Source organism: Pan paniscus, chromosome 9, assembly GCF_029289425.2.
Source record: "Pan paniscus chromosome 9, NHGRI_mPanPan1-v2.0_pri, whole genome shotgun sequence".
NCBI lineage: Eukaryota > Metazoa > Chordata > Mammalia > Primates > Hominidae > Pan > Pan paniscus.
In genome coordinates, this window is record NC_073258.2 from 40,857,444 (window position 1) to 40,929,532 (window position 72,089).

Below are 72,089 nucleotides of genomic sequence, written 5' to 3' on the forward strand. Positions count from 1 at the left end.
TTATCAGATTTTTAGATCTTATTTTTTTTCTTTTTATCCATTCAGCCACTCCATCTCTTTTGATAGGAGGGTGCAGTCCATTTACATTCAAGTTTATTATTGATAAGTAAGGACTTACTGTTATCATTTTGCTATCTGTTTTCCAACTGTTTTGGTCTTCTCTTCCTTCTTTCCTTCCTTTATGACTTCCTTTTAATTAAGATAACTTTATCTGGTGGCATGTTTTAATTTCTTGCTTTTTATTTTTTGTGTATTTGATACATGTTTTATGACTTGAGGTTACCATGTAGCATGCAAATAATATTTTATAACCAATTATTTTCAACTGATGGCAACTTAAACTGGTTGCATAAACTAACAAACTAATAAATAAATAAGGTAAAATGAGTACAATCTCTACATTTGAACTTTATCCTCCTTCTTTTTAACTTTTCGTTGTTTCTGTTTATATCTTATTGTACTGTCTATATATTGAAAAGTTGCTGAAGTTATTATTTTGATCAACTTATCTTTTCCTCTTCTCAAGATATGAATAATTTACAAACCAATTGTACAAATACAATTACAATATTATAATATTTTGTGTTCTTCTGTGTACTTATTATTATTGCATGAGTTTTGCCCTCCAAATATTTTGTTGCTCATTAACATCCTTTTCTTTCAGATCAAAGAACTCCTTTTAGCATCTCTTGTAAGACAAGTCTAGTGTTGATAAAATCCCTCAGCTTTTGTTTTTCTGAAAGAATCTTTATTTCTCCATATTTAAAGGATATTTTTACTAGGCATACTGTTCTAGAAGAAAAGTTTGTTTGCTTTATTTTAGCACTTTGAATATACCACTTCCTCTTGACATGTAATGTTTCCATTGAGAAGTCTGCTGCCAGATCTATTGGAGCTCCATTATATGTTATTTGTTTCTTTTTTTCATGCTACTTTTGGAATCATTTCTTTATCCTTGACTTTAGGAGTTTGATTATTAAATGTCTTGAGGTACACTTGCTTGAGTTAAATCTGCTTGGTGTTCTGTAACCTTCTTTTATTAATACTTGAGTATTGATATCTTTCTCTATGTTTGGGAAGTTTTCTGTTATTATCCCTTTGAATAAACTTTCTACCTCAATCTTTCTCTCTCTATCTCCTCTCTAAGGCCAGTAACTCTTAGAATTGCCCCTTTCAGGCTGTTTTTTAGTTATTGTAGGCATGCTTCATTCATTTTTATTCTTTTTTAAAATGTCCTCTGACTGTGTATTTTCAAAGAGCCTGTCTTTAAGCTCACTAATACTTTCTTTTGCTTGATCAATTCTGCTGGTAAGAGACTCCAATGCATCCTTTAGTATGTCAAATGCATTTTTCAACTCCAGAGTTTCTGCTTAGTTCTTTTCATTTATTTCAATTTTTTTGTTAAATTTATTCAATAGAATTCTGAATTCCTTTTCTGTGTTATCTTTAATTTCACTAAGCTTCCTCAACACAGCTATTTTGAATTCTCTGTCTGGAAGTGCACGTATCTCTGTTCTGTGCCTTATTTAGTTCATGATGAGGTCATGTTTCCTAAATGGTTTTGATGGCTGTGGATGTTTATTGGGCACTGAGGTGTGAGGTATTTTTTTCTTCACAGTTTGAGTTTGTTTGTGCTGATTCTTCTTGGGAAGGCTTTCTGAGTATTCTGAGGAACTTTGGTTTTGTAATCTATATATTTCATCACTGTAGTTGTATCTGCATTAGGAGGCACCCCAACTTCAGTAATCCGTGGCTTTACAGACTTGCAGAGGTGGTCTTGGTGGTCTTGGATAAGATGTGGAGGAATTCTCTAGATTACCAGGCAGAGACTGCTTTTCCCTTCCATTACTTTTTTTTTTTTTTTTTTGAGACGGAGTCTCACTCTGTCACCCAGGCTGGAGTGCAGTGGCACAATCTTGGCTCACTGCAAGCTCTGCCTCCCAGGTTCACGCCATTCTCCTGCCTCAGCCTCCTGAGTAGCTGGGACTACAGGCACCTGCCACCACACCCAGCTAATTTTTTGCATTTTTAGTACAGACAGGGTTTCACCATGTTAGCAAGGATGGTCTCGATCTCTCCTGACCTCGTGATCCACCTACCTTGGCCTCCCAAAGTGCTGGGATTACAGGCGTGAGCCACCGCCCCCAGCCCCTTCCTTCCATTAGTTTTTCCCAAACAAATGAAGTATCTTTCTCTGTTCTAAGCTGCCTGGAGCTGGGGGAGGGTTGACACAAGTACCCTTGTGGCCACTACCACTGGGACTATGCTGAATCAGACCTGAAGCCAGCATGGTACTGGGTTTTACCCAAGGCCTGCTGTAACCACTGCCTGGCTGCCATCTATGTTCACTCAAGGAACTAGCACTCTACAATCAGCAGGGGACAAAGCCAGCCAGTCTTGTGTCTTTCCCTTCAGGGTAGCGAGTTTGTCTGAACCCAGGCATGTCTAGAGATGCTGTCAGGAAGGCAAAGTCTTCAATGAGAAACCTTAAGAATCCCCCTGATACTCTATTGTTCTGCAGCTGAGCTGGCACCCAAGCCACAAGACAACATCCTTTCCACTCTTTCCTGCCTTTTCCACAAGCAAAGGAGTCTTTCTTGATGGCCACCACAGGCCCAGGCCTATGGCAAGTATTGACCAGCAACTGCTGATGCTCACTCAAAGCCCAACCATTCTTTTTTAAGCTCGTAGTAAGTGCTGCCATGCCTAGGACCCCTCCCTTGAGGGCAATGGGCCTCCCACTACCCAGAGCAGGTTCAGAAATGCCTTCCAAGAGCCAAGGCCTGCAACTGGGGACCCCAAGAACCTGCTTAGTGCTCTACCCCACTGTGGCCAAGCTGGTACCTAAGCTTCAAGGCAAAGTCCTCTTTATTCTTCTCTCTCCTTTTCTCAAGCAGAAGGAATCTCTCCCCATAGTCACCACAGCTAGGAATGTGCTAGATCACATCTGGAGCCAGCATGTCTCAGAGTGTCACCTAAAACCCACAGGAAGTACTGCCTGGGTATTTCTACTGATTATTCAGGTCCCAAGGGCTCTCTAGTCAGCAGGTGATGAATCCTGCCTTATTCTTCCTTTCAGAGAGTAGGTTTCCTCTGGCCCAGGGTGTGTCAAGAAATATCATCCAGGAGCTATGGCCCGGAATGTGGGCCTTGCAACTTTGTTTCATGCCCAGTCCTATTGTGGCTGAGCTGGTATCCATGTTGTAAGACAGAGTCTTTCTTACTCCCCCTTCTCATCTCCTTAAACAGAGGGAAAGTGTCTCTCTCAGAGCTGTGAGCTGTGCTGCCTGGCACTGGGGAAGGGGTGGCACAAATACTCACTTGAACACCCTAGCTGGTGTCTCACTAGGTTGCTTGTCCCCCAAGTCCACTGGCTCCAAGCATCATGGCTTTCCCAGGAAGTGCAGTCCTTGTGACCTAGATTGCCTTTGAAGCTTATTTTAGATCACAGAGTTGTTTAGCCCACAGTAGCGAGACTTGCCAGACCTCAAGTTCCAATTCCTGGTGTTGACAAATCCCTTCTGGCTAGGGCTGGTCTAAATGCTCCCTCTGTGGATGTCAACGGAGTTCTGCCTGGTGTTCCTTTCCACATTGATACAGCAGCACTGAGTTCCAATGCAAAGCACCACATTTGCTTTGTTCTCCTTCCACCAAGTGCACAGATTCTCTCTGCCTTATGGTGCCACTGCCAGGAGATTGGGGAGGGGTGGTGTTGACATTAAAGATGGTCTTTCCTACCCTCTTGGTGCCTCCTTCAGTAATATGAAGTTAAAACCAGGTACTGTGATTGTTCACCTGATTTTTTGTTCTTATGAAGGTGTTTTTTGTATAAATAGTTTTTCAATTTGGTATTCCTGTAGGAGAACTATTGGTGGAGGTTTCTATTTGGCCATATTGCTCCACTTCCCCATTTTCCTAATAATGTCAGTTATTAAGGAAAAAGAATGTTTTATAGAGTAAGAGCAAGGCATTCTCCGGGGGAGTTAAGATATGCAGACAGAACTTGCAAGTAGCTTTTTAATATGCCACTTTCTGATTTATTCCTAAGGAGCTATTCTGTTGGGTAGTTCACCTCAGACTTAATGGTTCACTATGTCCTTCAGCTAAACAGTTTCAACCCTTGAGGGCTTAAAAGTTATTGTTACCTTTTTTTTTCACAAAATTAAAACACTGAGACATATAGAAATTAAATTCCACAAAAAACAAATTATTGTTATAGATCTTATATCAGAATCATGGGTTTTGGTTTGATTTTTGTTTTACTACATAGTATTGGTCTCTGACTTCCTTCTGTATTGATGGAATCTTTGTTTTCTAAAGCTTATATCCCTATTATAAATGGTGAGAATAAAGCAAATTATAGAAATATGCTTTCCTCAGTTTCTCAACAAACTGTGAGATAGACATGCAAGGCTATGTCTATGTAGGATGGTTTTAAAGAACTGGAAAATTATCCCAGTATTCCATTATATTTTTAATTTATTCCTAATATATTCTCAACTCCATCATAGATGAGTCTTTAGGTTCCTTCCAATGAATCTTATTTAGAAAACAACGTTTGGCATCTCTATGTAGGTAAAGGTTTGGGATGCTTCTGCTGAGTGAGAATATTGATGAGATCTACTCTAAGAAAATTTAATATATGAAAATGAAGTTTTACAAATCAGCAAATTAAGCAATGTTTACTCAAAACTCAATGACTCGCCATAGATTGACAAATTATCGCTACCTGAATTGTAAACCTGATGTTATATATGTGTGAGAACATCTAATAATTTTAAGTATTTAAATATTGACAAATTACAGAACTATAGCACTTTATCTATTTTTAAATTAGAGTTTGTTTGTATACATATAAATATCTCCAGCTAATAGAAGATATAAATGAAGTATTCTCTATTCTAGTTTTAATATTTAGCTGTTAATTCTCTAATTTTAATCTGTATTTATTACTGTATAGCTTTCAAAAACTCTCCTTTTTACTGTGGACATTTGCCTATATGCATATGATCTCCATTATAATGCAATAGTCATTCCAGCTCAAAATTCACAAACCTGAGAACAAATGCTAAGCCTGTACTCCTGTACTTGGTAGTCTTTGTATGCAATGTATTGTAAAGCTCTCTATATGCAATGCTGTATGTTTTCTTTTGAACAATTTTTTATTAAAGATTTTACCATTGCTAAGTCTATGAAAAATAACAATTGTTATTTATTTTCATTTTGGTAAGTGAAAAGAGGGGGCACAAAGCCTTCAAGTGACTCATTTTCTACTCTAAAATCTTTAGAAAGCTCCCTCCAGAGTTTTTACATACAAGTGTTTGTGTTCACTGAGATGATTTATGTACTCAACTCATTAAAGTATTTTAAAAGGATCCTCAGCAAGGTTAGCATTAAAAAAGAAATTAATTCAGTGCTGAGAATATAAATAGAATACCGTAATCATAACAAATAATAGAAATCAGCTCTTTCTTATCCAACATAAACTTCTTTCAAGGAAAAAAAATCAACCAGCTTCCATAATTACATTTTTATTGTGTTTTTCATTTACACCATATTTCTCTGTTAGGCAAGCTTGTCATTGCAGGCAGCTCTACCTTATGTATTGAAATTAAAATCAAATAGACTCAAGGTTCTATGATTTTTTTTTTGTCCTGTAACTAAACAAAAAAATATTTAAAATCTGTTTCTTAAGAAAAAATAAAATTATTTGATAGTCTAGGAATATTGCCATACTTCAAATAATGAGTAAAATTTTAAAAAAGTGTTTATATGCCAGACATGGTACAGGATGTTTTATACTAATTATCAAATTTAATTTTCAAAACAATTCTGTGATGTATACATATTTTAAGTATCTTAATTTTGCTACAATCAAAAATTCTAACATAAAGAGATTTATAGCAAAAGGTTCACTATTAGCTCTCAAATGTAGACTTCTGAGAAGAAAATGTAGCTGCAGTTTGAAGCAGTAAATTCATCTTTCTTCTCTAAATGCCATATTGCCAATCTCATGATAAAACAGTTCTTCTCTACTCAATAACTTTGATAACAACTCCTAGTGCTGCATATTTTGTTTGTGTACAGAGAAAGAAATTTTTTCCAACATTCCAATTGTTTTTACATTTATTCTATTTGAATTGGTTTGATGGGGTCCCAACCCTAACACCATCATTTTACCCAAAAGAATGGAATATGATAATTGGTTAAGTCAATAAGGGCTTAGGTTAGGCGGTTTGAAGAATGGGTTGTTACCTAAACAAAATTCAGGTACTATTAGTTGAGGAGAATTATAAAATAGCTGATATATTAGTAGATAAGAAATGCCCACTAGAATATTATAATCTACATTTAATAAATGAAAAAAGTCAGGTTCAAAAAATTAATTTACTTAACAATTATTGCCCAGAATGAAGCTACCTCCACTTTGATGTTTTGCATAACCTCAAGCCCATAACCCCCAATCCCATGAAAAAAGACTGGATTTAAACATTGCTGTGAATAGTACATGCCATATCATTGTATAGGTACTTGGTTTGTCCATTATAACATACCAGATTTGTTAACTGACTTTATATGAAATATGTATCTATCTTTAAAATCAACGGAATTATTTTGATTTTGGATTTTCTAATGAAAACAAAAATAATTTGACAAGTAAAAAAATATGCATCTATGGTATGCAATGGATTACATCCAGATTATTAAACTGTTAACCTGAAGATAGGCATATATAAAGTAATGCGGTAGCTGGTTTCCAATGACAGTGTCTAAAAATTTTTCTCATATCTTTATGTTCGTACTACATGTCAAGAGGTAGAACATATCTACCCTCCCCTTGATTGTGGGCTGTCCTCGGATGTAACCAGTAAGATGAGGCAAAAGTGACATTCTAGAACCCCAGGCTTTAAGATAACAGACAGCATCCACTTTCTGTTCTTTAATGAGTAGTCATAATATGAGAAGCCCAAGCCACATGGGGAGACCACATGGAGAACTAACTTGCCTCTGTCAATCCCATATGATCTTCCTGCCAAGTGCCAGCATCAAATGCCAACCATGTGAGTGAGCCAAGTCGGACATTCCAGGCCAATTTTAGATTGGCCCAATAGCCTGACATTTACAGCCATTCAACAATGGCCCAGCAAGTATCACGTGGAGAGAAAAAAACTGAGCCCAATCATTTCATGGAAAAATAAGAGATAATCAGATAGCTGTTTTAGGTGTTTAAATTTTGATATGGCTTATAATGCAGCAATATGAAAGAAAAATGGTCAATATCTATAAAGGTTTCTTAAGTTACAATCCCTGCTCATTAGTCCATCAGTAAAGCCCTCAGGTAAAATTCACATCTTTGTGTCTGGACCCCATTCTTTTATCCGAGGAGTACTGTTCTGCTTCCTACTGTATTAATCCACAGCCTAGTTTGGCCTGCACTTTCTAGACCCAGAATCAGCATGGAAATTATAAAACGTCCTCAGTCTCTTAGAGCTGGACAAAGTTCAGAGTTTAAAGGACAACTACATTTATATTATCATATTCATAGCTATCTTTATCTCTTTTGTTACCTGGACAGATTCATGCAGAACTTATTCAAGAAAAGCAAACCCTTCTCCATATGCATTTTGGAAAATCACTTGCAGCCATTGCTTAAAATTTTTAATTTATTTTGAGTTCGGGTTTCTCTCTGATTGAAAGTTTATATAACAAACTCGACTTCTGATACTAAGAGATGAGATTCTAAGGCAAGAATCATTTAGAAGATACTCCTTTATTCAAGAAAAACAACTGATTGTTACTTTTTATATAATACTATCATCACTCTCCCTTTCCCTCTCTTCACCACTTTATATTCAGAAAGTTTGCTTTTAACTATGTTATATCCATTTTGGGGAGGTCTATACTAGCAGAGAGAGTTTTCCCAAAATTTTTGACTGAGTAAATTCATTAATATCAAGTACTTACAGATTATATGATTTCACTTTTTTCATCTTTAGTTTTTCTGACCTACATGAGGCCAATAAAGAGCCTAGAACTGAGAACTGAATTTGGAGAAAAGACGTTAGGTATGATGGTCTGAAAGACATCAGCAGTAGCTGACGTGGGATTTACCATTTTTAGTATTCAATATATATTTTAATGTAATGTGCCATCTGTAGTGCACCATAGAAATGCAAATCTCAAATCATATTTTTCCAGTAAGTTTGCTTTTTTTCATTGCATGGACAGAGAAAACTTTTAAGAAGTTTACCATAGCTAAGTTAGATTAGAATGAGTAAGTATTGGACACTTACAATTAGTCTGTTGGACAGACTAATTTTTCAATAGGCATATGATACTCTACTGTCTTATACAGTGCCCGTCTTTTCTCTAGGCCAAACATAATTTTGGACTCCCATTGATTAAGATCCTCTGATTCAATTTAAAGCAAATTTATTGATTGGCATAGTCAACAAGTTTTCATATGAACAAAATGTACATAGCAAATAATAGGGGACCCCAAACTGGCATAAAGCATTTCAAATGTTATTGAATTTTGATTTAAAAATAAAATTAAATAAAGAAATTCAAGATTTTTTTCTATCTTGCCGCTCATGGTTATTTTATAATATTTACACTGAAATTTATCCAAATTTAGCCTTTAGAATATACAATGCTCTAATATTGATGTTATTAGCTACTCATAGGAAGTGTTAAATATATTGTATTCTAACAAATAATAAAGGCAAAAAAGCAATACCTGCTTCAGGAAGCATTTTGTTTTTAACATGATATGTTTGAAAATAAATAGCATAGAGGGCATCTGACTGTATGTTAGCCCGAGAGGTAATTTGCTTTAACTTGCTGAGCCTGTTCTCATTTGCTAACAACTCCCAGTTTCTAGTTCATAGGATTGTTTTAAGTCCTCATTGGGCATTTTAAGTTCTGTTTGAAAGAGCTGCATCACAATTCTTAGAAAGGACTTGTTGAATCATAAGCTGTTTCCTTAAGCACCAGTTATGTGGGGGACCTTGTGCCAGGCACTGGGCCACATAAATGAGAATCACAAGGACCAGGATTAAGAAGAGACAGGTAAGTCCTCTTCTAGAACGTAGCAGTAAGGAAGAACCAACAAAATAAAATCGTACTCAATATAATTAATAGTTAAATGCAGTATTTTTACAAAATATAAACGTAAATGTAAAATATTACATAAATAGAAGGTGAGTATGACTGATTTACTCTTTTTGTGTCAGGCTCCAGTGTGACTCAGCACAGTGCTCACAGCCCATGCTCTCAAGAATCTCAGCTTAGGAGGAGGCAAAGAGGTAAAGCACAGGTCAACATGCAGTGTTGGACTACATAGAAAGTACATATCCTTCATTAGTGCTGGCAAGACAGATGAATTAATGCCTTTCAGGGGTAAACATCCTATCTATTGATATTGATATTGATATTGTTACTGCCGATGTTGTTAAATTACTTTTACGGAAAGAAATACGTGATGCCCAGGTCTGCCCAAAAGAGACCTCCTAAATATTATTTGTTTCTTTAAATATCTTCTCTCTCTTATTATTAATTGGTAAGGAGAAAAAGAGCTAAATGTTTCCAATTTGAATGTGATGTGCTCCCATCTAATTAGCAATTAAAGAGTTTTTACAAACTTAATGAATCTTCATTCCCTTCATCTGACTATCTCTGTTGCATTTTTGCAAATCAGCATGCACACAAAAATACAGTTTCATTGAGTTGCCTGACCTAACAAGCACTGAACATTTTTTATCACATTTCTCTGAAAGCTTCAGCATTTTAGTACTGACATATTGCTAATGTGAGGAAATATGACTTTATTCTGCTGACTACTAATTAATCTTTATAATTATATCATCTCTCAAGCATAATCAAAATCAGATGCGAGAAATAGTGGCTCTAAGAAACATCTTTATCTGCATAATTGTCTTACTATAAGAAAAGACTTCAACTGAAGCCTCACTTTGAGATAAGTGATTGACTTGGTAATTATTGTTCTCAAATTAAGAAGAGTTTAAAAGAAAGAAAAATAAATTTCATGTGCATGTTATGCACTGAGTTTCAATGAGACATTGAAAAGTTCTGAGAATATGTTTTTAATAATAGGAAGAAGGCCAGGCATGGTGGCTCACGCCTGTAATCTCAGCACCTTGGGAGGCCGAGACAGGCAAATCACAAAGTCAAGAGATCGAGACCATCCTGGCCAACATGGTGAAACCCCGTCTTTACTAAAAATACAAAAAGTAGCTGGGTGTGGTGGCACATGCCACCTGTAGTCCCAGCTACTCGGGAGGCTGAAGCAGGAGAATCACTTGAACCCGGGAGGCAGAGCTTGCAGTGAGCCGAGGTCACACCACTGCACTCCAGCCTGGCGACAGAGCGACAGAGCGAGACTCCATCTCAAAATAAGAAGAAGAAGAGGAGGAGGAGGAGGAGGAGGAGGAGGAAGAAGAAGAAGAAGAGAAAGAATAATAATAATAATAATAATAATAATAATTTAAGGCCTACTCTAAATCCAAGATGATTTCATCTCAAATTCTTTAGCTTAATTACACATGCAAAGACCATATTTCCAAATAAGATCACATTCACAGCTACCGTAAATGAGGACTTGGACATATGTTTTAGTGAGCACTGTGCAACCCACTAGATATGTTTCAAATTTTTTGCTAATAATGACAAAAAATGACTATTAATATATCGTGAATTATAGAAAGACAAATAGAAATCAACGTATTTATAAGGGTTAATTTGTATCATAAAATAATTCTTTTCCTGCAAGAGATTAAAATACCAGAGAGACAAGTACTTAAAAGAGCTGCATTAAAGGAGAAAAATAACATCTTGGTTGGGTTTAGTATGTATTTTACTTCAATTACCTATTGCTGGTGAGAGTGAGATCATTGTTAAATGTCAGAATGCAGACAGCAATAAACTATACTGGATGCTAACTGTAGGAATTGTTTTTTTTTTTTTTTTCGGCATTACCTACAAAATGCAAAGAGGTCCTTGCAGGGCATCAAGCCTTGCAATTAACAAACAAAAGGTACATATTCTACTGGATGAAATAATAAACTAACAGGAAGAGTGAATTTGCTGCCTTATTTTGGAAACATGACTCATACCTTTTAGATAGGTTTTTCCAATATCATCACCTTATTTCTTTCCAATCATGTTTGATATTTAGGTTCAGACATGCAGAACTAACAGTTATTAAAAGGACTGTATGCCAGCCATATTTCCAGTTAAAAAGGAACATGACAAGTATACCTGAAAAATAAGATGAATGGCAGAAAAGAGAAATATATTGAATGCTAAAAAAATGCTTGAAGTCAATTTCCATGGTGACTTCAGAGGTTTACTGGAACATATTTATTTTGGCATACTTTGTGACTCAGACAATCTCTCAATTTATTGGCTTCTGACCACTTGCTTTCAGAATCTAGGTATAGTCTGGATTACTCAATATCTCATCTGGTTAAGAACCTGAAGTTCAAAATAATGGAAGGCATACTTGCTTATAGGAGCAGGGTATATTATTGAAATATTTGAAAAGTAGATCTGTATAAGGAAAGTTATGAAAGCACTGTTTATTTATTTGAAGAAGTAAAAATGATACTTCTGACATTTTCTAGTTGGAGGAGAATTACTAAAGGAAGAACCATGAAAAATCTAACAATTATGAGGAAAGGAAATAATAGTAACAACTAATTGTTTAATCATAGAAAAAAGGGAAAGTTTTTAGGGAACTATTTATTAGATTGATTCAGCTTTGACAGTTGTTTGAGTATTACACAAGGTCAGGAATCAGAGATCAGAGATGGAAAGGTCACTATAGAACATGAATAACTTTCATATCTACTTTAGAGAAAACTTACAAGCTAACTTCAAAAAGTATTTGTCAGTCCTAGACAAGTTAGTATGTCCTAGCATAATAATTGGGTCATCTTGGGATTGATAACAGGAGTACTATTAAAGTCAACTCAAGTGTACTCAGAAGTCGTTGAAAACGTGCTAATTATGCTTAGAAGTGTGGTGACTATCCAGTATTAACCCCTTTCCTTATCTACCAATCATTTCACTTACCTCCAGTCCCTAGGACTCCATTTGAAGGACTAGTAATGAACTTAGCAATTATTCATTGAGTAGCAACTATGTGGGTGGAGGTTCTAAGGAGCTGTGAAGTTGCAAAGATTAGTAAGCTATAAATCAATTCTTTAAGTGTTTATAATTTAGAGACAGAATTAAGATACCTACAAAAATAAATATAATGCAATATCTAGAATACCAAATATCATGAGGAATCACAGAAAACAATTAGTAGTGAGTTTCAACAAGCGAGAGATTATATTCTGTTTTCAGGAAATGGAATTGAGGGAAGTATTCGTAAAGGTCTTGGCATTTTTAGCAGAGCCTAGAATAAAGTAGTTTGGATCTGGACATATGAAGAGTGGACTGGGAAAGGGAATTCCAGGCAGAATGTACACTGTGGGTAAATGCAGAGGCAAATAAATAAAAGAAATGTAGAAGAAGTGATTAATGGATTGATAAGAAAATGCTGGGAGGATGTTAATAGACAACAAATATTCAAGTGCAGATTAGGAAAACCTTGAATATCAGTTTAAGGAATTTGCACTTTGTTTTATAAGTCCTAAGGATTCAGTGATAAATTCAGGGAAGTAAATTAAATTATCAGACAGAGATTTTAAGAAACCAATTGCTTCTGTGATGCCCTCCAATTGATGTATACTGAATATTCTTTTCTGCTTTTTGTAGTTTTTTTCTTACCACTCAGCACCAAATATATATATTTGTTCATGTGATATAAATAATCATTGCTTAACAGGCATGGAAAAGAACTAACAGAATCCAACAACTATCAATGTGTTTTGAGTGGAACTTTCCTTAAAAAAGTCCCCCAAAATGTGTTTAGCTATTTTTAAATAAGATCACTACTGGCATGGGGGAGGAGAGGCAGTAGTTCTTTAACGTGTGGAACTGCAAAACATTTAGCATCTGTGTCTTGGAACACTATATATATCCTTGCCCACCACCCTCCACAAGTCCTTGTGCCAACCACAAAATTCCCACTCACATTTCCAGATGCCCCTAAGTATGTGTGGGAACATGAGCGAGAACATCCCTTAATTGAGAACCACAGGATCCAGCATATAATAATTACACATAATGTTTGTAAATAAAAGGTCTAATACACATGTTCCACCATGTATTCTTTTATGTTTCCTTCATAAGGAACACTGTAGTGAAGGAATTCTGTTCTGAATAAACTAAGAAACCCATATACCAGATATCTATTTTGGATTTAATAACGGATAATACTATAGTTAAGGCCCTTAGTAATTATGCTATAAAGAAATCCTTTTAACATTATACAATTTTTTTTATTTTTTTGATACAGAAATTCCCTATTTGTTTAATATCTAACTAGCCCTAAGGTTAATATTCAAAATTATTGATAAAATGCATTAGGAGATCTGATGATAGATGTCTTAAGAAGAAGATCAGAGTTTCGGAAGGACATTCTCACACAGATCTCAGTGAGTCTTTGCCCACCTAGTCTATTCAACTTTGCTGATCTCCTTCTTTTCTTTACTCTCTCCACTGCCAATGATTTGTCTCCATACGTGTGAATTTATTCAATCCTCAATTTCCAACTAAACATTTTCAACAATTGTTCTTGAATAACACCAACAAGAATATAAAATGTTATGTCTATACTTCATTTGAAACATGTATACTGTATTTTTAGTTTAACTATAGAAATGTACGTTTTACTTTACCAATAGAATTTTGGAAATTCTAGCCACTTTTGCTAATCTATTATCTCTTCTCTTTCTTCTTCTTTTTTTTTTTTTTACTTTCTGTTTCTTCTTTTGTCCGTATCTTTTTCACAGAATGAGAATGCAACACCTGTAAGGCATTTAGTTCTAGTGACATTTTTCTCCCTTGCATAACTTAGCTGTTAAGCACACACACATATATATACACATGTATATATATATATATTTCTTACCTTTTTATACATTAAACATACATATCAAACACTTGGAAACAAAAAGTGTTTCTATAATATATGGGTATATTATTCCAAATGGCTAGTATTTTGCTAATCATGCCCCTCTAATTAGCATTGCCATTGGAAGTAAAAGTGTTTGGATGACACATAAGCATATTAGTCATATGAAGGTGTAATTTGTTGTTTCGCCTGCCAAGAGAAAAAAATCACATTCCTAGAATCCAAAAGAAAGGAAAAACTTGACAAAATATTAAGAATGAATAAAAGAAATACTATAATTTAAACACCTACACGGTGCCACGAATTGTGTAAGGCGTGGTAAATGTCTCTTACTTCTCAAACTCCCCGGGAGACACATATCAATAATTCTTATTGACATTCTTATTGACGTTGTCCTTCCATTTTAAATATTAGAAAAGAAAAACAGAATGAAATTAACTCACTTGCCCAAGGACACATAATGCATTAGTGGCATGAGTTCATGTTTGTTTAACTCAATATCCTGGCTCTCTTCACTACCTCTTATTTCTTGTCTATGACAGGCCACAGCCAATCTTTGGCGTGTTTCAATTTGTTAGCTAGGTTACACATCCCTACTCAGCTTATTCAAGGAATCATTGCAACAAATTAATCAGTAGTAAAAAGCCAGATAGAACAGTATTAATTTACTTTCTTATTTTCTTTCTACGTAACATGTCTTCGACCTATTTCTCTTCTTAAGATCAAGGCCAGGTAAAGCCTTAAGTGATATAAAGTGATATCACATAACAATGAAGTCACTTGAAAAATGCGCATTTTAATCTTCTCTACTTCTTACTATCTATATGACCTTGGGTCCTTTACTTAATTCCTCTGAATCTGCTTTCTTTTATCTATATATAGAGTGATGAATGATGATATCTAGCTAATACAAGAGTTCTTCAACATATAAGATGTAATAATATGTAGATATTTTCTACTCAAACCCTACACTCAGTTGGCATTTAACCTTCTTTCCCAGCCCTCTAAATTCAATTATTGTATCTCTGGAAATATATGAATTCCAAAGTGATAATATAAATAAGTATACAGGAGAATGTTGGTGGATTTCTTTGATGGCAGAATTAAAACAATCAGTAATTGATGCTATATCAGCTAAAAAAGTAGAAGCTGATTTTTTAGGATACTCCATGAAAACAAAATGTTGAGTTTAATTGCCAGAACTGAAATTCCCAGCATTAATACTGACAGCATTTATTTCCACCCTTTCTAAACTCAAAGGTAATAAGGCTGAAATATGCAGTTCCCACATGTAAGATGAATTCTTGTGTATCTGTGTGTACAGTTATTTTTAATACCTATATATTGATTTCAGATTTACCTCCTATTCCAGAGGGCATAAATATGCAATGGCACTATTCATAAACTCAACCAATGGCACAATCATTTTAATACTGACATGCTTCAGTACAAATAAATATAATTCAGAGAAAATCTTCCATGAATATTCCTTACGGAGCTGAAAAAAACGTTATCTGAAGCAAGATGTTACTATGGGAGGATTATATTACGTGCACTGTGTTTTGGCAATGCTTTGGGATACAGTCATTAAATAGGTTGGCTGAAAATTCATTTTACTGGTTAATTAAATCCAAGAGTTTGCAAGAAAGGTGGTCATATTATTTTGGATTTTATTTCTTAAAACATTAATATTGAAATTTTTAAAAGTTATGAAGGGGTAGTTGGGAGTACTGACAAATTTTACATAATCTCTTTTTTAATGCAAGGTTTTTGCTCTGTACTAGTTTAAATTTTTATGTTTGAAAGGGAGTATATTGTTCTTATTCTTGTTGCTTTGTTTTGTTTTGCATTACAAAGCAATACATTAAAAACACCCTTTCTATTCTGTTAGCATAAAATCATCCAGAAAATGGGTGAGGTAATAGCATTTATGGGACCTTTTTTTAAAAAAACAGGGGATTATGCAAGGGACTGTGTAAATAACGTCACTGAATTCTACTATGGCCTTCCAGTGTGAAGATAATTAGCCTCCCATACCACTGCCCTTCTGTACAGTTAATAAAACTAAAGGTCAGGGAGAATAAGCAATTGGTTCAAGATGATACACATTAGCATTTGTGATGTTAAAATTTGAATTCAAGTTCCTTTAAAACCAAAGATATAATTTGTATTTTCTGATTTCATTGCTACCTTCCCCAAAATTGCCTTTCTTTAAACAGGGAATTTTTTTGCCCTTAGGGAAGAAGATACAGTTGATTAAACGAAATATAGAATATTGAAGAGCCAAATACATCCACCTATACCACACTGTTTCATTAGCCACCAGCTCACCAAATTCTATTTAAAAAGGATTTCGAGGAATTATAGATTTAAGTAACATAAATATCTTCCCACTTAAATATTTTTCAAAATATGGAACCATTCAGAAGATATACAATACAGTTGATAAAGATTTTCTATCATATCTAAAAGTAATGTATCCATTTGGAAAAACCACCTACTGAAATGTAGAATAAAAATAAAACTTAGCACTGGCTTGTCAACTATTTGAATTTATTTTATCCAAAAAATATATGTTATCTCAATCATATTCTTTGAAAATGTATGCAAGTATATTTCAAAGTAAGTCCATACAGACAACTTGTATGGGAAAAGTAGAAAAATAGATATATGAAAAGGGAACAATGTATTAATAAATACAATACTGGTAGCATTGCAAAAACTGAAAAACACATGACACTCTTCTTTGTAAAATACAAGTTTGTTATTATTCCCAGTCTTGAAAATTTCAATTCAGTTCTAGTGCTTAATCTTTCACATGTCTGAAAAAGTTGCACTAGATATATGTAAAAGGAGCAGAACAGTCTACTTTTTGGTTTCTCAATATACATCAGGCAAATGGGATGTTGCCAAATGTCATTTCTGCAGCAAATACTCTCTACACTTTAGAGTGGGATTCACATTGTGGAATTTCAAAAAAATGGTTGGTGGTGTTGGGGGCGGTATATATTTGTCTTAGAAAACTGCTCACATTAATTACCTTGTGAACATTTCACTATGAGTTTCAGATTGTTTACTGACAAACTACAAGGGGATGGTAAAAATAGATGGGCTAAGCAATCCAAGACTTCCAGCAGTGAAATTCCTCTTTGGAAATTTATATTATGTTTTAGATTTGCAAAATGATATTTTTTCATAACAATAAAATAAGTACTGATGTTAATTTTAAAGGGGAAAAATTTCAAAAGGTGTAAGCTATACTTGGGTAGATAAAATGAAATATAAGCTAAAATTTATTCAACAGTTACTTTGTTCCAAGAACCACACAGAAAACTTTATATTAATTAACTTATTTAGTTTTCATGATGGTCCTACAAAAAAGCATGGTTGGTTCTATTTGCCTGTGAGGACATTTTATTTTCATTTCTGAGAGGTAATAACAATACAAATAAATAATTAGCTCAAGTTACGTATACTCAGTCAATAGTCAGAGACATGATACAACTTTCCCAGGTAGTAGAAGCCAGAGCTGAAATTAGAAACCAGGTCTGCATCCCCACAAAGTCATGCTGTTTCTAGGCCAGCACACTTACTACTTATCAATATTTCTGATCACTTTGATTGACATATTCTGGTATCTAATAGCTAATATGGAATGTATATTTGAAAATGTGATGATAGCTTAATAGGACCCTAAATAAAGTTTCCAAAAATAATTCTATGCTGCATATTTGGGATTTGATGGTATGCATAATGATATGGAAAGTATAAGAAGGATAAAGGCAACTTAGTCAATGTTCTAAAAACATCTACAATGGTTTAGTTTCTTAAGGATGTTATTGTTGAATGATAAATGTCAACATTACTCCTTTGCAATGGCAAAATTTTGTAAAATCAGTAAGAATAGTTGTCCTTTATATTTGCATTGACATTTACTGAATGAACCACAAATTGTATAGATGGGAAAGGAGCTAAATCTGAAGGAAAGAGCTATTTCTGAATGGATTTGTCATCCCAATTTTAGACCATTCTGACCAAATGCTTTGAAAAGTTGTTCTCATTTCAACAGTGTTTGTTGAATTACTCAGTTAGGGCTTTACAATCCTTAGCACCTGTATTTTATATATTTTCACTAGATTTACATGATTTGAAAATATTTTCAACTTCTGAGAATATTGTATTTGTCACACAAAAATAAAGTGAAGCAGAGCTAAGAAGCAGAACTATTTCACCAACTCTTAGGATTGTTGTTTTCATTAGGAAATAAAATCAAAATGGGAAATGCACCTTGCATAGCTTCTTTTTTCCCAAAAAGCCATTTTTATGCAATTTATTTTTAGTTTTGACAAGTGTAATATTACCTATCAATACATTTCCATAAATATCTTTGATAAAAAATTAAATCTTTTCAAATAGTAAATCACTATATAAGATAAATAAAAAAGTAACTGGATCAAATGCAATAGTTATTTCAATACAAAATATCTTGCTTATAAATGGGTAAAAATGTTACTGCTAGCATGACATTCTGTGAACAGTTAAATAAAGCAGCTGCTCAAGAATTTGAAATGCCCTCAGGAGCCAACATCTTGATTACAAGCACTCATAATACCAACCTTATTATGCCCAAGAGCATAGTCACGAGAGCGAACTAGAGTTTACAATACCTGAGGGTTCTAAAACCTTCTGATAACCTAACACCCATGGTAGGAAGACACAAGAAAAGAAGTCAACACCATCTAAGAAGATTCCAGGAGCAACTCTTCAAATAAATGTTTGGCTCTTTGTAAAACCATTTGACTGTATGATACAGAGATAGATCTTTTTTTGAGGTCTTACGATAAGAAAATAACCTAGGGTTTGGGTTTGATTAGGCAAGGTATTTTGGTTGTTTGTCTCAAAACAATATAATTGATTTTCCAGTATACCTAAGCTGTACATGTTGTGCCAGGAATATGAGGCAAATAAGAGGGGTATAACAAAGAAAACATGTTTCTTATTCAGAAGCCAGAAAAATTAAGAATAGGCAAAGAAGCAGAATGTTTGACAGATCAGGATGGGTGCATCATGACTGAGTCTTTTTAAGGAAATAAAATATCTGAACATAAAAATGACAAAATTATAGCTAAATGTTAGAAAAACTAAATAAAGATGGAGTTAGAGGAACAATTTTAGCTACGATTTATTAAACATTTTCTATATGCTATATATTGTGCTAAGCATTTTATCTATGTAACCAATTTTAATCCTCTCTATATTAGTTTTCTAGTCAAGTAAGTCTTATTTAGTTTTAAGAAACACAAGTTCATTTATAATAGTTTAAATAAAAAAGGAGAATTTATTTTAAAGGTACAAAGGACATTTCTCAGGAACTACATCTGGATTCAGGAGCCAAAGCATTGGGATCTATATATATTTACCCATCTTTCATTACTGCATATTCTATTTCATGCCATTTCTCCTTATTATCCTCTACTTTCTCATTATGTACATTTTTATATTTTCATTTTGCAAACACTTATGTAACACTTGCTTTTAGTCCCTATTCAATCCTCATAATAAAACTATGAAGCAGAGACCATTATCTTCACTTTATAAATGTAAATACAGCACAGAAAGGTTACGTAGCTTGCCCAAGTTGGTATAGCTAGCATAAGACATGCTGTGATTCAAGCCAAGCTGTCTGGCTTTATGTTCTTATTCTCCCTGCCTGCCCAGTACCATTGCACTGGCCAACGGGAACACCAGGCCAAATCCACTTTAAAACTGGACAGTCCTCCCATATAGACTTTACATTCTGGGACTTCCAGCTCAAATACTTGAAAGAAAAGAATACTAACAAAAGATTACTGGACTTTAACTTTGGAATGGAGGTGAGACACAAATACATAAAAAGGGGATGACAGAGTCTGTAACTTCTAATAGTCTTTGCCAGTTTGGGGAAACACCAAACCGATATGGTCCACATTAACTCAGCCTGGGATCTGTTCGTAGTTAAAATATTTTAAAATTCCAATTAATGATTTAATTCAAAATAAATAGCATAAATTGTGCAGAAGGTAGAACCCTTTGTAAAGTCACATTTGTTCATTACTGGCCTTAACATAGAATATGAAATAATCGGGAAAAAAAGGTAAAATATGACATGTTTACAAAGTTTATAGACAACAGAGGAAGGCAGAGAGGGAGAATTCACAATACAAATATTTTTAAAAATCAGTGTTCAATGTGTAAATACTATAGAGTATGACATGAGGCTGAGATGTGTGGGCTATGAGACCAGATTGTCTGTGTAAGAATTTAGCCTTGGCTATTTAGCCTTGGAAAGTTATCTACCCTCTGTATTCTTATATATGCCAAATTTACACATAAATGGATATGAATGATGATGCTTACTTTAGACGGTTGCTGAGAGAGTTAATGTGGAGAATCTGCATAAAAATACATTAATGTTAAGTAGTCACAATAAAAATTAAGATATTTAAGGCTATGTGGAATTCCAAAGTGAAACAAACAATCTATTGAAGCTTTTGTTGAAATGCCTATTGTGGCAAGTTAGATTGGTAAGGGAAATGGCAAAGAAATAGCGTTGGGGATGTGAAATTGGATTAGATAACCCCATAAAATATAAAATCTCATTGACTGTTTATATAGTTTTCTATAATAAGTTTTTAAAATAAAAAACCGATCTACTGCAAAAGAGAGAAAAAATATTCATATAATCAAATATTTAACTTACTTCAATTTTTCTATGACAAAGCAAATGTCTTTTGTCATGCACTTCCTCAATTATGCACTAACACAATAAGATTTAACATAATTGTCTATTGTTCAAAAGTAATTTTTCAATTAACTCTACAAAAAGAATGTGTTCCAAAATTAGTAATGTAATTTGACTCAAAATTTTATTTCATAATAAACTCTATTTATAATTTATGATAAAATTATATTTGAAAAAACTCCAAGTACTGGGGTTAGTGTTTCTACCACTACAAGCCATAACACTGGATATTCTTTCTTTGAATTCATGCTTTCACATTTTATTTGAGTTTTCAATCTGCTTCCTTTGCAAAGGTTCTCTGGGCTTTCTCCAAGTTAGACTGCAAAATGGAAATGAACAAAAAGAAATATTATGTTTCTAAGATGCATGTAAAAAGAGTTGACAGTGGTTTACAACAGCTATTGAGTCCACATCAGGTTGTAGGGATGGCTGAGATTGGAAGGGATATAAAATCAATGCAAAAAATACAACGAGTTATCAGCCAATTCTTCTGTATTCGTTATCTATTGCTGCATAACAAATTACCCCAAATTCAGTGGCTTAACACAACACTAATTTATTATCTCCATGTTTGTATGAGTTAGGAACCTGGGCATGGCTTATTTGGATTCTCTGATTCATATTCTTTCAGAAGTCTGTAATGAATCAACGTGTCAGCTCAGGGTCTATAGTCCCAGCTGAAGGCTCAGCTGTAGAAACATAGAGTTCCAAACTTAATCGACAGAATTGAATTTCTAAAGGGCCGTTGGACAAAGGGCCTCAGTTCTTGATGGATTTTGGCTGGAAACCACCCCCAGTTTTTTGATGTGTGGACTTCTCTTGTGGTAGCTTGCTTTTTCAAAGCATGCTAGCAAAAATGGCAATAAAGAGAGAATGTGCCATTCAGAAAGAAGTTGCAGTCTTTTGTAATTTAGTCATACAAATTAAATCTCAGCACTATTGTTGTCTTTTATTGGTAGCATCAAGTCACTATGTCCAGCCCACACTCAAATGAACAGATTCTATAAGGGCATTAATACCAAATGGAAAATATCTTTGGCAGCCATCCTGGAAGTCTGCGTACAACAACTTCCTTCACATTATTACATTATTATTGTTGTGTCTCTCATTATTAAAATATTACCAATCCCATACCATTAGCTCACCTACTCCAGCCCCCATTCCATCATAAACTGAAGATGAGAGCCACATCCAATGGCATTCACCTGTAGTCCCAGCTGCTTAGGAGGCTGAGGTGGGTGGATTGCTTGACACCAAAAGTTCAAGGCTGCAGCCCATGATGATTGTGCCTGTGAACAGCCACTTCACTCCAGTCTCCTGGGCAACATAGCAAGACCCCACCTCACAACATATTTCATATATATAAAATACATATGTATACATGTGTATATATTTATATGTGTGTGTATAAATATATACCAGAGAAGGGAATATATTTTTCTAAAATTGTTACATTTTATATATTTCTACACTTTATTTCTATTTATGCATGAGGGCCTCAGAAATAGTAATTTAACAAATTTTATTTTAATTCTGTGTTTGATCAGTCTTTATCTTATTGATACCCTCAGCCATATGTAATTCAGACCTTCTAATATTCTCCTGCGTTGCTCAAATGAAAGTAAGATTCTATTTTGGTAAGATTCTATTTACCTATGTGAAAGTAAGATTCTATTTACCTATGTGAAAGTAAGTTTCTATTTTGGTAAGATTCTATTTACCTATGTGAAAGTAAGATTCTATTTACCTATGTGAAAGTAAGATTCTATTTTGGTTTTGAGTTATAATACATTCAGCTTGCTGCCTGGGTTGCTAATGAGAAGCTGACTCCTTCTGGAACAAAGCACTTCGATAACACAGAATTCATATATTATACACAACTAGCATTTAGCAGCAGGAGACACAGTTTCCCAGTGAGTTACATAGTCCACATACGCCAAATGGCACTCCCCAACTTGGATTGAAACCGCAGATCTCCTTTTCCAGATTACTAAACTCTGACCTGTTATGGAATGAGACAGATCTGAATTAAATCTCTGAGTCAACAACTTTCTAGCTTTGTGACCATGACCCTGTAACCTAATCTCAAAACCTCAATTTTCTAACATGCAAATAAAAATATTACCTGCTTTTTCATAAAACTTTTAATTTTTGTTTGATTAAACGGTATAATTTATATAATGTGCTTAGCACATTATTCAGTAATTTAGTTATCATCATCTTTTTAACTTGATTGTGCCATATGCATGATTTCTCTCCTTTTATTTCTGACTGATTTGTTTTATTTTGTTTCATAATATTATTGTAGTAATTACTATTCAGAGATGTACCTTGGACTTATTGTTTTATTTATTTAGATTTTCTGAAGGCTCAGATTCCTCAGAATTAAATAAAGCTGATTATTATATTTATCAAAGTTTGCTTAGTATTCATATTGAGCATTTACTATGCGTTACGTTCTTTCCTGGCTTCTTAGATACACAGATAAATAAGACATAACTTCCGCACCACCCACTATTGCAGATATCAGTAGACATTAATCTCTAGGGCCATTTCTGGCCTTAGAAAGAAAGCACGTTAGAAGCTCTTTTTAACTATTCAGAAATTCAGCATCAGATTAACTCTCCTTCTGCCCTAAATTTATGTAATATATATGGTCATATATTACAATACATGTTTTATTTATATCTTAGCCTAGTAACTTCATCTTAATATTTCTATGCCTGTAACTGTGTTATGATAATGTCTCCTAAAACTCAGTTTCCTAGTTTTGTAAACTCCTTTCCCACACAATACATTTTGACTTGGTGCTGTGTTGTCATCTAACAGGCCTCTTTGAAACCCATAATCCATTGGAAACTATAAATGCTATTTGCATGTTCTTCCTACTCCCTAGATAATCTTTACTTATTGCAGAAAATCATGTCGACCAAATTGCAAAATAGAATCAGGAATTTATTTATAAAATTCTAATGCTCTCTTTCAATTTCTAGCTGAATTCCATGTGAATCAAGTTCTCTTATGTTTTACCACTATGTAAGTGGAACATTCATGTATCATATATCGCCAAAAAGTATGGTTAACAGTTATCTTTGATGGTACCATTATTCAGGACAAACATTAATTTCTAGATATATAATATAAATATCAAGCTGACATTGAACAGTTTTAGTCCAACACATAGAGACCTTTATGTTGACAAGTTGAGAAGAGGGAAGTTTGTACTAAGAAGGTATAGTGTTATGGCACAAGTTTATCATTACTGTTAAAAAATCAAATGCCTTTCTTAAGGATTCGGCAGTCAGACAATTACAAGTCACAAAATTCAGAAACTCGTTTTTGTGGGTCTTCATGAATGAAAAGGAATACTTTATTAAAACCTGAGCAGGGACTGTGTCGGTACTCACAATCTGATGCTCTAACATGTTTGCTGAAATCATCATGTTATGTACTATCAGTTTCAACATGCAGAAAGGGAAACACTTTGTACATAACATGCATGCTTGTATTGTTAATTTGCATTTTGTCTTTTTCCACAGCCGCTCTACAGTAATGTAAATAAGTCATTTAGTCAGGAACTCTGCACATTTACCTCTGCATTTATCAAATATTTGTTGAAGGAAATAATAAAAGAAGTGAGGAAGAAGAAGTTTCCCGGGTAAGAACTGAAGGAGGTGAAATCTAGATGTTCTGTATTTTTTAGCCTGCAATTTAACCTTACGATTCTTATGCTCTCTTTTGCCTTAGATACGCATTTCTTGCCTTCTCTTCTTTGATTTCACTGTCAAGGTATAGTCTTGCCTTGAATACCATTTAAAATATCAGAATCATAAAAAAACTGCAGTTTTCTTTCTACATTCTAAAGACTCACAGTCTAGCAATTATTAGCTCAAAGAGTCAGTAATACGACTGTATTTTGCTGAGCTTCTTCTGATTTCTCAGTCTTATAATGAACAATGTCACTGAACAGTCCCTTGGGTTTCTTCCTAAGCACCCATTTGCTCTTCAATAATCATAGGAACCTTAATATTGTAAACACTGCCATGTAGATAATTTGAGGAAAGCAATGGAAGGCCAATAATGTGAGTTAAACTAATGACAGGAGAAAAACAAACTTGTTCTGAGAGTCAAGACTCTGGAGTTCTTGTTGCTGTCTTTTTCCAATCTGTATGCCTTGAATATGGCACTTCACTCATTGGATTCAATTCTGTAATCATTAAGGGGCTAAAACGGTCAACCACCTTACATCAAGTTTTATAATGAGGAGGTAGTTAAGATCACCAGCTCTTTGACCAGAGGGCTTTAGTTCAAATTCTGGCTCTAATGTATATTGTTATATAAAACAAGTTTCTGTCTTTTAAAAGAAAATACTTCTGTTTAATTTCAGTTTTGTCACATGTGTCATGGCATAAATAATAGTTTCTAAATAACAAGCTGATGTGTCATTTAAATGGATAAATATATTGGAAGCTTATACAATGGTGCCGGAAACAATGCAAATTCTCAATAGTGATTAGCTAATGCTTCATTAAAGACATTTATTTCTCTTATATTTTTGACAAGACTTACTTTTTACAATTTCTACTATTTTCAGTAGTAAGACGTTACACAGAAAACATAGTTTCTATTCAAAATGGCAGCCCTAACACTTTTTGAATGCAAGAATCATTTTTTTAGAAAAAGTATACTTGCTTAGTGTAAATTTCATTAGCTTTTTCACATATAATGTACAATTGTGCCAAATCACTTCATCCTGGTTATTGTCCTCTGAAATACAGTTCAGGTTATCAATGTTTTCACAAAATTGTGACACAGATCTTTTTGAATATGGACACTCTGTTGCACAAAATGATAACAGTTAAATTGCATATTATTTTTTTGAACATCATTCTTCTACTTCAAAATTTACCAAACACCCTTTAGACAGCTACTTAGGATTTTTTTTTTTTTACATTGAGCAGCACTTTCACTTATCTTTGCTGTCTTGCCACAGAATTTTCCCCGACTGACCTCACAACACTGAATTTTTTTTTTTCATTATGTCTAGAATTGCGGTTTACTTTCCCTTTTTTATTACTTCAACTCTTAAAAAAGAAAGCCTTTCTACATGGTTTTTTATATATATGTATATACATGTATATATATGGTTTTTTGTATATATATGTATATACATATACATATATATATGCTCTGAAACTCCTTGATTGGCTATCTTTGTATTTATTCTTATTTTAATTTATAGTATTTGTTCTGGTCCTCAATCCCAGCAGGCAGAGGTACAGAACATGAATTTATTCATGCAACCTATTACACTGATTGTCCTTTTAAGTCCTATGCTATATGAAATTTAATAAATGAGCCATCTATATATTAAGAAAAACCAAAAATTTTTAAACATGATTGTTGATACCAAAAGCAGAAACCTAAAGCAGTCAAATTACCTTGACTAATTATTAACTATCATTATCTGCCATTTAGTAACTTGGGAATATCTGCTGTGTGTTACAGGTTATAAAAATTATTATTATTGTTATTATTATTATTGTTATTATTATTATTATTGTTATTATTATTATTATTATTATTATTATTATTTGAGACTGACTCTTGCTCTGTTGCCCAGACTGGAGTGCAATGGTGCGATCTCAGCTCACTGCAGCCTCTGCCTCTGGGGTTCAAGCAATTCTCCTGTCTCAGCCTCCCGACTAGCTGGGACTACAGGTGCACACCACCACGCCCGGCTAATTTTTGTATTTTTAGTAGAGATGGGATTTCACCATACTGGTCATGCTGGTCTCAAACTACTGACCTCAGGTGATCCACCCACCTTGGCCTGCTGGGATTACAGGTGTGAGCCGCCACACCCAGGCAAATAATTATTTTTGTTTTGTTTTGATATTTTTCCTGATTCTGTGTTTAGATGAAACTCTTATGCTGTTTTACCCTTAAAAGTATTCATAAGCTTGTTTTTTAAAAATCATTTTCAGAAGTAATTGTAAAAATGTGTTGTATTTGTAAGGAAAATATTTCTCATAAATGTGGGGTCAAAGAGTAAGTATGTAAAATTCAAGTCCAACACTTTTAGTTTTTAAAGTCTCTGCTGGGTTTTACCTATTTTTTTTTTTTTTGAAATTATTCTTGAGGTAACGAGAAAAAGGCCTTGTCACAAACAAAGGCAAAGGTAAAAGAATGCAATTTTCATTGGGGGGAAAGAAAAAACAGAAAAAAAGCTTCTCTGAATTCTGTGTCCTTGCCTGTTTTAGGAGAAAGCACTCGAGGAGCAATAGGTGTCCTCTTTCATTTCCACTAAATATGCTGCTCAATGCCTTGTGGCATAACAGAATCAAAACATTTCAGATGCCCTGCCGCTTTAACAAGACCTAGGACATGTCAAAATGGCTCCCACAGAACTTTCATTTGATCTTATCTTTCGCTCTCACACACATCGACCTGCATTTTCTTTTTTCTTTTTGATTCTTTATGTCTGCAAATAAACTGATGTAATTAAAAAGGTGAAGAAAGAACTCTCTCTGGCAGGGATGTTTATTGCTGGGTAGCCTGACCTTTTCTTGCCAACGTAATTGACTTTGCTTGTGATATCATTTATTTTCTCTTTCTTTTTGAAATCTGCAACTAAGTATTATATTTCCCTTAATTCTGACACGAAAATTACATTTATATTTATGGATATAAAATTTATTAGGGTCATGAGGCATGGAAGAAAGATGGGGGTTCAGAGTAATACACTATTTCTTGAGTCCTTACTATGAACTTGCCAATGTACTTGGTGCATTATATACATTATCTCACATAATTGTAAGAGATACGCAACATCATGGTATGTATTACTGGTCGATAAACAGGCTTAGAGGAATTAAATCTTGGCCCAGTGTGGTTAACAGGTTAACTTGGGATTTGAACATAGATTTAGGGGACTCTATAATCCATTCATTTTTTTTTTTTTTACTTCTTTTACTATGTTTTCACCTTAAAATAATCCATACATATGCAATACATTTAACTTACAACAAACTTATCATTGATAATTATTAGATAGCGAAACAGGAAAGTTCCCTGATTCCCATCCCAGGGCATGCGACAGAGGTGTGGCTTGCCTGCTTGGTCACCCTTTAGCTCAAACCCCTATGGGGAGCATACAGATGGGCAGATGCAGAGGCCGGGTCGGCACGAGCGCTTTTGGGCTCCAGCCTCATGGCAGCATCTAGGGCTGTGTGTCTGCGACTCCCGAAGCACGAGTGGGCATGTGTTACAAAGCTGTTTCAGATATGCCATCTGCAGATGGCTTGTGTGTTAATCAGCTCAATTGACCCTCTGCCTTATCTCAAGGGCAGAGGGTCAGTGTGATAGCCTTCTGTATCCTTAGCTTTTGCCCAGTATCCTGAAAGAATCAGATCACACACTGGCTTAAAGGATGAGTGCAAATTTGTATTGAGGGGTGGAGGTGGCTGTCAGCGAGGTGGATGGGGAGTTGGAAGGAGTGATGGGGGGATAAGGTCGTCTCCCCCTGGAGTCGGGTCTCCCAGCAGCCGGACTCTTCTCCAACTGCCCCCGGCTGAATTCCCCTCAGTGTCCAAACGTCCCTCCTTTTCTCTCTTTCTCTGCCGCTTTTTTCCACCATTGCTGGTCTGTTGGTCTGCCGGTCTCGATGTTCAGCTGCTTGTGTGTTTGTCTGCTAAGGTCTGGGGTTTATAGGGGCACAAGGTGGAGGGCGTGGTGAGCCAGAGATGTCTGGGAAAATGCAACATTCGGGCACGAAAACAGAAGTGCTTGTTCTCACTTAGGTCCATGGGCACAGGGCCTGAGGTTGGAGCCCTGGCCAGGGACCCAACTCTCCTCTACCCAGCACTTCCCTGCCCCCTCCTGTATCAATAGTATGTCAAAAAGGAATAACACCTAATGACATTTATTTTTTTATTTTTTCACCAATAGATCATCAGGTGCTGGGATAATTTATATCCCTAAATAAATTTCTGATTATTTTAATGTAAAGATATAAAGCATGTAGATCTAAATATGTGACTCTTTCCTTTGCTATTCTTTATACATAGGAAAAGTATTGTCATTGTGATTGCCACTGGAGCTGCTTACCAAATATATCTGGCTCTTTATATTCCAATCGTATAATGAATTCACAGTCTTTGGGGGTTAGGTTGCTTTTGGCCATATGAGATTAAGTGATAAACGCCATTTCTAGTTCTAAAGCTTTAAAAAAAATAGACCCCATTTCACTCAATCCATCCCTTTCTACTGTTGTATGATTATTGACAGTCAGGTTGAGATAAAGTGTTTTTTAGCCTGGGCTGCTGGGTAACTCCAATGAGCAGACATCCCTTTTAAGTCGGGATAGGTTACATTTTGCTGTAGTAATTAAAACCTTCCAGATGAGACCATCCATGGCTTAATCCAATAAAGGATTATTTCTCACTCATGCAAAATACTCATGGGCTCTCTAAGGACTCTGCTCCATGTTTTAATTATTCTCCATCTGCTTGGACAAAGAGATAACACCAAATATCTATGAAAAGCCCTAATGCCAGTCACAGCCTCAGGCCCATCTCCTTGTATTAGACATATAGCATAAGAAGAAATAATCTTCTATAGTGTTAATCCAGGGAGGTGTTGGGGTTGTTTGTTAGTGCAGCAAAATCTAGCTTAGTGGGATCCAAACATTCAATAAATAATTGGTTAAGAAATCACGGTTCACATTAAGTGGCAGTTACCAGTCCTAGGTACACATTCGAATTACCTAAAATGTTTGTAAGAATACCAGTGCTGGGTGCACCACTCACCAAAATCATCAGAAACTTACAGGTGGCCTAATCAGGGTCTAGGCCTTGGTGAGAACCACTGATATATGCAATTGAATATTTGGCATATGACACAAAACTGTAAGCAATGGTTTACAGTCACACCTATTATCCTTAAAAATCTATTTCAAATGTAAAAGCAAGTTCCAAAATGCTTTGATATTTACTCTACAGCTATGTACCTATATTTACTTAAACATGCAGAAAAGTTAAAAATACTACACTACAAAATGTTACACATGTTTACTTCTGAGAAGTGGGTAGGACTTTCCATGACTTATTAAGAGTAAAGAAAAAGATTGTATATTACACTAAGTTTTACTTTTTTCTAAGATTTTGCTGCTTATTTTCTGTTTCCATAATCATAACCTTGTATATACAAGTAAACATTTTATGTTAAATTTAAATTTAAAGGACAAAACGTCACCTTAAAATAGAAAAGCATGTCATATTGCTGTACAAACAAACAAACAAAAAGTAATGCTTAAAAGATGTTGACTTTCATCAGAGTAATTAAGAAATGAAAACATCAATATTCCTAGATTTTTCTGGGGATAAGCTGGGGAGCATTTAATTATTTTAAATCTTATCTAGAAGTATTGAACAAGGATTTTTAAAGTAAATTTGAGAAAGGAGGATGACAAGAGGGAATGTATTCATCCTAAGTTAATAAAACTTTATACGTTTAGAATATTGAAAAGTTAGGCTCAGCTGCGGGAATAAAAAGATCATCAAAAAGAATATACCAGGAATGTCTGTAACAGACTCAAAAGTATATAGGAATATGGAATGTGGCAAAGGTGGCATAAGAAACTTAGTTTTTACTCTATACCATAAACCAAAATAAAATTCATGAATATTCAACATAAATGTGAAGTAAAACATATACAATGTAATAAATAATAAATAGAAATAGTGCTCTCATTTGGAAAAAGAAAAAGGCTTTCTAAAAATGGAATCACAGAGAGAATCACAGAGAGAAGTAGACAGTTTACAAACTTATATAAATACAAATCCAAAATATCTGTCATTCTATATCAGAAATAATAAAGACTACCAGCACCCTGGGAAATTTAACACATTTAAGGCAAGCTTTATAATTTCAATGCATAAAAACTCCAGATAAATTTATTAGAAAAGTTTAATGGATCAAAAAATAAATCAAAAAGAAAGAAAAGGCAAATAGTTGAATAGACAACTGACCAAAAAAAGGCAAGGTAATTTTTTTAGTATACATAATGCATTTATATTCTACTTTGTATGGTTTAGGTTCCAAATACAGCAATAAACTAATGAACATAAAAGAATCTATGTGTTTCAAGTGTATGAAATTCTAGTAGTAGGAAATAAAATAAATAACCAAGTCCATTATGGGATAAATGTAATGCTGAATAATAAAGTGGAGTAAGAGAATTAGGCCATATGGTTTGCAGTTTCAGAGCTGCTCGTTAACATGGGATGCTCAGAGAAATACATGTGAATGAAATAAGGCCATGAATCATGTGGACAAAGCATTTTCCAGACAGAAGACAAAAACACAACATTAAGTGTGTTTAGTAAGTTTCAGGGACAATAACAGGATGCCCGTGTGATGGAGCTGAGTTTAGGGAAACAGCAAATGGTAAAAGTTTTGGAGAGTTGAGAAGAGAGAAGCTGTGAAAGAGTCATCCAGGACAGAAAAAGCATGAGTGAACTTGGAACTATAGTGAGATTGCCAGGCTATATTAAAGAATGGCAGTACTTAGCGGTCACACTTCAAAAGTGAGACGGTATTTTCTTTTTTCACCTATGTTCACCTGGAGACCTAGAGAGGGTAGGGTTCAGTTAAATGAGCTTTGAGGTTTTCTAAGCCAGAAAAATAGCAAGTAAAAAACAAAAGATGAGCGAAGTACTTGAGATTGGAGAGGTACTGGACTTGCAAATGACCAATAAATAAGAGGAAGTATTGGATGCAAGTAAAAATCATAATATAAATTACCAAAATATTGATATCAACTTTTCACTGAGTCATCTGGGATATCATCATATTTGAAAATATTAGCAAAAGATTTACAGAGTAGAAGAAAGGAACACTTTCATAAACCATAACTGGTTTGATCTTATTATATAACATTTTATAATCTATGTCTAAATTTTTAAAATGTTACTCAGTTATTTCACTGCATTTAGTGTATTATTATTTTACCAAAGGAATGTTTATTTTAATATTCCATGTATGTGGAAAAATATTAAAATACACAATAATAATTTTCAAATGGGGTACCCTAAATGTCCAAAAATAGGTGATTGAATACATGACTTCGTATGAATTTATCCCTAGTTGATGACTTAGAAATAAGTTCATATTTGTGTGTGTGAGTGTATGAAAAAAATATATACACATACAGCTTATGCTCATAGATAAAAACACACAAGGGTTTTAAATATTTATTGATGGCTACAGCTCCCAGCGTGAGCGATGCAGAAGACGGTGATTTCTGCATTTCCATCTGAGGTACCGGGTTCATCTCACTAGGGAGTGCCAGACAGTGGGCGCAGGCCAGTGGGTGCGCGCACCGTGCGCCAGCCTAAGCAGGGCGAGGCATTGCCTCACCTGGGAAGCCCAAGGGGTCAGGGAGTTCCCTTTCCGAGTCAAAGAAAGGGGTGAAGGACGCACCTGGAAAATCGGGTCACTCCCACCCGAATATTGCGCGTTTCAGACCGGCTTAAAAAACGGCGCACCACGAGACTATATCCCACACCTGGCTTGGAGGGTCCTACGCCCTCGGAATCTCGCTGATTGCTAGCACAGCAGTCTGAGATCAAACTGCAAGGCGGCAGCGAGGCTGGAGGAGGGGCGCCCGCCATTGCCCAGGCTTGATTAGGTAAACAAAGCAGCCAGGAAGCTCCAACTGGGTGGAGCCCACCACAGCTCAAGGAGGCCTGCCTGCCTCTGTAGGCTCCACCTCTGGGGGCAGGGCACAGACAAACAAAAAGACAGCAGTAACCTCTGCAGACTTAAATGTCCCTGTCTGACAGCTTTGAAGAGAGCAGTGGTTCTCCCAGCACGCAGCTGGAGATCTGAGAACGGGCAGACTGCCTCCTCAAGTGGGTCCCTGACCCCTGACCCCCGAGCAGCCTAACTGGGAGGCACCCCCCAGCAGGGGCACACTGACACCTCACACGGCAGGGTATTCCAACAGACCAGCAGCTGAGGGTCCTGTCTGTTAGAAGGAAAACTAACAAACAGAAAGGACATCCACACCGAAAACCCATCTGTACATCACCATCATCAAAGACCAAAAGTAGATAAAACCACAAAGATGGGGAAAAAACAGAACAGAAAAACGGGAAACTCTAAAATGCAGAGCGCCTCTCCTCCTCCAAAGGAACGCAGTTCCTCACCAGCAACGGAACAAAGCTGGATGGAGAATGGTTTTGACGAGCTGAGAGAAGAAGGCTTCAGACGATCAAATTACTCTGAGCTACGGGAGGACATTCAAACCAAAGGCAAAGAAGTTGAAAACTTTGAAAAAAATTTAGAAGAATGTATAACTAGAATAACCAATACAGAGAAGTGCTTAAAGGAGCTGATGGAGCTGAAAACCAAGGCTCGAGAACTACGTGAAGAATGCAGAAGCCTCAGGAGCCGATGCGATCAACTGGAAGAAAGGGTATCAGCAATGGAAGATGAAATGAATGAAACGAAGCGAGAAGGGAAGTCTAGAGAAAAAAGAATAAAAAGAAATGAGCAAAGCCTCCAAGAAATATGGGACTATGTGAAAAGACCAAATCTACCTCTGACTGGTGTACCTGAAAGTGATGCGGAGAATGAAACCAAGTTGGAAAACACTCTGCAGGATATTATCCAGGAGAACTTCCCCAATCTAGCAAGGCAGGCCAACGTTCAGATTCAGGAAATACAGAGAACGCCACAGATACTCCTCGAGAAGAGCAACTCCAAGACACATAATTGTCAGATTCACCAAAGTTGAAATGAAGGAAAAAATGTTAAGGGCAGCCAGAGAGAAAGGTCGGGTTACCCTCAAAGGGAAGCCCATCAGACTAACAGCGGATCTCTCGGCAGAAACCCTACAAGCCAGAAGAGAGTGGGGGCCAATATTCAACATTCTTAAAGAAAAGAATTTTCAACCCAGAATTTCATATCCAGCCAAACTAAGCTTCATAAGTGAAGGAGAAATAAAATACTTTACAGACAAGCAAATGCTGACCGATTTTGTCACCACCAGGCCTGCCCTAAAAGAGCTCCTGAAGGAAGCGCTAAACATGGAAAGGAACAACCGGTACCAGCCGCTGCAAAATCATGCCAAAATGTAAAGACCATCAAGACTAGGAAGAAACTGCATCAACTAACGAGCAAAATCACCAGCTAACATCATAATGACAGGATCAAATTCACACATAACAATATTAACTTTAAATGTAAATGGACTAAATTCTCCAATTAAAAGACACAGACTGGCAAGTTGGATAAAGAGTCAAGACCCATCAGTGTGCTGTATTCAGGAAACCCATCTCACGTGCAGAGACACACATAGGCTCAAAATAAAAGGATGGAGGAAGATCTACCAAGCAAATGGAAAACAAAAAAAGGCAGGGGTTGCAATCCTAGTCTCTGATAAAACAGACTTTAAACCAACAAAGATCAAAAGAGACAAAGAAGGCCATTACATAATGGTAAAGGGATCAATTCAACAAGAGGAGCTAACTATCCTAAATATATATGCACCCAATACAGGAGCACCCAGATTCATAAAGCAAGTCCTGAGTGACCTACAAAGAGACTTAGACTCCCACACATTAATAATGGGAGACTTTAACACCCCACTGTCAACATTAGACAGATCAACGAGACAGAAAGTCAACAAGGATACCCGGGAATTGAACTCAGCTCTGCACCAAGCGGACCTAATAGACATCTACAGAACTCTCCACCCCAAATCAACAGAATATACATTTTTTTCAGCACCACACCACACCTATTCCAAAATTGACCACATACTTGGAAGTAAAGCTCTCCTCAGCAAATGTAAAAGAACAGAAATTATAACAAACTATCTCTCAGACCACAGTGCAATCAAACTAGAACTCAGGATTAAGAATCTCACTCAAAGCCGCTCAACTACATGGAAACTGAACAACCTGCTCCTGAGTGACTGCTGGGTACATAACGAAATGAAGGCAGAAATAAAGATGTTCTTTGAAACCAATGAGAACAAAGACACAACATACCAGAATCTCTGGGACACATTCAAAGCAGTGTGCAGAGGGAAATTTATAGCACTAAATGCCCACAAGAGAAAGCAGGAAAGATCCAAAATTGACACCCTAACATCACAATTAAAAGAACTAGAAAAGCAAGAGCAAACACATTCAAAAGCTAGCAGAAGGCAAGAAATAACTAAAATCAGAGCAGAACTGAAGGAAATAGAGACACAAAAAACCCTTCAAAAAATTAATGAATCCAGGAGTTGGTTTTTTGAAAGGATCAACAAAATTGATAGACTGCTAGCAAGACTAATAAAGAAAAAAAGAGAGAAGAATCAAATAGACACAATAAAAAATGATAAAGGGGATATCACCACCGATCCCACAGAAATACAAACTACCATCAGAGAATACTACAAACACCTCTACGCAAATAAACTAGAAAATCTAGAAGAAATGGATAAATTCCTCGACACATACACTCTCCCAAGACTAAACCAGGAAGAAGTTGAATCTCTGAATAGACCAATAACAGGATCTGAAATTGTGGCAATAATCAATAGTTTACCAACCAAAAAGAGTCCAGGACCAGATGGATTCACAGCCGAATTCTACCAGAGGTACAAGGAGGAACTGGTACCATTCCTTCTGAAACTATTCCAATCAATAGAAAAAGAGGGAATCCTCCCTAACTCATTTTATGAGGCCAGCATCATTCTGATACCAAAGCCTGGCAGAGACACAACCAAAAAAGAGAATTTTAGACCAATATCCTTGATGAACATTGATGCAAAAATCCTCAATAAAATACTGGCAAAACGAATCCAGCAGCACATCAAAAAGCTTATCCACCATGATCAAGTGGGCTTCATCCCTGGGATGCAAGGCTGGTTCAACATACGCAAATCAATAAATGTAATCCAGCATATAAACAGAGCCAAAGACAAAAACCACATGATTATCTCAATAGATGCAGAAAAAGCCTTTGACAAAATTCAACAACCCTTCATGCTAAAAACTCTCAATAAATTAGGTATTGATGGGACATATTTCAAAATAATAAGAGCTATCTATGACAAACCCACAGCCAATATCATACTGAATGGGAAAAAACTGGAAGCATTCCCTTTGAAAACTGGCACAAGACAGGGATGCCCTCTCTCACCGCTCCTATTCAACATAGTGTTGGAAGTTCTGGCCAGGGCAATCAGGCAGGAGAAGGAAATAAAGGGTATTCAATTAGGAAAAGAGGAAGTCAAATTGTCCCTGTTTGCAGATGACATGATTGTTTATCTAGAAAACCCCATCGTCTCAGCCCAAAATCTCCTTAAGCTGATAAGCAACTTCAGCAAAGTCTCAGGATACAAAATCCATGTACAAAAATCACAAGCATTCTTATACACCAACAACAGACAAACAGAGAGCCAAATCATGAGTGAACTCCCATTCACAATTGCTTCAAAGAGAATAAAATACCTAGGAATCCAACTTACAAGGGATGTGAAGCACCTCTTCAAGGAGAACTACAAACCACTGCTCAAGGAAATAAAAGAGGATACAAACAAATGGAAGAACATTCCTTGCTCATGGGTAGGAAGAATCAATATCGTGAAAATGGCCATACTGCCCAAGGGAATTTACAGATTCAATGCCATCCCCATCAAGCTACCAATGACTTTCTTCACAGAATTGGAAAAAACTACTTTAAAGTTCATATGGAACCAAAAGAGAGCCCGCATCGCCAAGTCAATCCTAAGCCAAAAGAACAAAGCTGGAGGCATCACACTACCTGACTTCAAACTATACTACAAAGCTACAGTAACCAAAACAGCATGGTACTGGTACCAAAACAGAAATATAGATCAATGGAACAGAACAGAGCCCTCAGAAATAACGCCGCTTACCTACAACTATCTGATCTTTGACAAACCTGAGAAAAACAAGCAATGGGGAAAGGATTCCCTATTTAATAAATGGTGCTGGGAAAACTGGCTAGCCATATGTAGAAAGCTGAAACTGGATCCCTTCCTTACACCTTATACAAAAATCAATTCAAGATGGATTAAAGATTTAAACGTTAGACCTAAAACCATAAAAACCCTAGAAGAAAACCTAGGCATTACCATTCAGGACATAGGCGTGGGCAAGGACTTCATGTCCAAAACACCAAAAGCAATGGCAACAAAAGCCAAAATTGACAAATGGGATCTAATTAAACTAAAGAGCTTCTGCACAGCAAAAGAAACTACCATCAGAGTGAACAGGCAACCTACAACATGGGAGAAAATTTTCGCAACCTACTCATCTGACAAAGGGCTAATATCCAGAATCTACAGTGAACTCAAACAAATTTACAAGAAAAAAACAAACAACCCCATCAAAAAGTGGGCGAAGGACATGAACAGGCACTTCTCAAAAGAAGACATTTATGCAGCCAAAAAACACATGAAAAAATGCTCATCATCACTGGCCATCAGAGAAATGCAAATCAAAACCACTATGAGATATCATCTCACACCAGTTAGAATGGCAATCATTCAAAAGTCAGGAAACAACAGGTGCTGGAGAGGATGTGGAGAAATAGGAACACTTTTACACTGTTGGTGGGACTGTAAACTAGTTCAACCATTGTGGAAGTCAGTGTGGCGATTCCTCAGGGATCTAGAACTAGAAATACCATTTGACCCAGCCATCCCATTACTGGGTATATACCCAAAGGACTATAAATCATGCTGCTATAAAGACACATGCACACGTATGTTTATTGCGGCATTATTCACAATAGCAAAGACTTGGAACCAACCCAAATGTCCAACAATGATAGACTGGATTAAGAAAATGTGGCACATATACACCATGGAATACTATGCAGCCATAAAAAATGATGAGTTCATATCCTTTGTAGGGACATGGATGAAATTGGAAACCATCATTCTCAGTAAACTATCGCAAGAACAAAAAACCAAACACCGCATATTCTCACTCATAGGTGGGAATTGAACAATGAGATCACATGGACACAGGAAGGGGAATATCATACTCTGGGGATTGTTGTGGGGTAGGGGGAGGGGGGAGGGATAGCATTGGGAGATATACCTAATGCTAGATGACGAGTTAGTGGGTGCAGCGCACCAGCATGGCACATGTATACATATGTAACTAACCTGCACAATGTGCACATGTACCCTAAAACTTAAAGTATAATAAAAAAAAAAAAAGAAAAGAAAAAAAATAAATAAATAAATAAATAAATATTTATTGATGAAATGAAAAAAGAACATAATAATATGATTATATTTTTGCAATTATTTCTATGTATGTTATTCATACATATATGTGTATGTTATATTTATATATTTTTGTGTATATATGTGCATGAAGCTACATGTATGGTTATATAAACATTTTATATGTAAATTTGTTTCCATATACATGTATATAAATCCATACATAAATTACATATACATAAATACACAAATTTACATATATATATTTGACACTATTAAGAATATTTATCATGATTCAAGAATGGTAAAGGGGAGAGTCTACTGCAATGGAGTTTTTTAGTAGGAGAGAGAGAGATGAGGCTCAATTCTGAATACAGCAAGGAAAATTAGCAGTTACAGCCAAAGAGTAGGGTGAGGGTCAATGGATTGAAAATTACTAACAGGAAAATTCAGGGACAAGACGAGATTCTGGGCTAAAATGACTTAACAAGATTCTTGCTGAAAGCAGGCCAGAGTGATCAAACATCATCAAGGGAATGGTGGAACATGAGGAACCTGATCATATATCAAGGGTGATTGTATATTGAGGGTATGGGATTCTGGCTAACCTGACTTAGCATGATTCTTATTAAAATTTGATAAATAAAACCACCTTTGCAAAAATTATTACAGAAAATTACGATAGTGAAAGTGATCTGACCTAACTGATTCCATCTTTCTTCTAACCTCCAAGCTGTCCTAGTTCATTCCTAGGCATAGGCTGAACTAACTGTGGAAGGACCTTACTTTAATAGGTTAACTTTGAAACCAAGATGGTAACAGCCCTTTCCCAAAACAGAACCCCTTCCTACATGGGGACTAGACTGTCTTTGCAGGACTAACAAGTTAACTATAAGATTAGAAATTATGATTTAGGAGTCATGCAGCTGGAGGCTAAAAGATTCTGAACCTCCCTAAATTGCTCCTAGGGATAACATCACTATTGCAAAACCTAAGATCAGTGCTTGAGATATTTTGCAGACCCTGTCCTCAATGGATTACCTGACACCACCCAGAATAATAAAGCTATCCTCTTGCATGGAGTCAGTTCCTGGGTGAGTAGAACTGGCCCCCATCCAGGAGCTTACTTAGCTCAAGAGGACAGCTTCCACTCTCTGTGATTTTATCTCTGGCTCAAACAATCAGGACTCTCCACTTTCTGACCCCCCTACCCAGCAATTACCCTTAAAAACCCCAGTCCTTGAGTTTTCAGGGAGACTGATTTCAGTAAAAGTAAAATTCCAATCTCCTGTACAGCCAATTCTGTGTGAATCAAACTCTCTCTATTGCAATTTCTCTGTCTTGATAAGTTGGCTCTGTCTAGGCAGCAGGCAAGGAGTAGCCATTGGGTGGTTACATAAACAGAGATGAACACAGAAACCTCAAAGTCAGAGCCTAAAGTTCAGAAAAGCCTGACTAAAGTTTGGTTAATGAGAGACTCTTTGTCAATACCTATATTACCAGGGTGATCCAAAAGTTTCAATGCGAATAATGTGCTGCTTTGATGGTTTTAGAAGGCTTAAATTCTCTGGCTGGAGTTTTACGATTGGTAAAATGAAAGTGAAAAATATCTTATAGATTTGTGGAAATGATTAAATAGATACGCTACTTAAAGAAAGCTCCTGTCATCCTGACTCAGCCAGTTACTAATAGTGTGACTTCAATCAGTCTTTGAGAATCAGTCATCACTGTAAAATCCAGACTTATCATCTATTCTGTGAAACTGTTAATAGGAATGAGATAAAATATATCATCTGTTATAGAGTTATGGAGTAATTCTTAAGTAGTGATTTTCTAATCAGCTTTATCAATTTCCAATATTAGGTAGTTTCTTTTGAATTTCATGATGGTTTTCTGAAGTTTCAAAGTGTAATGCATATAATATACACCCATTCCTTATCTCACTCTTTTACCTTTTTCTTTTACTTAGACTCCAATTTCCAATTTGCTAATAATGGCATACATTCTTGGATCCCTATTTTTCTTAGTATATAAACTGTAACTAGGTGAATAATTGGATTGACCACAAAGTCTAAGAAGGAATTTTGTTTCAAAAAAGTATACTGAGCGAAAGTGCAGGACTTCCAAATGGACTATGTGAATGTTTTTTCTTTCTCTCCTTCTCTCTTGTCTTTCTCTCTCTCCCTCCCTCCATCCCACCTTCTCTCCTTCTCAACTTTCCTCTCTCCCTGTCTTGTCTTTTCCTTCCTTCCTTCCTTCCTTCCTTCCTTCCTTCCTTCCTTCCTTCCTTTTCTTTCCTTCCTTCCTCCATCCCTCCCTTCCTCTCTTTCTTTTTCATAAATTAAGATAAGTGAATATGAAGAAGCATAGACCTCTAGACCCTTCAAATATCCAAAACAACAGGTCATGGCCAATTGTAGCAGCAGAAAATCTATTGCCATGTATGGCAGGAGGAAGTATTAACATTGAGAAAAGGAAAAGTTAAAAAGGAAAAGTCATTTAAGTAGAGAACACAGAGAATTTTAATTTTGTTTGTTTATTTGTTTTTATTTTTAGGGTTTTTTTAATGTGTGAGATTGGAAGAAATCTTGTGAGTAATCATGAATTTTAGGAATCCCAGAAGGGAGCAAAGAAGATTCTGAAAAAAAGAGAAATACTTCTCTGAGTTGGAAATTGGTTAAATTTAGTGATGTTTGAGCCTCAGCCTACATTGGAAATCACTAACTACTTTTAAATTACTTTTGGTTTTGGACTCTGTTTCTTGCTCTGGGACTACACAAAAGGACTGAGCCAAGACAGGAGCAGGAATTTGGCTTGTCATTTATTTAATTTATATTTTATTGTCTGTTAAAAATTGAATGCCTAAGTTCTAGTACCTTGCCGACTCATTCTAACAAGGCTGGTATATTACTGCAATTAGAATATAAATAACCAATTTTATATGAGTCATCATTCTTGAAGTAAAATCTCAAACTCAAAAATTATTGAAGAGGCAATTTCTAGGTAAAAATTGGAATACTGTTTAAAATGCATATTTTGCAACTAGATGGTAAATGTGAAAAATAAAAATTAAGCAAGTTAATTTAATTAAAGAATTTTTTAGTTTTTTTATTTTTTAAGAAAAAAATTAAATGATCATGAGAAGTTGTAAAGTGATGAACTCTTTCACGCAAACACACAGTTTCTTAACAAGTCATGTTCTTTTTGGATGGCATGAGGAAAAAAATAACAAATTTACTCAGATTAGTTCAAATCCACTCTACCCTTTTGCAAAGACTAACTCCACTAGAAAACTGGATATTACAATAGAAATTGTGATTACAGAATTTTGGAAATGTGAATCAGTACATCGCATTTTTTCTTATACCATGGGTCAAATAGGAAATAATAATTTTTATACAGTCCATTAGAGTATATGGGCAAAGTGGCTTCAGCCTGAGGCAACAAGGCTGCCTATAGCTAAGAGCTACCTCAGAGTTTCCCAGCTCTTTCTGAGGGCTGAAGGGAGCAATGTTTTGGCATATACTAATCCCTTCACAATAATGGTTCAGGAAGTTATCTTAGGGTAGGTCCTAGAGGTATTTGAAGAAAATAACATGCCCAAGTTGAGGAAAATAAGATTTTGAATTATGTTAAATTTTGCTACTAGCATCATTCATCATTAAAAATTTATAGCATGGTATCTAAAGAGACACCTACAAAAATCATCCATGGACTCAAAGTCATAATGATATAATGATTTCTGATATAGTTTGGCTGTGTCCTCACCCAAATCTCTGCTTGAATTGTAGTTCCTATAATTCCCACACATCATGGGAGGGACCCAGTGGGAGGTAATTGAATCATGGGAGTGGTTACCCCCATGCTGTTCTTGTGACAGTGAGTTCTCATGAGCTCTGATGGTTTTATAAGGGGCTTCTCCCCCTTTGCTCGACACTCATTCTCTCTTTCCTGCCACCCTGTGAAGAGATGCCTTCTGCCATGATTATAAGTTTCCTGAGGCCCCTCCACCCATGTGGAGCTGTGAGTCAATTAAACCTCTTTTCTTTATAAGCTACCCAGTCTCAGGTATGTCCTTATATCAGTGTGAGAACGGACTAATATAATTTCCATTTTTATGAGGACTTTTTTCCTTGTCTCCCATTTATGTTTTTACTTTGTAGTTGTTCAGGAAAAGAAAAGAAAAGTCGTTTTTCTGTCCAGTTCAGATCAAGAAAATTTTATGGCAATATTTTTAGAGGGTGAGAAAGAGGAAAGCTTGATGAATGAGAAACAGGTTAAGTCCATGCAGAACTTCTGTAGCAAGATTTGCTATACAATCATGTATTTTTTTAAAGAGAAGGATAACGTTGGAGGGAAATGTGAATTACAGTTATTTGTGAACTTATCTGAATAAAGACAGAATATCAGGCAATGAAGATTATGAATGATTAATTTCACATCTACATCATTGGGCCAGGTTTCAGAGGAAGATAGAAGAGGAGTATATCTCAAATGCTTTTGAAGTTACATTTCCAAAGTGAGGTCCCAGTTGGAAGTATAAATGGTTCTCCAATTTTGCAGATGGAATTTTATCCAATATTGAGATGTATAATCTGCTTCAAGTATGTACACAGGGGAAGTAATAAGAGTACTGTGAATTCTCAACTGACCATTTTCTGACACATTAAAGAAATAGCAAAGGTAGGGCAAATTCGATAATCTACCTGAACTTCCCAGAAATTGGGGAATGTAAGATAATCTCATGGAAGTGATCACTAATTAAAAAATGACTGTTCTAGGATACCATCTTGTTTTGTTTTTTCAGTTGCTTTATTCACTGGCTGTCAAGTGAGAAGGGATTAAACTCTCACTGACATGTCTCCTTTCTCCCTTTCCCAAGTTTACAAGAGCGTTATCTGATAGATACAGCAAACCTGAGCTTGACAATACTCCAAGAAATGCTTAAAGGAAATTAGCCTTATCCCAGTAGTACAAAGAAATAAACAGGAGAGGATTTGCCATGCAGTATAGAAACCCATGAGTCAGATGAGTAGAAAAAATTCCTTCTCACGAGGTTGTGTGCACAACTGTCCACGAGGAACACAGGAAGACCAGGAAGTAGAGGGTCATCCTGGAGAAGCCAGGCAGTATCCTTAGGCAGGGGTGGGAATACTTGTAGACAATCCTATTAGGGACATAGCACAGCTGCAGCACGTCATAGGGGGATAAAGAAAGAGGAAAGTCAGGCAGGTTACACTAGATGCATTTTGTTGTGAGAGAATCTCTGGAGCAACCATGGACTATGACAGACCAGGGATTGAGAAATAAGATTTTAAGAATTGAGTCTGGGTGCAGTGACTTATGCCTGTAATACCAACACTTTGGGAGGCCGAGGAGGGAGGATCATTTGAGGTCAGTGTCTCTGTTTTTAACGAAAATTAGACAGGTGTAGTGGCAGACATCTGTAATCCCAACTACTCGGGAGGCTGAGGCAGGAGAATCACTTGAGCCTGGGAGGTGGAGGTTGCAGTGTGCCAAGATCGTGCCACTGCACTCCAGCCAGGGTGACAGAGCGAGACTCTGTCTCTAAATAAATAAATAAATAAATAAGTTAGAATTGTTGCTCTGGTTTACTATTGTAGAGGAGAAAGGTAATATCTTTTTCCTCATCCATCACGAAGTTTATGGCTGCAACCTCTATGTCAAACGACAAATTAATAAGAAAACAACACACAAATTGTTTTAATATATATTTTACATAATACGGGATCCTTCAGAAAGGAAGACCCAAAGAAACATAGAAAAATGGGTATTTTTATGGACATTCATGATTGGAAGACAAAAGGGTAGGATCTAATGATAATAAATGGGTGGGAATTTAGCAAGGTCTTTTGGTCAGATTCTTATTGATGTCTCTGTGTCTTCACAGATGAGGACACTCCTTTCCTCTGGGCATAGGGAGGAATGCTCTGGAATGAGTTTTATGAGCAACTTCCAGGGGAAGGTCAGCTAGGACTTAAGACACACTTCAGGGAAGAAGGGGTCTCAGAGAGATCTTCCTGCTTCTGCTATTTTCTCAGATGCCAAGGTGGCGTATTTTGGCAGCACTTGTCTTGAACCTCATTACTTGAACCTCTTTAAAGGCTCTTAAAGATCTAAATAATAAGTGCCTTATTATTATTTTTGTTTACTGCAATGTGTATTTTTTAAATGATTCCACGAAGGAACCAGGTCCAGTGCAGTTCTAGTGTTTTCAAGTTATACAAACACCCCTTCTAAAGATATCCAAATACTGACCATTACTCAGTCAGCAAGGAAGGGCCATTTAGAGGTTTGATAAACATTTCTTCTAAACAAAACCACAGCCAGAGATGTTATCTAGGTAATCTCCAAACCAAATCAAATTAAATTAATGTTAGTGCTCGATAATTGTTAAACTTAGAAAACAAGATATATGCCTTTATAAATCCTTACATTAGATATGGTCTATTCCTATACTTCAATGTGTAAATGTAAAAACTCAGGTATAAAGAAGTAAATTATTTGTACATATTTAATGGTCAATGTCTTGACATGGTCATAAATCAGAGAGTCTTTATGGAAGTCTTTTTACTTTTAGCAAAATTTTTATATAAAACTTCTCTACTTCTCTCCTATAGCTATTTTTCCTGTTAGCCTCTTTCATTTTTCTAGAAAGCTAAACATTCTGATTCTTCTTTCTAGGATTAATGAACCTTCGAAAAGTTTGTTTGTACTGTTTACATTTCAATTTATCAACAAAACATTAAGCAAGTTCAATATATAATCAAATATGTCCTTTCATTTTCAGCACTTATCTCTGAAGTCTCACTTTTTAAATATGTTACAATGAATTGTGATCCTGTTTTATGTATTTGACTGACAGCACTGGGAATTAAGTTCCTCAGCCAATGAAATAATAAACCCAATGCCACGATAAAGCCTATGGTAGAGACTGATAAGGACTCCAGATCCAGGCTGCCAATACTCTCCAAAGTCATTCAGCTGTGACTACTACATGATGTCTGAGTGTTTCCACAAGGTATAAATCATATGGTAGCATATCAAAGTTACCCAGTTTAGCCATAATTAAAATTTCTTCTTGCTGGCAGTAGAGGAATTCCCAAGAGCAAGGTGTGCGTATACCCCTAGATAACTTTTAATTTTATTGGGCAATATTTTGGACAGACAAGTAGAATATGTTTTAAAAAGTTCTAAAAGTTAATGTTCTGAATAAATTTAGAGTAAATCAAGATAGACTTCATGATGAAATCACCATCTGCTTTGTAAATTTCTGTGTAACGTGGTTCATATGCAACTCTCTAGACTCTTCCGTATTTCCACTCTGTGTTTGACATTTCAAAAATGCTAGACTCCATGTTGCTCCAAGAACTCAGTATACTATTTTACACCTTCTTGGCCCTGCTCTTCCTATTCCCTCACCTGGACAGTTCTAGAATTTGTAGAGGTTTAAAATAATCACTCATGTTTAGTTTTCTTTTCTTCTGGGCACAGAGGAAGATTTGATGTTGCTACATTCTAATATAGTGGGATGGGGCCATGCAACTAGTTCTGGTCAGTGGGTCATGGTTTAATTCTGGACATTTAAGTGACAAGAGGGGGTTATACATCTCTGTGTAACATGTTTAGTTCTATTCAATGCATTATGAACAGAAATGACATAATTGAGTAGCGATGAAATGGCATTTTTAATTGACAACCCCATACATCCAACTTTCTTGAGAATGTGTATGTTAAAATGGAGGTTCAACAAGATCAATACAGCCTGGAATCTGAACAACCACATGATATACTACTGCTCTGGAAAATTTACCAGACCCATAGCAGATGTTGTATAAGCAAGAAATAAACATCTTTTTATGCTATTAAGATGTGGGAGTAGTTTTTTTGTTGCAGAATAGTAAATCCTTTCTTTTGTTTTATGCACCTCAAAAGATTTCAAAAATTATCTCTGTCTTTCCCTGTCAGAGGCGGAGTTAGGAACTTGTCCTATGATCTCTTTAGAATGCATTCCCCTTTTTAAATGCTAACATTTATACTTTTGGCCTGGGGATATACGGCAACATCTTTTCACTCTACAAGATCTATCTGTGGACCTACCCCAGCTCAATGATTGGAACAAATTATCCATACCAAAGTTAATCAATGTAACATATCCCCAGTGATTAATTCAAATCTGGGTACCTGACTAAATAATTCTAAACAACATGAATCTGAAGACTCTAATTATTCTGGGATTAAAATATTTTCATTTTATTGAAGATTTGAAGCTGAAAGGAAATAGCTCTAGAAATACCAGAAGCCAATCCATTTTAAAATCAGAGGCAACATAGGTAACCTCAAACCACATTACAAAGAGAATTATATGCCCTAGTATATCACATGACCTTCTTACACAACATGCCTAAAACTAAACTCACTCTTCAACTTTTCTGTAATTAATAAATTTCCCTTTTCTTAGGTCAATTTGGGCTTAGTTTTCCTACCATTTTTCTGCTATTACAGGATTTAAGATGTCATTTATTATATATTTGGATACGTGTATCACTCTCTGAACTGCATTTCTTGAAGCCAGAGTCTCTGTCTCATTTGTTTTGTATAGCTTTGTTTCTTCGAGTACCGATTTTGCAGCTAATTCCTGGCTTGCAGTCAATGTTAAATTAATGCTTATCTAATTTAACTGAACCAAATAGGGGATAGAAAATGTTTTGGAAATATCAGGAGATATTGGGCTCTAGTTGACTCAGCAGGCATTCAGAGGTTTTCTACCAAGGTCACACACACAAAAAAGGAATGTTTAAAGCAAACATCACAAATTTTCCAACATTGCTTGGGGTCATTTTCATATTCTAGCAAAAACTGGAGTCATCTCACAATTTTTTGACTGTTTAAAAATATTAGAAAGGCCTTGCTAGAATTCTGCCATTTCATGTTGGAAGAGGCTACCTCAAGTCTTAAAAAATCATGGCTTGCCAGTAAAACATGAGAATACAGAAAAAATAACAGGAAGATATGTTAAAAGAATAGAGACAGCAACCTCAGAATTGTTTTTTTCTGAGAGGAAAAGGCAAAAATTTGGACATAATTTATATTTAAGAAAACGTCTTAAATACTCTTCAGTAGGAAATGCTTCAATATCTTTAATCTTCTCAGGTGTTTCTCATAGAAGAAACTAATCCCCACTGGGGGCTTGGTAACACACTGTGAATGATGCTCTCTCATTACCTGTCTCCTCAGGGACAAGGCTGCTTGGAGCATGACAGAATACATCCTCCTATTCTCAACCTGAGTCAGTGTCACCTTTCTCTCTTTGACCTTTTTCAGGAACTGCGGGGCTATCATTCTTAACTGACACTAATGCTCTCAGGCACCTTACTCCCCAGGACAACACCCATTGCTCTTTGGCTGTGACTAATGCTGAGAACTTCCTTCTAACAGGAAAAAATACTGTAAAAGAAAATGCTGACAATTACTGTAGTAGAATAAATAATGATGATATAATGCCATCAATATACTTCTGCTCAACGGCATTCTTCCAATTTTCTCTCAGTGCTTTCTCCTTTTTCCTTTAAATAATCATTGCATTTTGTCCTCAAGTTGTCTTATTTGAAACTTTTATGTCTTCCGCAAAACATAGGAATTATTTCCTGAGCTTTCATTGGCCATTTGATAAACTCTATTACTACCAGGCATTTGCTAATTTATTAAACCATTTCCGAAAGTATGGTCCATGGACCATGAGCATCAGAGTTACCCATACCACCTGTTTCACAATGCAAATACAAGTGCCTCACAAAAACCACTGACTTTCTGGGAATCTCTTTCTTAACCAGTAATCCAGATGATTCTTTTAGGTATCAAAAAAGGCTGAGAACTACTGATTTATTGTCTCTTTTGTATCAGGCACTGTTTTGGACATTGGGAACATCGAAGTAGAGTGAGCATCATCATGAATGGAAACACTTTCTCTGAAAAAAGACATAAAACAATTGAAAGTCAGCAGTGTCTTTCTTGCAAAATATTATGAAAATCAGGACAATTAGAATTAGGTATACTCCAACTCCATTTTAGAATTTGCAATAGAGAAGGTATTAAAATATTTTATTTTATTACTTAGAATTGAAATCTATGTTTTAGGATCTTAGCCTACTGATTACTTTTAAGTAGCTTGTTTAGATTTTATGTTGTTATGTCAAGATCATTTGCTATCATTAGTACTTTATAAACATTTGAGTTAATTTTTACTTAGAACTTTTAAAATAAAGATAAAAGATGGATTCATTTCCCTAGCTTTCTCACACATTCATGCAAACCTTTCTTGCAATAAGTGTCTAAATTGTGTTAATCGACATGAAAAGATCTGGAATTAGTAATTCCAGTGAGTGTTTAGACATAGTTCTTGCTCCCACTTAAGTTTTAAAGACATGTTAAAACCATATGAAATAACTGAAGAATTCACTCATACAAAAAAAAAGTTTATACATAAAACTTCAGAGGTTTCACAATCAGTTTTTAAGTCTAAGAAGTATAAAGTACAGTAGAACTGAATCATAAGGTATTTGTGGAAAAAATGGGGGGCAAAACAAGAGCATTCCGAGTGGATGGATTGATAAGAACAAATAAATTATTTACCAACAGGGAAAAAAACGAGATTGACAGGTATTATTCTATTTTGTAAAGTCAGATTCATAACGACCTGTGAAATGGCAGGCTGAGCAACTGGGTTGATATTTACAACAAGTAGTGAACTTTTCTGTGGAGCATTAAAGGCAAAACAAAACCAACTATAAATTATAAAATGATAGAGGCTAGTCAAGGTATCTGGCTTAAAGGTGAATTCTCCAGATAAAGAATGAAATTCCCAAATTCATATCAGCAGCACAGTTTGTAATGCCATCAGTTCAAAAAGGTCACCTAAAATCAGATTTTACAATTCTCAAAAGAGTAGAAATTTAGAGAGTGGCTTAAAACATGTGGACATATTTCCTAATTACTCTAAATATTTATCATAATTCTGAGTATAATGTTGTTAAACTCATAATATGTTACCTTGGAGAAGTTCCAAACTGTGTTTTGCCATACTGAAAACAAAAAACAAAAAAACTTGTAACTTTCTACTGTTGGAATTTAGCAATTGTGAATACATCTGTCTAGTACCATCCCAAACTCGTAAGACACTCAGATCCATTTAAGTTGCCTTGCCCAAAATAACTATGTAATTTTTATACCTAGTCATAAATGTATAATTTTTTTCTTACTATTTTTAATAACATCATTCCTTAACCTACTCCTATGCTCCACAGAGATCACCTTTATAAACAGGGACATATAGTTTGGTGATGGAGACTTAGGTCTTTAACTTCAGGAGTGGCTTAAGTCTTGCATTTATTACTTACTAGCTATGCGCCTTGAAGTCACTTGACTATTCTATAAATTAGTTCATCTGTGAAATGCAAAAAGTAGTCCGTATAGGGTAATTTGAAAATTAAATTATCAACTGAAAAGTATTTTTCATATAGGACACCCTCAATAAAAGTATAAATATTGGCCGGGTGCAGTGGCTCACACCTGCAATCCCAGCACTTTGGGAGGCTGAGGCGGGTGGATCACGAGGTCAGGAGATCATCCTGGCTAACACAATGAAACCCTGTCTCTAATAAAAATTCAAAGTAATTAGCTGGGCGTGGTGGCGGGCGCCTGTCGTCCCAGCTACTTGGGAGGCTGAGGCAGGAGAATGGAGTGAACCTGGGAGGAGGAGCTTGCAGTGAGCCGAGTTCGCGCCACTGCACTCCAGCCTGGGCGACAGAGCGAGACTCCGTCTCAAAAAAAAAAGGTATAAATATTATTATTTATTAGAAGCAAATGTAATTAGCCTGGTAGTTTTCAGAAAAACAATAATTTATATATACAGACTCTGATAAAAGTTTTTATTTTCATTAGTTTCATTCAAATAATTAAATCTGTCCCAGGAATAGCTTACAGATATTGTCAGATGCATTTGATATCTGAATTCAAATACTGGCCTGAATTTCTCTGAATACTGATTGATTTCAGTTTGTAATGTTCTTTGCGGTTTGACATGTATTAACTCTGAAAGGCTCTGGTGGAGGATCCGCAATTATGTTTTCAGTTTCTCCTTTTATTATGTAGCTTAAATAGCTATTGACTATGTTCTTTCAAGTACTGCTTTTGTTGCTAATAAAAGACTCTACAGAACTTTTCAGTTCATTCAACTTCTTCATATACTATTTCAGGTACTAGGAAAAGCTAGAGATTTTACTTCTCCTAAGGAGATGTGCAAGAAAGAACTGCACACTGATATATTGTGGAAAATAAAAGTTGCAACAATACAACTTAAAACAAATTGGCCGCCATGCCTGACTTTTGTAGCTGTGTAATCATAAAGAAGTAATTTATGCCCCTAGTCTTAGTTTTCTTATCTAGCTTATGGAGGTCGTAATATTTGCTCTACTTATTTCATAGAGATTTTCATAAGGAACAGATAAGACCATGCACATTTAAAATTGAATAGCTGAAATCAAATGTAAATTGGCCTTATTATAACTAATATGTTTATCATTTATCCTGGCGTCTTTTAATTTCTTGGCTCATGTTATACTTGTTAAATCAACCCTATAAGGTTTTTAAAATTATATCTATTTCTTGATTAAAAAGAAAAGATTGAAGAAATTAAGCCACTTGATAATAGGTATTAGAGCACAATTTCAGACCTAGGTTTGTCTAACTTTGAGGTTTGAGCAATTTTCTTCAAAACTACCTCTAAACAATAGCTATTATAAGGAAAATATACTTGATTTTCATTAAGTATAAAAACAAAATTCAGCAATTCTGTTGAAAATTTTAATTACATTATGTAACATTAGTTTTGATGGTTAGGTTTAAAAATATAGTTCTTTTAATAAGAAATATATTGCAATATTTTTATATATTATCCTAACAACCTTGTTAGGGAGACATCATGAAGTCAGACTGTGTGATTTCACAACCTAGTTTAGTTCCTACCTGCAAGACATTTTTAGGCTAATTATTCTCATCTTAAAATAGGTGCTTTGGGAATGGAATTAAATGAGCTGATTCATGTAAAGGGATTTAACTGGGTGCCGGACCTGTCATAAACTCTTAACGTAAGTTTGCTAACATTTTAATATGTATAGTAATGTTCTATTGAATTGAGAAAAATATTTTACTTAAGAAAAACAATGAAAAAGGCAGTGGTAGATATGTGTTTACCATTTTACTAGTTTTCTTTGGCATCCAGAAAGACTGCATTTTCAATCTTCCTTCTCAAAGTGTTTGAGGACAATGTAACTGTGTCCTCACCAATGAATAGGAGGTAGAAGTAACCTAAGCCACCTTCGGACCTGAAGGTTTAAAACTTCTGCATGATTTCCTGCATTTTTAAGGCAGTCAATATAAAAGCATGGAAGGATTTCTACTTGATCATGCCACCTTACTCCTACAATCTGTTGTTTTGTCATCTCTAAAAATATGGATTTTTATAAAAATAATAAACTGTAATTATCCACAGAAAATTTAATACAAATTCTTGGGTATCAAATAATACTACATTATTCACATAAATACATAAAAGTGTTTTCCAAATTGCAAGAATTACTTTTACAAAATTTACCGGATTTTTGATGCAATAACAAAATCCATTTAATATAAAGTTATGTTTTGTAACTCTTGTTAAATTTCAAACACATTCTTTATGCCACTGAGAATGGCAGAAATAGGTCAGAATCTCATTGTCAGTGTTTTGCCGTTTGAATATGGCAATGTTTGCTTCATTGTGCTTTTAGTTAACTTGTTCTTCTATGCTTAATATTCCCTGTGAATGAAAGTTATTTAAAAAGACTGATTATATCTAGACTCTGATTTTGACTAGACTACTTTAGTTGTTTCTATGCGTTTCATATGCATTCCATCAGGAGACCCCCAATATGTAGGGGCATTGATTTAGATCAGATGGTGACAGCCTCGTTCCTTCTGTTGTTGGTTTCATCCACTGATGATTGTTGACTAATCTGTACATTTTATAATGCACAATAGGAATGTTCTAATTTTAATCATCCTTTCCACATTTAAAAACTGGAATTCTATCTTTCATCAATTGAAAAACAGTTAGATATAGGACAAATTCATTTAATTATTTTCCAAATTTATCTTTGCAATGTATTATATATGTAATTATTTATATATTGTGATATATATATGATATTGTTAAGTAAAAATGAAGATGAGATGATATTGTTAGTAAAATAGTCCATGTACAGTTGACATTTTAAAAGGTAGCATGAAACTAAAATTAGCTTTATTTTAGAGAGCTAGATTTTGGTAAAACAGGGATTTTTTAAATTCAAAATTGTTATTAAGGAGACATTTTATTCTTTAAAATAAAAAAACTGATTGTAAATTATCAGTGACTGAAACCTACATCTCTTAAGAAATGTATTAATATAAATTTCTCTACATTTTTGACACAGGTGAACAGGAGAATTACTGTAAAAACTGAGACAACAAAACAGCCGGAGGCATGAAAAGAAAAAGAATCCCGCATGAATAGCTTGCTATATGTAATTTGTTTAGGAACAATTCACAGGTTTTGACAGCTTTATTAAAGTTCCATTTTAGTAAGATTCAGGCGAAAGTGAGGTCATCACTTTAAAACAAAAATCCTGAGAACATACCCAGATGGACTCACATAAATGATGGATACTAATGTCATCAAGTAAATGTTTTAAAGAGTTAATTGCTCTCTTTATTAAAAACTGGATTTAAATACTCCATTATTTCATAAGAATAAAACAACTACAACACCACCACAACATAAAAAGTGTTTACCTTAATGTATTATGAACACCAGCAGTGAGTTCCAGTAATATCTTGCACTTCTGAAGATGTGTAAGTATACTAAGGAACATGCTTAACTTAGAACTCACTAAGTTAAGAAGTTACAGAGATTTATTCAGATCCATGTTAGCATGCTTGATACCCTTTAGCACACTAACAATATACAGCATCTGCTTTCAGGGATGTTTTTACCTCTTGTACTAGTTTCAGAAAGCCCATGTCTGAATAATTCCTAAGTAATAGTTTTTTAGCTTACTCTATAATTTTGATTTTGAGCTTGACTAAATAAAACCTTTTTAAATAGACAGTGGTTTTATTATTATTCTTATTTTACTGATGCAAACAATCAAGGTATGTGCAGTAAGATGTCTTACCAAATGTCACCCATTTAGTGTGAGGCTAAGCTGGATTTCAAATGCTAAATTTATTCCTCTTACCATCTTCTGCCTCCCATAATGAAGACTAATTATCTTTGTGTTGCAAATGTAGATTTATAAGTGCCAATTAATAGAAATTAAATCCTGGTCAAAATCCCACTAGAGAATAGACTTTCTTGCGTTTATCAATTCAGCTTCATTCTCTCTCACTAAAGACTGACTGGTTTAAAGGTTAAAGCCCGTCAGCCCCTGAAACTAAGTGATAACCAATCCGTAGATCAGTGTCAGCTTTATTATTATTCTTCACCAGACACCCCTAATCATTTTCTGTGTCTGACATTAGAATCCCTGCACAAAAATAATTTGCACAACTTTAATCCCCCCTCCCATTTAATCCATCACATACTGTGACACCTGATAGTCCCACTGTGAGCAACCTGTGAAATATGTCAGCTTTATCTCTGATTTACACTGGATTCTGCTAACAATAAATGCCATTGCTGAATGTATTCTAACCTCTCTAGACTTGCATGATTGAAGTAAGTGTCATTTTCTTTTCGTAATCAGTGCCTTTTTCTTAGATGAACACAGAGAACAGTGAGTATGGAAGTATCCAACAGTTCAAAGATGATTTTAACAATTTATGCTACCAAAATCTGTAGTTTGATGAGTACATAAGAGGTATGATAAAATATTGTTTTCCTGTTTCAACCACATGTTGGTCTTACCTAGGCTTCATCTATATCCTTTTGTTATTGGCTTTCTTTGGAAAATTAGTATCAACTTTAAACTTTTTGCTACAATAATTCACAAAAGATCCTATAGGTAGATGTTATTTCAGGAACATAAATATCCTGTTGAAGCTAAAAGTGGTGGTAATATCTGAAGACTGATAGCATTAGGATAATATAGAGTAGTGGTAGGCTTGGGAGAAAGACTTATATGGGGATTTCAGCAGCATACAGTAGTAATTTACAATATATATTATTCAATATATGTAGAACATACAAACATATGTTAATAATTTTACTCTATAACTGAGAAACAGAGAGAGCCTCAAAAAAATAAGCAACACGATGTAATGCCAATGGTACATATTAGGGCACCCAATTAATTCTGAAACATTGGCAATTAAAAATAAAGAATTTGGAGTTTCTATAAAACAACATGTATATTAACAATATTATACATATACACATAAAGTTTATAAAGCCAAATTTGGTAAATAATTAGATGAGCCTTATGAATAAAAAGCATAAATGCTAGTATATTAATAATAAAGACAATTAGAAAATTCATTGAGATAATTGGATTGATCTATATGCACTAAAATGGAAAACTTTTGCAGATATACTAAGTAAACAACAAGTCATTTAATTTATATAAATAAATGCATATAATTTCAGTTTTTCATATATGCAAAATATGATTCTAAATATGTAAAAAATCATATGAATAGGAAGGCACAGAAAGAGGAGTGAAGTATAAATATAGCAAACTAATAGCATTGCTTACATTTGGAAGGGTATATATAGAAAGCAAAATAGTCCAGAGATAGAACACAAAATGAAATTTTTGTGTTTTACTCCATAAGTGTTTTATTACCTGATTATTATACAATAACTATTTTATTTTGCAATTAAAAATAAAAATGTATTTTTCTTCCACAAATAGTTAATGTAATTTCAAAATGTGGTTATATATGACTTTATAGTTTAGAGACAAAAGCACAAGTGCATATTATTCTTAGATATCTGATATTATATTAAGAAAGATTTAATGATATATAGCATTTATAGAACTTTTATTAGGATGTCAGCTGTTCTCCAGTAATTGACATGAGAGTAGGTAATTTCTTATCATTGTCTCCCTCTCTTTTTATTTTTTATTATTTTTGAAATATTTTTCATAATTGTTATTGACTTTATTTTTCCCTTTTTAGTAATATTCTATTTATTTGCCTTTACAAACTTTAACACTTCTCTGATAGTTTTTAATCATAGTTTTTTTTGCATGTTAATAATTTTCACTCTGTATTCTAGTGGTGTGTTATTGTCTAAAACATGAATAAAATTCCTAGAATCCTTTAATTCTCTCTCCTCAATCTTCTTTCTTAACTCTGAAGAGAACTTACGATTAATTTTAAAAGTAATTTGACTTTCAAAATGGAATGTATAGATGATTTGGGAATAAGAACAAGTTCCCACTTTAAAGCACTCAAGGTAAAAAAACAAAAACAAAAACAAAAACAAACTGGTGTTAAACCAACATTAAATCTTCATGAAAAATACCCCTTTGAAAGAAAGCTACAAGTGCATCAGAGTGATGGGTTTTTGACATAAGACAATATTGCTTTTAATTTTAGTTACATTCACTGACATGTAGGTTTCTGTGACACAGAGCTGGAAGCTAACTAAAAACAGAGGCTTGATAGAAAATTCCTTAATGATGATTCATCACAATCAATTATCTGAGTTGAATATTCACCAATAAAAAAAGAATACAAATGAATGTGTGACTGTTCTAAAATTAAAAACTTTTACCTTTATTGAATGTTTTAAACACCTAATAATAATAATTTTTTCTGATTTACAAAATATCAACTATTTTAACTTTTCAACCTAATAGCTTTGTGAAACAGGGAGGAAATTTCATGGTATATTTCAGAGATAAGGAAAATTAGCCTCAGAGAAATTTACTGACTGGCTAAATAACAGAGTTAGAAAGGGTAGAAGCTATATTTCAAATTGAGACTCCATACTATTACATTTTATATCAAAAAGAATTAACTGATTGTATTTTTCAATCCTTAATACATTAAATTATTTGAAATAATTGGCTAAACTAGAAGATAAATATTTTAGTGTTTCACCTCATTGATTACGTAAGGGTGAAAAACAAAACGCATTCTAAAAAATATTAATAGACTTGCACTGTTGTGTTAAATATACTATGCACAAAGATATTTGTATTCACAGATAGATAAAGATTTAAGCAATGCTTTAACTGGTAAGTTAACTTAATTAAACACTTTTAAATAAAATTTGTAAGAAATGGAAGTGATTAGATGGTAATTTTATAAATATGAATTTATGTAATTTAAATATGTATGTTCTCCATCAAATTTCTTATCTATATGAATAGGGTAATATTAGTGCTAACTGACTGGATTATTGGAAAGAATACATAAAATAATGCATGTAAATATACTTGAAAGATCCAATAAATATTAATTATTAACACTAGTTTTCTTCTTTGACTGCTGCTTACTAGCCTAGTTGATCAAATTAAGCATTATATAAATGTTGTGTATGAGAGAACTAGTATGTAGCTAGAGCCAATAATGGATACTTGGGTTTTTTGTTTTGTTTTGTTTTGTTTTGCTTGAATGCCACTAAAGAAAATGAGATACAGGTAAGGGCAAATGACAAATAGAAATCATCATTTTGGTCTACTGTAAAAGCTATTTATTGATGAACTCATAATACCATTGTAATGGTTAATACCGAGTGTCAAGTAGATTGGATTGAAGGATGCAAAGTATTGTTCCTGGGTGTGTCTGTGAGAGTGCTGCCAAAGGAGATTAACATCTGAGTCAGTGGACTGGCAGAGGCAGACCCACCTTCAATCTAGGGTGGGTACCATCGAATCAGCTGCCAGTGTGGCTAGAGTGGCAGAAGCAGGCAGAAGAAAGTGGAATGAGGAGGCTTGCTGAGTCTTCTGGGCTTCATCTTTCTCCTGTGCTGGATGCTTCTTGCCCTTGAACATCAGACTCCAAGTTCTTCAGCTTTTGGACTCTTGGACTTACATCAGTGATTTGCCAGGGGCTCTCAGGCCTCCAGCCACAGACTGAAGGCTGAACTGTTAGCTTCCTTACTTTTGAGGGTTTGGGACTCAGATTGGCTTCCTTGCTCCTCAGTTTGCAGACGGCCTATTGTTGGACTTCACCTTGTGACTGTGTGATTCAGTTCTCCTAATAAATTCTCCTTTATACATGCATATATCCTATTAGTTTTGTCCCTTCAGAGAACCCTGACTAATACAACCATGTAGAGCTTTAAACCTTTAATACCATGCAAATTCTTTTTCCTGAGCATTTCTTTTTGACTAGAAAGTAGTTCAAAGTGAAAATAAATATTGTATCAAAGACAGAGTTCCCTAAAATGTGGTTAATCATGATGTGGCACTTTGCACATACATGAAATGCCATTCAGATGTCTAAAATTTATTTCCATTTTTTTCTTTTAGGAACATAGTTTTGAGATAGTTTAATGAATAATCATTCTCATTTTAACTTGACACATTTGTTACAACCAAAACTTAGGATTCCAACTGTAGTTGTATGTCTACATATTTATCAATTTTTCTAGGTTGTTTCTAGTTTGAAAGCATTCCACACTAACACAGAGATGTTGTTTGTGTCCAGACATTATGTCCTAATTTGCTATATTCTGGAAATTTTGTAAGCCAAACAGAGGTGGTCAAAGAATAAATTATAATTTTTCTCTGTCATGAAGGAATCCACAGAAAACAGGCATACATACCAATTACTGTCATATAAATAATAAAGCAATGATAATGATATTTAATATTTATTGAGAATCTGTGAAGATTTAAGTTGCAAATTATATATTAATTGAAATATTCATTATTTTAATTAAGATTTACAACTATTAATTGGTAAATATTCTTATTATATTAACATATATATATATAGTTGTACAGGTTATTCTAATTGGGCTTTTAATCTTGAAAGCCTTACATAATTTAACCAAAGTAATACAGCTAGAGAATTTCAAAATCAATGTCTTTCAAAGTAGGTACATTTGACTACAATTTTCCTACTCTTTATCAGTTCCAAGCATTGTCGCTTTATTATAATATAATAATGATAATAAAGAAAAAATGTAAACTAGTTTAATATAGTTCGGAGATAGAATAGCAAAGTGCTATTGTGTAGTGGGAGAAGAAAAAAAAAAGCCTAGTGGAATTGAGAGAGATTTCAAAAAGTGGTAATACCAATCCTGAACCTTGAGGATGTTAAACTTAGGATTTTTGTTTGTTTGTTTGTTTGTTTTGTTTTTTTGGCGGGAGAGGTGAGTAAGTGTAGAAGTGCCCCATACTGGAGGGAAGTGAGTTAGAAATATTTTTTGACATTAGGCACATGGAATGATATTCTCCTTGGTGTGTAAGGATATTAGATTAGTGAGACAATAAAAAGGGATTAGCAAAACTTAAAAATATATATAAGCAAAAAAAGGATAATTTGTGTTAGCATAGATCTAGCAAATCAGTTACTCTCACATCTATTTTTTTTTCTGGTTTAAATTAGTATACACATTCTACACAGCCATTTATACAGTAAGAAATTAACCATAAATTGAGGAAAATATCTTCCAAATTGTAAAGAATTTTAATTTTTGTTTTATTTTTAATTTATTTCAGGAAGATGCACTTGCAATCTGTTTAATGGTCAGTAAAATATATTGGATAAATACCAGAAAACATAATGTTTTTTAAAGTATGGTTAAAATATTTACTAACTTATTATTATTTAAGTAGATATTTTTGTTATGTAATATTTTTAGTTCCCTGGCCTATGGAACAATATATTAATTTAAGGCCAGGCGCAGTGGCTTACACCTGTAATCTCAGCATTTTGGGAGGCTGAGGAAGGGGGATCATCTGAGGTCTGGAGTTCGAGACTAGACTGGCCAACATGGTGAAACACTGTCTCTACTAAAAATACAAAAAATTAGCCAGTTGTGGTGGTGGGCGCCTGTGATCCCAGCTACTTGGGAGGCTGAGGCAGGAGAATCACTTGAACCTGGGAGGCAGAGGTTGCAGTGAGCCAAGATCACATCACTACCCTCCAGCCTGGGCGACAGAGAGAGATTCTGTCTCAAAAAAATATATATCTATATTTGTTTATTTAATATGAAATAGATTTTTTCAGGGCTGGACAAGATGGCTGACTAGAAGCAGCCAGGTGGAATAGCTGCCACTGGGGGACCGAGAAGACTGGTGCACTCCTCTTCAGAGGAAAGACGCAGAAACTGGGCTGAAGGGAAGAAAGCTGTAAACTCTGTATAGGGCTACCTTGCACTGGGACTCATTCCTGGTCCCCTATGACTCCAGGATAACTGGTGAGTTGAAGTAGCAAGGAGCAACCCGCTCTTGCCATGAGCCTCTGGAATCCAGGCAGGAGGTGACCCCTCGACCACCACAGACAGTAGAGTTAGCAGGAAGCACTGTTTAGAGAAGTGGTAGGAGCAGCAAGCCAGCTGACGTGAGCTCAGAAGATTTGGTACAGGAACTTCTATAGCGGGACACAGCCAGTGACATTTATCCTCCTAAGCTCGACTTCTTCCATAGGAAACTGGCCCTAGGGGAACTGTCAGACCTGAACTCTGCAAGGTGATCTTGCCCTTGACCAGATGGGGCTGTTCTGACCTGAGTACTGCTTGGTCTGCTGGCTTCTCACAGGGTTCCAGCCTGGCTGCACCTGCTTGCAGGGCAGCCTCAGCTGCCCTTGGGGCCCGCATCGTAGTTCCAGTACTGGTGGACTGTGCGTGACTGGTGGAGAGCTCCAGTAGGGTGAACCCCCTGGCCATGCACCAGCCCACTAGCTCCCTCCTGTTACTGCAACTTCCCCAGGGACAATGGCCACTCCAGATATCACTTTGCTGGTTTGTGGGCCAGGCAGGTTTTGCCTTCCTTGCACAGCCAATGCATGTGTATGTGTTCACCATGCCCAGTCACTGCTGAAGGGGGAGCCACTCCGCCCTCTCTTGGCCTGCCATACTGCCATTGCAGTCAGAACCTTGGCAAACACAGAGCCAGCCAGCCCCACCCCCACCAGTGCTGGCCTCTGCACTAAAACTGCCATGGGAGTAAAACTAGGGCAGAAAACGGTGGACCCTCCCCTGCCCTAAGTGACCACCTGTGCAGGCAAAAACAGAACTACCATTTGACTCGGTAATCCCATTACTGGGTCTATACCCAAAGGGATGAAAATTGTTCCATTATAAAGACACAGGCACTCATATGTTCATTGCAGCACTATTCAAAATAGCAAAGACATGGATTCAAATTAAATGCCCAACCGTGGTAGACTGGATAAAGAAAATATACCCCATGGAATACTATGCAGCCATAAAAAAGAATGAAAGTATGTCCTCTGCAGGAACAAGGATGGAGCTGGAGGCCATTGTCCTTAGCAAACTAACACAGGAACAGAAAACCAAACACCACGTGTTATCACTTATAAGTGGGAGCTAAATCATGAGAATACATGAACACAAAGTGGGGAATATTTTACACTGGAGCCTATCAAAGGGTGGAGGATGAGAGGATAGTTAGGAGAAGAAAAAATAACTAATGGGTACTTGGATTACTGCCTAGGTGATGAAATAATGTGTACAACAAACCCCATGGCATAGTTTACTTGTACAACAAACCTGCACATGTACAACTGAAATTAAAACAAAGGTTTTTTTTTTTTTTTAAAGATGTAGCTTTATTCACAGGACACTATTTAGTTATGCATTAATTCATATGCCAAATATATAGAGAACATTTTCTAGACTTCAGGCACCGATCTAGGTACTAGGGATAGAGCATTGTAAATGTCAGGGAAGACAGTTCCAATATGCAACTAAAATTCTCTTAGGGGAAATCAAAAAAGAGTGAAACAATAAACACATAGCAGAATTCAGGTTGTGATTAGATTGCAATGTGAATAAAATAAATAAAGTGATACTGTAAAGATATATTTTTGGAGGCCAGTGACTAGCAGAAATGGGAATAAAAGGCATATATAATACAATTTTAGTATAATTTAGAAGTAGACCCATAAGAATTCAGTGGCTAATAAAATATGAGGGTTGAAAGAATAAGAGCGTTTATGTGTATCTCTCAGTATATGTATGGGCTTTGCTTGAAAGGGAAGATACTGCAGCTTTACTCTTTAAAGAGGTGAGAAAGACAATCAGAGGAAATTCAGCAGTGAGTAGAAATTGAGAATTCTTTGAATTTCAGATGTCCAGTACACATCCAAGTTGAGATTTTGAGTAAAGCTATATAAGACTGAAACTGAAGGGACATACCAAGACTAAACGGTAAGTATGGAGTTTATATTCAAATAAATGGCATTTAAAGAGATTTCTTCAGATGAGAGGAACTAAAAGAAGTATAGCTAAGCCCTGTGTGGAGACACAGACTTAGAAGCTGCTAAAACAACACTTTTGTTTACCTCTGATATATAAAGAATTTATCTAAGTATGCTCCTGGATTCTCTCCATCCTTTGATCATTGCTTCTCAGAGAAATATGAAATGATACATCAGAATTATGAATTTGGAAAGATTGGACATGTTCAATTCAACTCCAGCACCTATATTCTCTTGAGAGTTTCGCTATCAACACAGAAAATGATTTTTTCCTGCTTCTTCATTTTAAAATCATTTTCTGGAGAAGACTCCCCGTCATTGGCAAATTTGTCAAATTCTGTTGATAAATACTGACAACTCCATTCATTTAACAAATCTAAATTTATGCTTGCCAAATTAGACTCTATTGGCAGTCAACATTATATAGTGGCCTCTATGTTTACTTTCTATTGTATTTCAATTTCACTACGTGTTCAGATCCACTTGGAGAAGAGGTGGCCTATTTATTGATGGACATCTGTATTAGTTCGTTTTCACGCTGCTGATAAAGACATACCCAAAACTAGGAACAAAAAGAGGTTGAATTGGACTTATAGTTCCACATGTCTGGGGAGGCCTCAGAATTGTGGTGGGAGGTGAAAGCCACTTCTTACATGACAGTGGCAAGAGAAAAATGAGGAAGAAGCAAAAGCAGAAATCCCTAATAAACCCATCAGATCTCGTGAGATTTATTCACTATCACGAGAATAGCACTGGAAAGATTGGCCCCCAAGATTCAGTTACCTCCCCCAGGGTCCTTCCTAAAATACATGGGAATTCTGGGAGATACAATTCAAGTTGAGATTTGGATGGGGACACAGCCAAACCATGTTATTCCACCCCTGGCTCCTCCAAATCTCATGTCCTCACATTTCAAAACTAATCATGCTTTCCCAACAATCCCCCAAAGTCTTAACTCATTTCAGCATTAACTTGGAAGTCCACAGTCCAAAGTCTCATCTGAGACAATGCAAGTCCCTTCTACCTATGAACCTGTAAAATCAAAAACAAGCTAGTTACTTCCTAGATATAGTGGGGAGTACAGGTATTGGGTAAATACAGCTATTCCAAATGGGATAAATTGGCCAAAACAAAGGGATTACAGGCCCCATACAAGTCTGAAATAGAGCAGGGCAGTCAAATGTTAAAGCTCCAAAATGATCTCCTTTGACTCCAGGTCTCATATCCAGGTCACACTGATGCAAGAGGTGGGTTCCCATGGTGTTCAGCATCTCCGTATCTGTGGCTTTGCAGGGTACAGACTCCCTCCTGGCTGCTTTCATGGGCTGGTGTTGAGTGTCTGCAGCTTTTCCAGGCTCACAGTGCAAGCTGTCGGTGGATCTACAATTCTGGGGTCTGAAAGACAGTGACTGTCTTCTCACAGCTCCACTAGGCAGTGCCCCAGTAGGGATTCTGTGTGGGGGCTCTGACCCCACATTTCCTTTCTGACCTGCTCTAGCAGAGGTTCTCCATGAGGGTCCCACCCTTGCAGGAAACCTTTGCCTGGACATCCAGGCATTTCCATACATCTTCTAAAATTTAGGCAGAGGTTCCCAAACTTCAATTCTTGACTTCTGTGGACCCACAGGCTCAACACCACATGGAAACTGCCAACGCTTGGGGCTTCCACCTTCTGAAGCCACAGCCTGAGCTCTATGTTGGCCCCTTTCAGCCACAGCTGGAGGGCTAGGACACAGGGCACCAAAACCCTAGGGTGCATACAGCACAGGGACCCTGGGCCTGCCCATGAAATCACTTTTCCTCCTGGGCCTCCAGGGCCTGTGATGGGAGGGGTTGCCATGAAGGCCTCTGGCATGGCCTGGAGACATTTTCCCCATAGTCTTGGGGATTAACATTAGGATCCTTGCTACTTATGCAAATTTCCGCAGCCGGTTTAAATTTGTCCTCAAAAAATGGGTTCTTCTTTTCTTTTTCTTTTCTTTTTTTCTTTTTTTTCTTTTTTTTTTTCGGAGTCTAGCTCTGTTGCCCACGATGGAGTGCAGTGGTGCAATCTCAGCTGACCCCAACCTCTGCCTCCTGGGTTCAAGCGATTCTCCTGTCTCAGCCTCCCAAGTAGCTGGGATTATAGGCACCTGCCACCATGCCCAGCTAATTTTTGTATTTTTTAGTAGAGACCGGGTTTCACTGTGTTGGCCAGGCTGGTCTCCAATTCCTGACCTCGTGATCCACCCCCCACCCCCCCGGCCTTGGCCTCTCAAAGTGCTGGGATTACAAGCATAATCCACCACACCCGGGCCAGATTTTTCTTTTCTACTTCATCATCATGCTGCTAATTTTCTGAGCTTTTATGCTCTGCTTTCCTTTAAAAATGGAATGCTTTTAACAGCACTCAAGTCAACTTTTGAATGCTTTGCTGCTTTTAAATTTATTCCTCCAGATACCCTAAATAATCTTTTTCAAGTTCAAAGTTCCACAGATCTCTAGGGCAGGGACAAAATGCCACCAGTCTCTTTGCTAAAACATAAGAGTCATCTTTGCTCCAGTTCCCGACAAGTCCCTCATCTCCATCTGAGACCACTTCATCCTGGACTTTATTGGTCATATCACTATCAGCAATTTTGTCAAAGCCATTCAACAAGTCTCTAGGAAGTTCCAAACTTTCCCACATTTTCCTGTCTTCTGAACCCTCCAAACTGTTCCAACCTCTGTCTGTTACCCAGCTCCAAAGTCGCTTCCACATTTTTGGGTATATTTTCAGCAATGCCCCACTCTACTGGTCCCAATTTACTGTATTAGTTCGTTTTCACACTGCTGATAAACACATACCCCAAATTGGAAAAAAAAAAAAGAGCTTTAATTGGACTTACAGTTTCACATGGCTGTGGAGGCCTCAAAATTATGGTGGGAGGTACAAGGCACTTCTTACATTGCAGCAGCAAGAGAAAAATGAGGAAGAAGCAGAAGCAGAAACCCCTGATAAACACATCAAATCTTGTGAGACTTATTCACTATCATGAGAATAGCACAGGAAAGACTGGCCCCCTTGATTCAATTACCTCCTTAAGTCCCTCCCATAACAGGTGGGAATTGTGGGAAATACAATTCAAGATGATATTTGGATGGGAACACAGCCAAACCATATCAACATCTTTAGAAGTTCTAACAGACTAACTAAATCTAAGAAACTGATAATATAGTTGAAGAGATGAAGCGTGGACAAAGGAGAAGATACAAGGATACGCCCAAGACTTCTCCCAAAAAAGAAGTACCGTATATATATATATACACACACACATATATATATACACACACACACACACACACACACACATATATATACATGCATATATATGATAGTAAGTGCTAGAAAAGTCTCCATCAGGCAAACCCCATAGTTGACTAGGTTAACCACACTGGGAATAAAAGAGTGAGATGGGCCTAGAAGAAGAGAAAGTATCTGCAATGGCAAAATGAAGTAAAGTGAGATAAATTTTTGAAAAGATATTTCAGGAAAACCCAAAATCAGAATCTTCACCTCTGATTTTGGCCTTTGTTCATTCTTCATTCACTTCTTCATCTCACCACTGAAAGGAACAAAAATTCATTCAATCATTATTGAACGTCAGCTATCTCTTGGGCTCTGATGACAACACAGTGAAGAAGGTGGATTCAGGCAATGCCCTTGTGAAATCATAGTCAATCAGAGAAGACACACATAGAACAAACTATTTAAAATAATAATAGTTGTGCTATCTAGTTACAAAGAAGAAATGAAGGGATAGGTTTGAAATGTAGAAGATTGCTCAGTTCAGATGAACACAAGATAATTTATTCAATTTTTTATTCATAAAATATTATGTTCATTTTTTAAATGTGCCAAATACTGTGCTCAATAAAAAACAAAAACAGATAAACAACAACAAAAGCAGAAATTCTTAGATGATAAAAATTTTAAACACAATTAAATACCACCAAGCTTCTGATTCTCAGGCTTCTACACAAAGATCATGTAAGTTTTAGACACTGGTTTGTTAAATTTACATTAGCCATATTGAGATATACACATAGTAGGGAATTTAAATGTGTAATCTATTTGGGTTTATGTCCTTATTTTGACTGACCAAGAATATATCCTATCATTTTCTACCTGAAGAAAAATAAAAGAAACATAAGAGTCATTTAAAAAACATAAAATCACAGGGTAAGCATATTTTTCTTTCATCTCTTGAGCCATTTCAAAAATAAGGTTGGAAAGAGTCATGTTATTACTGTGAACTATGTGAACATATGGTATCGAGATGAAGGAACACTTGTCTTCTGACAGAGAATCCTGAGGTGTCCCACTTCTGAAGACTTATTTGTATTTGTTAAAAAAGGACAGAAAAATTCAAGGTAAGAATAAAGGCCCCCAGCTATGAATTATTGTGGAAATACTGTCCAATTAGTGAACATCTTACTCAGATCACTTCAAACAGAAAAGACCTCCATCCAAAGTTTTTTGACAGAGGAAACTACTTTTATTTTAGGAGAGGGAGATAGGAGACCCTGAATAGAATAATTTTATTAATCTATATATCTAGTTCTTTTTTTCTCCTTTCTTCCTTCCTTTGTTTTTCTTTCTTCTCTTCTTTCTCCTTTCCTCTATTCCTTGCATCCCCTTTTCCATTAGGCTGTAGTACACACACACAGACACACACACACACAGACACACACACATATACACACACCACAGTGGCAAGGGATCATTTACTGATTTATTATTATGTATTTATTTTCATCTGGTATTGATGAATGGGGAAAATGATTTTACTTTCCCTTGTTTAATGTCTGCCTCCATTTGCCACCAACACACCTAACCAGAAGGCAAGCAAGATTCTCAGAGTTCATTCTTGAGGAATATTAACATGCTTAGAGTCAGAATGAAACCACTTAAAGTGTACATTTGTTATTTGCTAAGTGGGCAAACTACAGTTGCCCCAGTACGCACGGAGTTTCTCCTTGAGAGTTATAGAAGAAATCATTGTGTTGGGGGAACTATCAGCAATTAACAATAAACTGTAACCTATGTCCATAAAGCTGCACCTGAGGCTACAGACTTCTGATGTGGAGGTACTTTGACACAGAATCTAAACAGGAGGCATGTTCCTTGGAGCCACAGAAAGGAAGCCTGGGTTGTCATTTGACCACAGGGATATAGAAGGCTGATTTGGGGTACTTGGTCGAGTGAGTATCCAGTTGGAAACATAATGTTCAGATATCTCTAGCTTCTTATTTTGTTTCTGCTCAGACAGCATGAAAGCTCTCCAAATGTTTGTGGCACTGTAGTTAAGTGTAATGGCTGCATATAACATAAGGTTGAATTTCTCAGAATTCTGTATAGTGAGTATACAGAGTCAATTTTCATGGGATTCCAAGTATTTAGGAATGTGACTGGTACATACTCAGAATTGTGAAATACATTTCTATTTTCAGTAGACTTAAATTTTCCATAAGACTGTATAATCCACAGGATTTTACACATAGATGATCCTGAGGTTGTTGAAAATTTGAGCTTCAGAAGTCTTCCTTAATAAGTATAGTCTGATAAATGCAACCAAAAAAGCAGAACAGTCTAAAGGGAGATGTTAAATTCAATCTTGCTGTTTACATTTGTCATATACTTGCAAGTAAAAAGTTAAAGTCTGCAAGTTATTCTATTTATCTTTAGGTGAATTTAAAAGAAAAGAGAAATTATAAGTACAAGGGACTTAAGGTTTACAATGAATAATCTTACTGAAGAAAGAACTTGGAAATTTATACTACTAAAATATAGGTGAGACAATTATGTAATATTTACATTCCAGTGACCTCTGCGGTTCAAGAAATAAACATTATTAATTAGATTGGGCAAAGTTGTTTACTTGAGTTTAAATTCATACTCCCACTTTGTAATTATGTTTTATAATTCTTTCAATATTTCTTAAATAATAAATGAACCTTTCTGATAAAGGAAACAGTTTATTAAGATTACCATTTAAACTCTAAAAAGGTTTTTGTTTCAATCTTCTTTTACCCACAAAATATGTAAAGAACATTTATTTTAGAAATTGAAGTTGTTACCTTATATTTAGTCCAGAAAGTTTTATTTGTTTAAATGTAATGAGAATTTGATTATACTCAATCAAGCTGTAAAATGAACCCATTTGGCTTATGGAAATTAATATTTAAAACTTCAATAGCTTTATATGTATTAATGTCACCTGTATAAATATGATGTTAGATCTCTTACTAGTAAGAAAGCAGTCTTGGTTCTCTCCTTAAAAGCCCGTTTATTCCAAATATTAACTTTGGAAAATGTAATTACCCCTAAAAGGCAAAATTATGTTTCTCTCACAATGTCAAGCCAAAACTAAAATTGATCTCATCCTTAGTACCTGAACCTTACTTGGTCCAATCCCAAACTGTTTTCAGTTACTGCAACTATTGTGAATGCTTGGATTTCCAAAGCAGAGGGATTTATTGCACATTGAGTCTTCTAGTCCTGTGGTTTTCAAAATGTGGTGCCCAGAGCAGCAGCAGCAGCAGGAACCTATGTTGAATTGTCAGAAATGCAAATTTTAGAGCTTCTCTCTGGTCCTACTGAGTCAGAACATGATTCTGACTCGCATTAGTGTTTGATAACCACTTCTCCACTTCATTTAGCAAATCAATTGTCCTAACCCATCATGAGCTTCTGGCCTTTCATGACTTTTTCCTCATTTTGTCCAACTTCTTTAAAACATTCGTAGCCACTCACATAACCCATACTGTGATCTCTCAAGATTTAAGGGAATAAGAAGTGGCTTCTCTACAAAAAACATCTTTGACACCACTTTCACCTTCATTTTATAAAGACAAGGTGGCTGCATCATATATATGCACATAAAAATCTCAAGGATTAAAAAAATGATCTAAAGACATTTTTATTTCAGCATCTTATGAGTGTTATATGCCAAAAGATCTGGCAATGAAACAAATTCATTTCCCTGAGTGTATCCGTTTGATACACTTAAAAAGCGACAGAGGTAAAGAGCAGAAGTGCCTATGTGAGCACATTTCCTCAGTAGCTAATGTTAATGTTTAATTCACTTCTGGGGAAAAATGATGACAAATATGAGGCCCTAATTGAGTAGACACACAGCTGCTTTTAATATTGTACAATTAAGATCCTGTCAACAAAATATGATTAGTGCAGTCTCTTTCTGAGAAAAACATAGCAAAAAAATGTAGAGAACAATGAATGCATCTGAAGCATGTGATACAGTGTGATGTGGTTGGAATAACTGAACCTGACATTATATTATATTATGTATTTATTTCTGTGAAAAGAATGTTAGATTCATGACAGTAGGAACCTTGTTGCTCTTGTTCAGCCTAGGTATGTGTTTAGCCTTTGTAGCTGGATAACAATTCTTACATGAATAAATAAAACAAACACAAAATGGAATTAAGGATCTATGTAAATCTTAAATAATATTTCTTTTGAGGGCCTCAGTTTCTTCATCTGTGAAGAAAGGCAAAGAAAAGTGAGAGTTTAAATATACAAATGGACGATGGTGAGAGCGCATTTAAAAATAGGATTCCCACCCACAATGCATAGCAAGCAGTACAGAAGATCAAACTACAGTCCATGTGGTAGTCAGATCAGGTCAGAATTTAGTCAGCTTGTCAGGACATAATCAACTGCCAGCTCTCCTAATGTGTGCCTGACGTCCCAACTAAAAAACAATGGAAACCTAAATATATTCCCATAACCAATTACACATGATGCCTTGCTTCTAATCAGCTCACTTCTGGCTTTTGCATGGCAACAACTTCCAATGAGAATATCTAAAATCTTCTTTTTTCTCCACTTTAAAACTTTTATACTACCTGCTATGGTCTGAATGTTTGAGTGTTCCAAAGATTCATGTGTTGAAACTTAATTCCCAATGTGATCATATTGAGATATGGTGCCTTTGGGAACTGATGTGGTAATGAGGACTCCACCCTCATGAATGGAATTAGAGTCTTTGTAAAAAAGGCTTTAGGAGTTATCTAGTCCCATTTGTTTCTTTCACCATGTGAGAAGACACCATCTTTGAAGCAAAGAGCAAGTCCTCATCAGACATCAAATCTACTGGAGCCTTGATCTTGGACTTCCCAGCCTCCAGAACTGTGAATAATAAATTTCTGCTGTTTATAAATTGCCCAGTCTGATGTATTTTGTTATAGCAGCCCAAACAGACTGAGACACTCCTCTGTTTGCCTTTGAGTCTCTGCCAAATGTAAGGGATGGTGGCTGACTCCCCTGGTAGAGCAACCTATGAATAAATGGCATTTGTTTGTTTTAATTAGGGTGATCTTCATTTATTTCCACACAAGCAAGTCTGTAATATTCAAAATGTTCTCAGCACTACATTTCTATGAAATTTTAGAAATGGTGACCTCCGGGAAAGAATTTATATCAACTTAAAAGCAAATTTTCAACTCCAGATGATTAAAATGTAAATTCTCTTAGAGGAAAAACTATGACAGTAAAATTAAAAAGTACTAACATGTTAGTGGAATATGTAAAGAAGAGACTGTTTCAGTTACACAAAACAGAGAATCGCAAATTTCAAATGGGATTTCTTAACAGGAAATTGTCACATACTCAAAATTGTTTTCAAGTGGCTATTTTTACTTCAATAAACCAACAAACCAGTTCCAATGTAAAGTACACACTAGGACACTTTTTATTAATTAACTAGCAAAATTGAATTCTACATAACAAGTTACTTTAGATAACTCTCAGTTATACAGTTGGCCCTTTAACAAAGGCTCAACCAGACCCATTTCTTTTGAGAACATGATCACAGCTGTTAAGTCTTTCAAGCTCACTTTTCACATAGTTTTATGTCTTGAACCCCATGCTTCTACATACCTTTATATTTAAACAGGAGATTTTAAATAAGCAAAGCTAGTGCAATAATTTTGAAGATAAATCTTTATAACTTGATTTATTTCTATTCTGTCACTTCACGTTACCATTTGGTGTTTTCATTTATGTGAAAAATTTAAAATACTGAACTGAAATATGAATAGTAAGATAAAATATTTTTGTTTGGTAAAGTGTCTAAGGATTGACAAATAAAATGCAGAATGCCCAGTTAAATTTGAATTCAGATACACAATGATTTTCTTTTGTAAGTATGTTTCATGCAATTTTGGAACATCTTATACTATATAGTTTAAGTTTAATTTATAGTTTAATTTCTGACAAACTATAGTTTATCAGAAATTAAAATTCAACTAGGTATACTGTATATTTACTAAATCTTCAGCATTATTAAGATTTCAGTTCATAAATGACATAGTTTATTGAATTTTAAAATCTTTGAAGTTGAAATAATTGGGAAATTCTCTTAATTTTTAATTGTATTGAAATCAAATAGTAAAGAAAATAAAATGTTACATAAATCATAAAATAACTTGCTTACTAACATTGTATCTACTGAAGAAATTTTAGTTTTATCAAAATTCAGTTACAACTAGGCAACTATTTCATAAATTATTATTATATAAGAGTACAAGCAAAGTATCAAAGTTCAAAATCTTATGCAGACACACACACACACACACACACACACACACACACACACACACACACACACACACACACACATAACTATTACCCAGAACAATACTGAAATGAATAAACTTAACTGACCTTTGATTAAAAAAAAGGCAAAACAGTGAAACAAAGGTAGTCATTTTGAAAGACCATGCTGTAAAAATTAAACATCCAAATTCAAAAAAATAAATTCAGCCACGTGCCTTATAACCTTCACAAAATGAATAATAGACCTAATTATAAAACACAAAACTATAAAAATTCTAGAAAATAATATAGGATAAAACCTAGGTGATCTTCAGCATGGTGATAATGTTTTAGTTAAATCAAAAATGGTTCAATCCATGAAGGAAACAATTGAGCTGGACTTCACTGAAATTTAAAATTTATGCTTTGCAAAAGAAAAACAATGTCAAGAAAATGAGAGTACAAGCCACAGACTGGGAGAAAATAGTTGCAAAAGACATGACTTATAAAGGACCATTAACCAAAATACACAAAGAACACTTAAAACTCAATGAAAAGACAATGAACAACCTGATTTAAAAATGAGCAATAGATCTGAACAGACACCTCTAACAAAGATATACAGATGGCCAGAAAGCATATCAAAAGATGTTCAACATCATATGTCATTAGGGAACTGCAAATTAAAACAACTATTAGATACAACTACATTCCTATTAGAATGGCCCAAATCCAAAACAATGACAACACCAAACAATGAGGGTGTAAAGCAGAGAAATTATCATTTATTGTTGGTAGAAAGGCAAAACGTTACAGCCACTTGGAAGACAGTTTGACAGTTTCTTACAAAACTAAATGTGCTCTTACCACAAGATCCAGGAATCTCACTTTTTGGTATTTACCCATATGCAGTGAAAACTTCTCTCCACACACAAACCTGCACACCGGCACTTGCATAACTTGGAAGCAACAAAGA

General features: G+C 35.4%; 1 long non-coding RNA gene across 2 annotated transcripts; it reads left to right on the forward strand.

Moving 5' to 3' along the window:
• Positions 1-6,942: 6,942 nt before the first annotated feature.
• LOC130540574 (uncharacterized) lies at positions 6,943-54,312 on the forward strand. Of its 2 annotated transcripts, none has more exons than XR_010113296.1 (7): positions 6,943-7,061; positions 9,237-9,402; positions 42,551-42,774; positions 44,903-45,133; positions 48,016-48,161; positions 51,178-51,257; positions 52,620-54,312. It is a non-coding gene; the product is annotated as an uncharacterized LOC130540574 (long non-coding RNA). The 2 variants fall into 2 exon arrangements; XR_010113295.1 differs by having other exon boundaries at positions 9,237-9,308; positions 48,016-48,200.
• Positions 54,313-72,089: the final 17,777 nt, after the last annotated feature.